At 45.3% G+C, this 60,948-nt stretch overlaps 2 protein-coding genes across 2 annotated transcripts; both read left to right on the forward strand.

The window, feature by feature from the left end:
* Window positions 1-20,348: 20,348 nt before the first annotated feature.
* LOC142826576 (maestro heat-like repeat-containing protein family member 2B) lies at window positions 20,349-36,744 on the forward strand. Its single transcript, XM_075919507.1, has 16 exons — window positions 20,349-20,398; window positions 20,737-20,856; window positions 21,101-21,223; window positions 22,379-22,531; window positions 23,864-23,890; window positions 24,197-24,319; window positions 24,734-24,813; window positions 25,273-25,408; window positions 25,578-25,673; window positions 26,542-26,646; window positions 29,099-29,222; window positions 30,642-30,751; window positions 32,854-33,006; window positions 34,250-34,404; window positions 35,923-36,085; window positions 36,529-36,744. The coding sequence occupies exons 1-16, from the start codon at window positions 20,366-20,368 to the stop codon at window positions 36,727-36,729; spliced, it is 1,902 nt and encodes a 633-aa protein (XP_075775622.1). The 5' UTR covers window positions 20,349-20,365; the 3' UTR covers window positions 36,730-36,744.
* A 7,321-nt stretch (window positions 36,745-44,065) lies between these two features.
* Window positions 44,066-53,140, forward strand: LOC142827062 (protein maestro-like). Its single transcript, XM_075920686.1, has 8 exons — window positions 44,066-44,074; window positions 44,111-44,293; window positions 45,178-45,333; window positions 46,366-46,500; window positions 48,704-48,806; window positions 49,779-49,844; window positions 51,940-52,203; window positions 53,067-53,140. The coding sequence occupies exons 1-7, from the start codon at window positions 44,066-44,068 to the stop codon at window positions 52,011-52,013; spliced, it is 726 nt and encodes a 241-aa protein (XP_075776801.1). The 3' UTR covers window positions 52,014-52,203; window positions 53,067-53,140.
* The last annotated feature ends 7,808 nt before the right edge of the window (window positions 53,141-60,948 follow it).

Raw genomic sequence — 60,948 nt, forward strand, 5'->3', positions numbered from 1 at the left:
CTCCTCCCGGGACCAGGTTGGCGGCTCTCAGGAGCCTGCCCAGGACCGCAAGAGGCGGGCACGAGCCTGGTCTAGTGTGGACATCGTGGACCTCGTCCATGACCTCCGCACTAGGCACAGGAAAGTGGCCGTCTAGGGCAGGAGAGCTGCCAGCCTGGCCACCCAGGAGCAGGTGTGCATGAAAATCAAGGGGGTCCACTGAGACCCCCGACCCTGAGCCCTGAGCTTACTGGGTCATACCAAAGGTCCATCTAGCCCAGTAGCCTGTCTGCCGACAGTGGCCAACCCCAGCTACCCCGGAGGGGATGGACTGAAGACAGTGACCAAGCCATTTGTCTTGTGCCATCCCTCTCCAGCCTTCCACAAACTTTGGACAGGGACACCACTCCTACCCCCTGGCTAATAGCACTCCATGGACCCAACCTCCATCACTTTATCTCACTTCTCTTTAAATTCTGTTCTAGTTCTAGCCTTCACAGCCTCCTGCAGCAAGGAGTTCCACAGGTTGACTCTTTGCTTTGTGAAGAGCAACTTTCTGTTACTAGTTTGAAGCCTGCTACCCATTTCTTTCCTTTGGTGTCCTCTAGTCCTTCTATTATGGGAACTAATGGAGAACTTTTCTTGATGCACCCTCTCCACCCCACTCATGCTTTTATGGACCTCTATCCTATCGTCCCTCAGTCTCCTCTTTTCTAAGTTGAGAAGTCCCAGTCGCTTTAGCCTCTCTTCATATGGGACCTGTTCCAAACATCTGATCATTGTAGTTGCCCTCCCCTCTCCCACCCTCTCTCTTCCCCTCTCCCACCTCCTTTTCCCAGGCTCCCCCAGTTTTGTTCAATAAAGAGAGATTCAATTTTTGACCACACGTTTTCTTTATTTTGTACATCAGGAAGGGGGGTTAGGGAAGGGTAAGCGGAAGGAGGTGAGGGAGGAATGGGGTACTAACAGCCCCCCAATTGCTCCCTCTCCCCAGATGGCAGCCTGCGGCAAGTGCAGCCGGTCTGATGGCCAAGTGCTGTGATGTGCCCAGTGTGGGCACTAAGGGCACTCCAAGCCAGGACTGCTTTGCAAGCGGGGCACCCCTGAGAACTGTCTGTCCGGGGTGGGGGTCGGGTCCCTTTAAGCACAGTCCTCGGCTAGCCTGAGGCAGCATCTCCACGCTCTAAGTCCTCATCTGATGCACTGCCGGCACTGCTTCCGGCCATCCTTAACCCCAGTTCAGGGTCCCCTTAATGTGGACATGCTAGTTTGAATTAGCAAAACGCTAATTCGAACTAGTTTTTTAGTCTGGATGCGTTAGTTCGAATTAGTTTAGTTCGAATTAACTAAGTTAGTTCGAATTAGCGCTGTAGTGTAGACATACCCTGGGATTTTCTGTAGTGGGGAAACCCTTTCAGCTGGTCACCAACCATGCACCCCTCAGATGGATTAATAACATGAAGGACACCAGTGCCTGAATCATGAGGTAGTACTTCCCGCTCCAACCCTATGACTTCTGTATGTTACACTGGGCCAGGGAAGGCTCATGCAAACACAGACTTCTCCCAAGCGGAAGGAGACGATGAAGAGGAAGGTCCACCAATGGACACCCTCTTAAGGGGGAGTGTTTGTGACAGAGGATACCCACCATGCATGGTTCAGCGGGGGCTAATCATGATCTGTGGGCTATGCCCCGTCATACTTGCTGGGAATGCTCCAACTGGAACCAGGATATAAAAGGGAGCAGCTCAGTTCTGTCTAGGCTGACAGCTGAAGGGAGCAGAGGTGCTTTGCAGGCTTTTGTGGAAGGACTGCCAGTGCCCTAGGATGCAGAAACCAGCCAGCCTGTGGTTCCAGTTGACCCCCCCACAACCATCCAATGCCACAGATGGAGGAGAGACCACGGAGTTACTGAGATGACCTGCTGCAGAAGAATGGTGGGAAGTAATCTATGTGAACTAAGCATTATTGAGTTGAGGTATTAGGCTTTGACTCTGCATGTTTTGGAAGAAACCCCATTGAGGTGCAAGACAAGGCCCTGGGCTGGGACCCTGTGGAGTAGGTAGAGCCTGGTGGAGAAGGGCTGGCCACTAGGCAACACTGGTTTGCCCCAAAGGGTGGTTGAGCACTAGGTTGCACGGTCGTACCTAGAAGGGCTTGGGTCATTGAGCTGAAGAGCCTCATTAAAGGGCTGCTGCACTGACCCTGACTATTAGGCAATGCTGCTCTAAGAACCAGGCCTGCTATGGTGGTTGGGGAGACTAGGCCACTTGGGCTGCCTTAGTTCTTTAACTTCTCCACAACCTGATACCATCCAAACAGGGTGGACCTACCCTGTGACAGGTGACTTAATTACAGTCTATAATATCTGCATGGGGAAATATATGTAACGACCTAGCAGAGAAAGGCATGACATGATCCAGTGGCTACAAACTGAAACAGGATACATTCAGATGGGAAATAAGGTCTACCTTTTCAGTGGTGGGATATTAGCCATTCAAACCATTTACCAAGAGTCAAGGTGATTATTTTAAAATCAAGATTGGATTTTTTTCTGAAAGTTCTGCTTTAGGAATTATTTTGGCAATTTCTAAGGCCTGTGTCATACAGAAGGCCTGACTAGTTGATGACAATCATCCCTTTTGGCCTTGGAATCTATGTATTCCATGAACCTGCTTCAGTCATTGCATATTGCTCCTTTGTATGCCCACCTTCTAACTTTCACCCTCTGTTGTAGAGTCTGAGGCAGCTCTTGGAAGTCTCCGGTGAATATAAGATCCTTCTACCTAAAGGGAAATTTCAAGCCATCTGCAGTGCTCTGCACGACCAGGTGAGGGGAACTTGTTCTTGTATCACTTGAGCTTAAGCTCAGCAGATCTGAAGCATATTAACAATAAACATCTTTTGAATGCTAGTGAAGAGCCCAGAGACCTTCTTATGCCTTATTAGTTTCTGCTGGCTTAAGAATAAGCAGATAGTGGTCTCATTTTATTAGCTAAAATCCAGCTCAGTTTGTAAAGCAATTTTAGCATAAGCCAGTTATTAGAGGGAGTTAGAGTTATATAGTAAAAACTGATCCCATCCAAATGGGGAGGACCTATCCTGTGACAGGGTGACTTAATTGCAGTCTATAATATCTATGTGGGGAAACATATGTAATAATCTAGCAGAGAAAGGCATAACGTGAGCCAATAACTAGAAAATGAAGCTGGACAAATTCAGACTGCAAATAAGGCCTACATTTTTATGGTGGAATAATTAACCATTTGAACCAGTTACCAAGGGTCAAGTCTTGATTCAATTAGCTCTGCTGCTAAAAATACTTTGAAAGCAGGAACTTCTGTTATCCAATGTATCGGTCATTGTTTCTGATTTTTGTTGTGCAGTCAGTACCATTTATTTTGGGTTCAGAGCTCTATTTGGAAAGGTAGGAAGTGAGTGCTTAGAAATTAATTGAGCATCTTCTTTTCAGTTGCTTGTTCTGATTAGTTTTCCTTTGATCACTTCTCTTCTTCCCACAGATCTGTTCTCCAACTCAGCAGCTCATCATGGAAAATCAAATGGAGCTGTGCTATTGTATCCTACTGCTAGGTAGGGGAAGAGACTCCAAATTACACAGTAGTTTCCTTGTAACTTCCTTCTTTTGTAGGTGTAGTAAGAATGAGCTTTCAGTTGTTAGTGAGGATGTGATTTCTTCCTTTGCAGCCCGTTCTTCTCCTGATGACCTCATAGCATTTCTGCACTCGCAGCTGAAGATTAAGAATGAGACTGTTCGTGTGGCATCCCTGAATCTGCTCACAGCTATTATTGGTGCTGACTGTAAGTAACACAGGAGTAACTGTGACTGCTGCGATCATCGCCATCGTGCTGGGGGTTGAGTTGGGGACATCCAGAGCTAAAAGCATGAGCTGCTATAGGTTGATCTAAAGAACCAAGGCTTTGCAGGCATGGTAGGGCTATAACATACTCATGATCTCTGCAAATGGGGGACAGAGGATCTGTAACACAGGGGCGGATATAGGGCAGGGCGAGCGGGGTGGCCGCCCCGGGTCCCGCGCTTCAAAAAGCCCCGCGCACGCGCCGTGGTGCCACTGCACATGCGCATGGCGTCACTGTGCATGCGCCGTGTCAAGGGGGGGGGGGACCGTGGAATTATGCTGCCCGGAGCCCCGCAAAACGGTCATCTGCTCCTGCTGTAACACATGGAGTCATATAGTCATAGATTATTAGAACTGGAAGGGACCTTGAGAGGTCATCAAGTCCAGTCCCCTGCCCTCATGGCAGGACCAAGCACTGTCTAGATCACCCCTGATAGGTGTCTATCCAATCTGCTCTTAAATATCTCCAGTGGTGGAGATTCCACAACTTCCCTGGGCAATTTTTCACAGTGTTTAACCAACCTAACAGTTGGGACGTTTTTCCTAATGTCCAACCTAAACCTCCCTTGCTGCAATTTAAGCCCATTGTTTCTTGTCCTATCATCAGAGGCCAAAGAGAACAATTTTTCTCCCTTCTCCTTGCGACACCCTTTTAGATGCATGCTCACCAGAGGGTTGGAAATTCACTAAAGGGACCCAGTGCTGCTCTAAGTTACTCCCATGTGGTCACACAGAAATCAACAGGGTTAATTAAGTGCTGAATGTAGCCTAAGATATTTTCAAGGTTCAAATACAAAGGTAATCTTGTGGCGGATGCATGTTAATAATAATGAGATAAAAACAAAATAGTACTCCTGACTGAATAAGTATTAGACACTCTAGAATAGATTCCAAATTCTGCTATACTGGTGGTAAACACAGACTAACTTCACTAACCTCCATTTGTCTAACTCTCTTACAATATTTCCATCAGGATAGTATGATGGTGCTATTTACAGAAGTGGAAATACTTCAGACTTAGACTGGTGTAACTGAGATCAGAGTCTGGTCCTATATTTTCCCCGCTGATTCTGTATATGAGTGAAGCTTGGTAGTACTCTTAAATAGTGCCCAGGACACATTCTAATGTGGAGCATGAGTGTTTGGAACAAAGATATACTATACTGCACACTTCTCCTTATCTTTCAGTGCCTGAGACAAGAGTTAGAAAGTTTCTGATTGTGAAGGCAGTGCAATCTGCTCTAAGTGATCAGAGTGCTAAGGTAAGATTGTGTGTGGAATAGTGGTATTGCTGTTAATATCTGGGAAGTATTTCACTCAGTGGAGAGTCTGGCAATGAGACACATTTGAAAACTGGCATTTGCATGGTACTTCTGTAGCCAGTGTTGCAAGGAATTTACATAACAGATGTGTTAATCATTTGTACTTCAGCCACCATTCCAAAGAGATAAAAACAAAAGCAAAAGGACTCTCATATCCTGTCTCATATTGCATGCAGAAGGGATAATAATAACTCGTGCATAATCTCTACCCTTGCAGGTGAGGATGGCAGCTCTCCATTTTGTCCTGAAGCTGCTCAGTTCAGGAAGTGTGGAGAATTGTGCAGCAGGGGATATGGTCGCCTATGTATTCAGAGAGTTCGATGTGTCCACCAGAAATCTGGTAAGGAGAGTTTTTAACACTTAGGACTCAGTTCTGCCATTCTGGCATGCTGATTGTTCCCCTTGACTTCAGTGGGAGCTTTGGATGCTCAAGGATGCAGCTGGACTGAAGGATTAGAGCTAGAATCTGATCAGTGATATTCGTGTAAAGCCAGGGTAATGCCCCTGACTTCAGTGGCATTATTTTGGATTTACACAAGTGTAACAGAGACCAGAATCTGATTCTGGATATTTACATCTGACAGTGCGACCTACATTCCTTAGACCTCAGGCAAGTCAGTGAAAATTCTGACAACAAAATCTTTCAGTGAAATGCTCTTGTATAAGGAAGCACATCTTTTTTATAAATAGACTCTCCAAAGAACACAATGGTGCCCAATCCTGTGGCTGCTGAAGCATACATCAACTATTAGCAAAACACTGAAGTTATGCAGCCTACATCAAGATGTCTAGAACCTGGAAAAGTTTGCTGCACACTTCATACTCTGTTCTATGTGTACTAGTTCAAAATCTTTTCAATGGGTATTTCCAGCTATGGGCAGAGTCATGGACTCCAGACACAGAGTTCCATGATGGGATCCATGATATACATTAACTTTACAGTAAGTTGTTGAGGATCTTAGCTCTGCCTGGCCCTTTAGCTACGAAGTGGGAGCTTATGGCAGTACTCACCAACTGCCTCTTTTTCATCCTACCCATCTCAAAGAAAGTAGGAGGAAACTCTTTCTCATCAGGCCACATTTTCTCTTATTTAAACTGAAATCAGTAGAGCTGATCAATATTTAGTTTGGTGTAAGGAAGAACAGAATTTAGCCTATAGATAGACTCACATTCACTATGCACAGAATGATCAAGCTGCTTGGGGCATCAGAACAAACAGAATGGCTCCCTCTAGGTTCTGCATATTTATTTCCACTGGGCAGAGTCTGAGTGGCTCTCCTCAGAGATAAAAAGAAGAAATGTTCTTTTTTGAAAATTTTTCAAAAAATGAATACTGTTCAGGGAACTCTTTTATAGAATCATAGAACGATAGGGCTTGAAGAGAATTCAGGAAGTCATCGAGTCCAACCCCCTGCTAAAAGCAGAACCAATTCCAACTAAATCATCTCAGCCAGGGCTTTGTCAAGCTGGGACTGAAAAACCTCTAGGGATGGAGATCTCACCACCTCCCTCAGTAACCCATTCCAGTGCTTTACCACCCTCCTCGTGAAATCGTTTTTCCTAAGATCCACCCCCCCACACACAACTTGAGACCATTGCTTCTTGTTCTGTCATCTGTCACTACTGAGAACAGCCTCTCTCCATCTTCTTTGTGTCCCCTTGTGCTGGGGTTTTCCTAAGCCTGGGTTCTGACCCACCAGTTAGGTGTTTCTGTTATTCTCTTCCCTTAAGAATCTCCATCATTCGAGGTTTTTAATGCCAGGCTTGGCAAAGCCATGGCTGGAATAATTTAGTTGGGGCTGGCCCTGCTTTGAGCAGGGGGTTGGACTATATGACCTCCTGAGGTCCCTTCCATCCTTAATCCATGATTTTATGATTTGTGCACTCCTAATGCAATGGAAAAGCTCTCATAGGTCAATATTCAGAAAGGCTTTGTAAGAAATAGACACCGATTCTACAGCCAGTGTTTTCCCACTAGCTAGTAAATTCTATGTATCTATCTCATAGCAGGGGACAAAACTTCCCTCCCAGGATGTTCAGGAAGAAAGCACTATCCAAACTATGTGCATTCACATCCTGCAAGGCCTGGACGTATCAATCACTGGAATGACCCAAGTAAGTGACATGTTGCTACTGCTTCCTGAAATAAAGACATTCTTCCGTATATCTACTGTACCTCTCCATAAGGAAGCTTCTTGCCAGTCAGGATAATGGAGGTACAGCATGTCAAGTTCATGTCAGAGATGATGGGACCTCTGTATCATGGAGGAAGTGATTCACAGTACAGACAAGATAAAAAGGAACTTCACTGGAAGGAACCATAATGCAGTGTTCTTCTGTTAATTACCACCATTGCCTGAGTGCAACGTCTCCTTAGATTCCCCATGAATACCTTGGAAATGTAGACTTGGTGATCCTGTATTTAAACAGTTATTGGGGCCGTGATTGTGCCTTCTGTATGTCTGAAAAGTGCAGGATGAATTTATGGTGCTGTCTAAGTAGCTTTATAATGCAGGAAAAGATGATTCATCTCCAGATGAAAACCAGATTGCTAATGCTCACCAAACAAGGCAGCGTATTTAAAATGTAGAGAGAGGGATCACTGGGACAGGTAGAGTGAGATGATGGCGGAGGGGAGGAGAAAGTGAGATCGAGATAAGGTAATGAGATAGGGAAGGGTCAGTGATGACTAAAAGGAGAAGGTGCATGACAGAAGGATTCAGCCAGTAGGAGGTGGGGGAATGAAAATAGCCAAGTGTTGAACTGTCTTGCTCTTCTGTGCAGGTGTTATGGCCAAGGCTTCTAATGTATGTGATGCCAACTCAGTACACTGGCACTTTGAAGCCTCTCTGCAGATGCCTCCAGGAAATGGCTGAGAAAAAGATGCAAGAAGGAGGAGAAGCTGCTTGCCTGGACTACAGTGGACAAGGTTTATAACAGAAACTCTTTCATTTATTCTCACCAGCCACTATGAAATGACCAGATTCAGCCTGTTCCAATTCTCTCATCTTCAGTCAAGAGACTAAAAGGAATGCAGGATGGTCTTGGGATTAAAACATGGCAATGGGAGGGAGCTAGAAATTGGGGGTTCTGGTTCCAGATCACCACCAAAATTCTGATATAACATTGGGGAAATCACTTGCTCTCTCTCAGCTTTCCCACTTGTGAAATTGAGGACTAATTAACGCCAGTTTCTTAGAGGTGCTATGAGGAGGAATTAACTCATGTTTGTAAAACACTTTTGAGATGCTCTGCCTGAAAACTCTATGGAAATGCAAATATTATCAGCTGCATGCAACATTGGTGGGCATATTGGAAATGGCTAGGTGAACAACATCAGCGGGATTCTCCAAAGTCTGGCATAATTAAGGATCTTCTATTTCTTTTCCCAGGGAAACTCCCTACACCTCAGGGATTGCTGGCACGACTCCTGGTAAGTAGACCATGGAGAACAGGTTTTCTGAGAAATGTGAAGTGGAACAGTTAAGTATAAAAATCAGTTTTCCAGCTAAATGCTTTAGGCTGAAGAATGTGTATGATTGGGTCTCTCTCCACCTTCCCTGATCAGACAGAGACACACTGTTCTACACCCTCATGCTAGTTAGAATACTTTCTTCTTTAGGAAGTCACTGCAGTAGAAGCAGCAGCTCTACAGTGTGTAGTCTCCACAGTGAGAGAATCTGAAATATTTCCTCCTTCAGGAACAAGCTGGTATCTTGCTGCAGAACTTAGCCTGTGCTTTCTCCCTCATTGACAGGTTGTAGCCTCATCTCCTTATGAGAGAGAAGGACAAGGATATTCTGTCTTGCAGCTGCTAAAAGCCTTGCACCAAAATATCCATGCAGCAGTGGGTGAGATGTGGGGAGTAAAGATTCCAGCTCTGCTGCAGCACCTTGAAGGTAAAGTGCTAGTTGGGAGTGACGTGGTCCATGGAGGATAGAAGAGAAAGCAGAAAATGCAGATTCCTATTGACATGTGTGGTGCCATCCATGTTGCAGTCCGTGGGAATAGTGTGGAATTGAAACTGGGGTTCTAGACACCTCACTTTTTCTACAATTGTGAACCAGTGAGCTAACTCCAGTGTCAAACCAGGGGCCAACCACTTAGGATGGAATCAGGCCAGTAAGGTTTCAGTTGAATGACCATTTTACAGCAGAATCTTCCTGCTCTTAGCTAGGTGGTTATTTAGGAAGGTCAATACACATGAAACTGGAGGTTTGCGAAACTCTTATGCACTGTTTTTGTGGTCACAAGTACAGTCTGATTTTTGCAAACTGAATTTTTCTGAAAAATTAAACCATAGGGCTACGTCTAGACTGGCATGATTTTCCGCAAATGCTTTTAATGGAAACGTTTTTCCATTAAAAGCATTTGCGGAAAAGAGCGTCTAGATTGGCACAGATGCTTTTCCGCAAAAGCACTTTTTGCAGAAAAGCGTCCGTGCCAATCCAGACGCGGTTTTGCGCATGAAAGCCCCGATCGCCATTTTTGTGATCGGGGCTTCTTTGCGCAAAACAATACCGCATTGTCTACATTGGCCCTCTTGCGCAAAAGCATTTGCGCAAGAGGGCTTTTGCCTGAATGGGAGCAGCATAGCATTTCCACAAGAACACTGACAATCTTACATGAGATCATCAGTGTTCTTGCGGAAATTCAAGCGGCCAGTGTAGACAGCTGGCAAGTTTTTCCGCAAGAGCAGATGATTTTGCAGAAAAACTTGCCAGTCTAGACGCAGCCTATGTTTCTTGTCAAGATTAGTTCAATTTAAAAACCCACAGTTTTTCTTTCTGTAAGGAAACTTAATCCATATATTAGCGATAGAATCCATGCCTGTCACAACAAAGCTATGTTGACCAAGTGGGTGCCCTACGTATAATGTGTAATCTAGGTATTGTAGGCCTGATATCTTTCACCAATTTTACAGTCGTATGAAACTATTGACATCAGTGGGAAAAAACTTAGCGTTGGTTGTGTCTATACTACAGGGTTATGTCAATATACAAAGCTAGGACAATATAGTCTCTGTACTATGTAACTGTGAGCCAGCAAGCTAAGTTGCACAACTTCAGTTATGTGAATAATGTATCTGAAATCGATACACTTAGATCTACTTACCAGATGCTTTCCTGTCAACTCTACCTACTGTCCTCATTCTGGTGGAATTCTGGAATTGACAGGAGAGTACTTGGTGGTCAATTTATCGTATATATACTGGAGGCAATAAATTGACCCTTTCTGGATCAATCGCTGCCTGTTGATCCAGTGGTTAGTGTAGGTATACCCTAAGTGACGCACAATCCCAATGTGTTTCTGATATATATTGGACCCTACAATTTTCAAGTGGGCTTGCTATTAAAAAAAAAAGAGCTGTATCTTCCCTTGCTGCTGTTTCTGTACAGAGTCCACAGCACTATGTTCTACAGACATTAAAGAAGGGTAAGTTAGAGCTGGCTGTTCAGAAACAGGGCCAGATTCTTAGTCGATGTAAATCAGTATAATTCCACTGACTTCAGTAAAGCTACACCAGTTTAGGATCAAGTCAGAATCTTGTATTATGCAGGAAAAATGTGCATGCATAGTTAAGTCCAGTTTTCTGATGTTCTAAATAGGAATGTAAGTAACTAGTTGACTATCTGATAAGCAAAAGCTTATCGGATAGATGACTAGTTCCTTGACCAGTTGCTTCCCCCCCTCTTGCTGCCTCTAGCAGCGACAGCAAGTGGGGGGAGCAGGAGCCAGTGCTGGGGAGAGCCAGCTTAAAAGCTGGTTTCCCCCAAGCACCATCTCCGCAGGAGACAGGGTAGTAGCGGGTACTGGACGCGAGCCGGAAATCAGCTTATTCCTGACTTGTGCTCCATCCCAGATGCTGCGACTCTGCTTTTTAAATGTATTAAGAGCTTGCCATCTCTTAATACATTAAAAAATCAGAAGCTCAGCAGGGGAGAGCTAGCGTGAGCCAGCAGTCAGGTATCCCGGCTCGCGCTTCAGCCTTTTATATGTATTAAGAGCCTGTCAGCTCTTAATACACTTTAAAGGTAGAGCCGCAGCAGGGTTAGCTGCCGGGACTGAGAGCTAACCCTGCTGCGGCTCCCCCGCTTATTGACTAATAAACTAGTCGATGGAAAATTCATCAACTAGTCGATTAGTCAATTAAACTATATTTAATGTCCCTAGTGCTAAATAGTTTGATGAGACACCAAGTGCCCTCAGCTCCCATTAAAGTCAAAAGTAATTAGGAGCAGGGCTGTCAGGGGTTGTGGGGCTTGGGGCACTCCCCAGGGGCAAGGCTTAGGGCAGCCCACCAGCCCCAGGCTCCACCTTGCCTCTGCTTCACCTTTTCTCCAAACTCTGCCCCTGTTTTGCCCTACCCTATCCCTTCCTGCCCCTGCTCTGCCCTGCTGCTGAAGCCCCCTCTTCTGAGCTGAGGGATTACTGGGGGGTCCTGGTGCAGGATGGCAGTAGGATGGGCTCCTGCCTTCGCAATCACCAAAGCAACAGGAGTGACAATGGCTCGGCAGCCCGCTTTGCTGCGCCTTGCCCCACAGCCCTCTCCCAGCATCGCAGTGGCCATGGGAAGCGCATTGCCTTGGAACCAGGGCACTTTGCTTCCTACTGCCACAGATACAATGCACACAGCAGGCTGGGAGAGAGCAGTGTGGCAGGGTGGGGCAGGGCAGTGCAGGCTGCTGGGTCTCTCTTGGACCCATCCATAGGACAACTGAGGTGGCCACCATGGTCTCTCCCAAAGTAGGAGCTGGGGTGGCAACCCCAAAGTATCCTATGGAGTGTCCAGCATCTCGCTCCTCGTGGGTTGACTGACTCTGAATAAAAATGTATAACGTGATACTTTTTCTTAGACCAGTAGAGAACTTTGGCATCGGTCCCTTTTATCATTGAAATCCCAGGTATGTTACATTGGCATAGGTCCCTTTTATCATTGAAAGCTCAGATAGTTTTAAGAAGATTGACTGCAGAGGGTATATTGGGGACAGCTATTCTTGCTGTTGTAAATTACACTGTTGTTTTGCCTCCTGCTTTATAGGAAACACAGAGAATTCTCTGAACCACGAACAGTGGGAGCACATGCTGCTTCAGGTACAGGATGACTTTCAGATGTATTAGTATACATCCCTGCGTCCAAATGTATCAGCTGGGAAAGAATTAATTATAAATTATTCATTATTAGCAGAGTGGGACAAATCATTTTATTTGCAATGTTTGTTTAATGAAATATGGGGTTTTTTTTTCAAAAACATTTTCATGGAAACTTTTTATTTTGTATTATCTTTCGACCAAAAACAAAACAACCCCAACCCAAACAGAAAATATTTAGTTTTTTTTAAATGGATGGGGTTTTTTTTCCAGTTGTTTTCCTGTTTATTTTTTTTTATCCTCTTTTCAATCAGAAAATGGAAGAGGGAAAAAAGGGATGGTGATGAGGGGTAAGAAAAGGAGAAAACAAAGAACTGAAAAATGGTTTTAGTTTTTCACTTTTTGTTTGTGGCATTGAAAATCAAGAAAACAAACAAACAAAAAATTCCTCCTGTTTTGCAAAACAGACTTACCATTTTTCAGACTGCTATAATTATAAATAGCTTCATAGTACCACTGGGAATGACACAGAACTTAACCTGAAAACCAGCATGCTAATGATGGTAGTGCATCACTGGGGTACTCGTAAAGGAGTCTTTCTTACTTTTTTACATTCAAAGGAAAATCTATTATGTGTAAACCTAAAAAGCAGCAAAGACAAGACAAGGTTTGGTGACTTTCTCATGTATCTTTTTCTAGTTAGAGCTCTTTACAGTCTTGTGTAAATCGAGACAAGGAACATTTTTGTGGCAAGTGCTGAAAATGAAATGAAAGAACTTAGTGACAGATAAGCCTGAGAAGGTCTGGGGAAATTCTGGATTACTCACCAGAATTTTCCATTCTTCTTCAAGTGCTTGCTCCTGTCCATTCCAATACGTGTGTGCATGTTCCATGCACACAATCACTAGGGCTGTGTCTAGACTGGCAAGTTTTTCCGCAAAATCATCTGCTTTTGCGGAATAATTTGCCAGCTGTTTACACTGGCTGCTTGAATTTCCGCAAAAGCACTGACGATCTCATGTAAGATTGTCAGGTCTTTTGCGGAAATACTATGCTGCTCCCGTTCGGACAAAAGTCTCTTTCCGAAAAACTTTTGCACAAAAGGGCCAGTGTAGACAGCAGAGATTTGTTTTCCGCAAAAAAGCCCCGATCGCGAAAATGGTGATTGGGGCTTTTTTGCGGAAAAGCGCGTCTAGATTGGCCACAGGCAATTTTCCACAAAAAGTGCTTTTGTGGAAAAGCGTCCGTGCCAATCTAGACGCTCTTTTCCGAAAATGCTTTTAACGGAAAACTTTTCTGTTAAAAGCATTTCCGGAAAATCATGCCAGTATAGACGTAGCTTTTTTTTTTTTTTTTTACTAGCAGTACTGTTGGATCAGATTTGGAAACTTCTGGAGTGGCGCTTTCAGGGTGAGCAATGCATGTTGATCCCTCCTGAGCTGATCAGCCGTCCAGGTCCTTCCTACCGCCAGTGATGGTCTTTGGAGAATTTGATGTCATGTTTTGCAAGGCATCTCTTGCTGTAGTTGTTGTACGTTGTTCTGACTTAATTGTCATTTCAGTGTAATAATTAGCATTTTTAGTAGTCAATAGTAAATTTCCTTGGGGGGGTTCCCCCTTTTTGTTTTCCATTCTCCCCATTCATGGGGCATGTAGCAACCCTAGGGATTTAAGCATTGTGACTCCTGAGGCTAGACTAGGTCCAGAGAGGACTTGCATGCTGCTTGCTTCACGTGCTTAGGTGGAGGCCATCTGCTAAATAAGTGCATCATTTGCAAAGGCTTTAAGCCCAGAACAAAGGAAGAAAGAGACTGGCACTTGAAACTCCTGCTTATAGAGTCTCACTTCTACCTCCAGTTCTGGAGCTGGCATCGGATCAGATCACCACAGATTTCTGGATGCTGAGCACAGTAGAAGTGGGATATTCTGTCTAGTTCTTTACCCGCCTACCCTCCCACCCACCTGTCACATCCCTCTTCAGGGACTCTTTAACAATTAACTCTTTGTAGAGGAGGTGCAATCGCTCCTTACACTGGCGGCGATAGAGGGGGTTCCTCAGGAGTTCAGGGGCAGGAGTTTCTACTCCTGATATATCCTTATCCCCAAGGGCAACAGTGGGCTCAGGTCCATTCTGGACCTTCAAAACATCAACACATTCGTAAGAAGGTTCAAGTTTCATATGGCCTCTCTGGCCACCATTATCCCCTACCTAGACCCGGGGGACTGGAATGCCACCCTCGATTTGAAGGATACATACTTCCATATTTCAATCATCTCCGCACACAGCAAATTCCTGAGATTTGTACTCAACAGCCCTGCATTACCAATTCATTCTGCTCCCATTCAGTCTCTCCATGACCCCACCTCTATTCACAAAGTGCATAGGAGTGCAGTGGCAGCCTTCCTGAACAAAAATTGGGTACAGATCTTCCCGTACTTGGATGACTGACTCATCAATGGCCAAGTTTAGAAACAGGCTCTCGATCCTGGGGTGTTGATGTAAGCCACTTCCAGTGACCTAGGTCTCATTCTGAATGTACCTAAGTCCACACTGGTCCCTCCCGACACAAGAGACAGATTTCTAGACTCCACGTGGGCAAGAGTCTTCCTGCCCAAATCCTAGTTTCACACCATCATAGACCTCATTGGCAGCCTCCAGTGGTTCACCACCACTGCAGAAAGGAGCTACATGAGGCTTCTTGGGCACATGGAGGCCTGCAAATTTGTCCTATAGCATGCCACGCTGTGGCTTTGCCTTTTAAAGGCCTGGTTAGTGTACGAGCCCAATAAGGATTTGTTGCATAATTTGGTCACCCTTCTCACCTTAGTTCTAATCTAGAATATCTCAACTGGTGGCTTCAACCTCAGGGGTCTGTGAGGGAGGGCCCTTTGCCAAACCCAACTCTCTTTCTCTGGTCCTGGACGCATTGGATACAGGCTGCGGGGACATACCTGAGCAGCTCAGAACTAAGGGCCTGTGGTCACAGTCAGAACTACTGCTGCACATTGGTGTCAGAGGGCTCAGGGCAGTTCACCTCGCCTTCCTTCCCCAACTGCAGGGCAGGTGCGTCTCATTACTGACAGACAACACCACAGTGATGCCCTGCATAAACCAACAAGGCGGTGCTTGCTTCTCTCTTCTATGCCTGGAACCCTTTCACCTGTGGGACTTCGGTGTAGATCACCACATCTACCTGTTCGCCTCTTACCGTCAGGGATGCAAAACAACCTAGAAGACCATTTCAGCTGCTCAGTCAACACCCGTGAATGGTTCCTCAGGACAGATATTGTCCTTTCTGTCTTCCAAAGTTGGTGTTATCCCTAAATGGGCCTGGTTGCCACAAGGAGCAACAATAAGTGCATCCAGTTCTGTTCCTTCCAGACCCACAGTTGTGGATCGGTAGCAGATGCAATCAAGATATCGTGGTCCAGTCACCTGGTGTACATGTCTCTGCTCTTTCCTCTAGTACACAAGGTTCTCCTCAAGATCTGGCAGAACAAGGCGGAACTCATCCTCATAGCAGCAGTGTAGCTGCAGCAGCATAGGCTCAGCAGCATGGTGAACCAGTTTGTAGACAGACCGATAATCCTTCTGCTCCATATCCTGATTTCATCACCGAGGGCCATCACCAGTTACAGCACCCTCACCTGGGGCACCTCCATTTCATGGTGCAGAAACTCCATGGTTAAACCAGCTCGAGCTACAGTGCTCAGACTCCACTAGAAAGGTTCTGTTGGGCAGGAGGCAACCCTCCCCTTGGCAACATACCTAACAATCTGGAAGTGATTTTTTGTTTGGTCCCTCCAAAAGTACATCCCCCTACAAGAAACCTCCATCTCCCTTGTGCTTGACTACTTTTTATACCTAAAGTGCCAGGGACTGACACTGTCATCCATTAACGTCCACGTAGTGGTTATTTGCCTTCCATCCTGGGGCTGGGGAAAGATCTCTGTTCAGCAATGCTATGCTGGGATGTTTCCTTAAGGGTTTGGAGAGGCTGTATCCCCAGGTCAGACATCCCCATTTCACAGTGGGACCTTAACCTGGTCCTCTCTAGACTTATGGGACTGCTGTCTGAGCTCCTAGCAATCTGCCCTCTAGCTTGCCTCTCTTGGAAGGTGGTCTTTGTGGTGGCTATAACCTTGGCTAGTTAGGTCTCAGAGCTCCGGGCCTTTACCTATGAGTTTCCATACACTGTCATTTGTAAGGACAAAGTGCAGCTCTGTCCGCATCTGGTGTTCCTACCCAAGGTTGTCTCCCTCTTCCATCTAAACCAGGACATTTTCCTCTTGGTTTTCTTCCCAAAATGTCATGCCAACCATGTGTCAGACAGACCCTACCCTAGCCTTCTACACTGAATGCACAAAGCCATTTTGTAAATCACCACAGCTCTTTATTGTCATGGCTGAAGGAATGAAGGGACTTCTCATCTCATCCCAGTGTATTTCATTGTGGATATTTCCTGTTATTACTTTGCCAAAATTCCAGCGCCATCAGCTCACTCCACCAGAGCACAGGCATCTTTGGCAGCATTCCTCCTACAGATTCCCATTGAGGATATTTGCAGGGCAGCAACGTGTTCCTCTATTTGCACCGTCATGTCACACCACACCATCACCCAACAGGTAAGGGGTGATGTGATGCTTCAATTAATTCTGGCTCCCTCCTCCATGGGAACTGCTTGGGTGTCATCTATCGGAGTAGACATGAGCAAGCCCTCGAAAAAGAAACAAACCAGTTACCTACCTTTTTGTAACTGCTGTTCGAGATGTGTGGTCATGTCCTTTCCAAATCCCACTCCTCCCCACTGTCAGAGTAGGCTGGCATGAAGGAACTGGATGGACGATAGATCAGCACGGACCTATATATGTCTCCATGAAGGCTCTCTTGTGAGGTTTCCAATATAACCTGGCTGCTGTTCAAAATTTGGATCTCCTGCTGACTTCAATGGGAGTTGAGGGTATGACTTTGGAAACTGACAGAGGTTGCGGGGCGCATAGAATTACCAGGATCCTCTAGAGCTGATCTCTACATTTCAGTTCATCAAAGAGTATCATGTAAAGCCTCTGCTGGCCACACTGATCATCATAATCATTGCAAAATGTCTGGATGGATAATATATAAGGCCTTCTGGACAGGCCTTACAAGCTGCGTGTCTGCATGGCCACGCACAACAAATTTTAAGCCCACACACCTCGCCTGCAGAGCCACGCAGCAGCACTCACCTCTCACTGTCCTGCTGGATCGGAAGGTGAGCGGTGACAGAGGCAGTTTAGCAGGGCCGCATGATGGCAAGCAGGCTGCCCTGCCCCTGTTTGCTCCGGCTGGAGCCAGGGCATGGTGAGGCTTTCGCTGCTCCAGTTCCATCTGGAGTGGACAAGCCACCATGGCCCCGTTGGTGGGGCCAGGTGGCCAGGGGTAGCTGCTTGGACGGCCGGGGCTCGAGCCGTGTGGCCAGTGGTGGCTGCCAGCAGCGGCTGTTTGGGTGGCTTTGGCCGCCCTCCTAACTTTCCAGTAATAAGCTGAGGCAGGACCGATCACCTTCATCACAAACAAGTAACATCACAAATACCTCAGTCCTCTGCTATCCCTTCAGTGGAGTTTGGATACTGCAGTGGGATCTGGCAAGCATCTTGGGTTTAATTTCCTCATGTTGCGACGTATGGGCTCTGCTGAGCTACTCAAGTTTGGCTCCTGAATTGGCTTGTACTGGATACTTTGGGCACAGAAACCCAGTTTAGTCAGTTCTGTTGGGCCCTGAGGGATTGGCTTCTCTTGGTAGGGATCAAGAGTCCCTCAGGCTCTGTTCCTTCTTTCTGGTTTGATGGCTTTACAGGTCAAATTGAAGACATAAATTATGGTAACCAGCTGCCACTCACTCCTAAGACCAAAGTGAAGTGCCTTTCAGAATAGACTATGAATGATGTCCTCACTATATTACATGCTTTGTATGAGCAACACAATAACCAATGAATACATTTAAATATCATCACTGGGCATCCAACTTAATTCATGATTGACCCAAATAAGGCAATTCACGTGTAGCAGAGCTATTTTTTATGATTTTCTGAAAATACGTGCAGCTATCACCATGTCTCTTAGTTGCACTTGCTTCACATTTTAAAGAGTCTTCACAACTACAGCTCTCTGAAAAAACCTGAATTTTTAAAATTTCAACTGCTTTGGGGGTTTTAAGAGGTTTTTTTTTAAATTGTACAAATGTGCTTTTTCAAGTAGGTTAGAATGCACACTATTTTAAGTATCACCATAATGTTTTGCAAACTTTAAAAAGAACAGACATTTCTTTTCTGCACACTTTTTAAAAAGTTATGATTTGAAAGAATATGATGGCAGTCTCAACAAAGAAAAAGACTGCATATATATACAGTATATATATGTATGTTAATAACTGGTAGATGCCACAGCAGCGCACAAGACAAAACTCATTCCGTTTATGGATCGGAAATCTCAGGGTGTGTCTAGACTACAGGGTTTTTTCGAAAAAAGTGGCCTTTTTTTTGAAAAACTTCCTCTGCATATAGACTGCCACTGCATTCTTTTGAAATTAAATTGAAAGAATGCAGCAGTTTTTTCGACTGCGGTAAACCTCATTTTACAAGGAATAATGCCTTTTTTTGAAAAGAGGTGTTATTGAATGCAAATGGGGCTTTTTCGAAAAAAGGCTTTATTGAATGCAAATGGAGCTTTTTCGAAAGAGAGCATCCAGATTGCCTGGGTGCTCTCTTTCAAAAAAAACGGCTCGCTTTTTTGAAATAAGTGGTTGCAGTCTAGATGTTCTCTTTCGAAAGAGGCTTGCAGTCTAGACGTAGCCTTAGAGGGAATACTACTTCTGGATGTATACTGAAAATTTATGTTTTTGAGGTCTATGAGTTGAGGCTGGTCACCAGAAGGTGAAAAGCAACTTTGTCTGGCTGTATGTAGGCTGAGTAATTATTCACTGAGAAAATTCTAATTAAGTAATTGCAAAGTCTCCAGAGGAGACTCTATCCAAGAAAACCAAACAATAGGGGATACCTGTTTACTAGTGAGATGCTTGAAACTATTTTGGGAGGTCCAGAGGTATCCTGCACCAGTTATCCTTCATCTAGGGAATAAGCTGCCAGCTTGCTTGACTTAGGAGGATCACATTTGGTCTGGGTGCTTCAAGCTGGGAGAGCTATCCTTTGTGAGACAGAGGAATGTTTGGTTGTCTAAGTTTAACCTTTAGGAAGTGTGTGGTGATTTTACTTTTACGTAATCTTTGTTTACATTAATTCTGCTTGATGCTTCTCAAATTTCCATTCTTTGTGAATGAAATTCTACTTATTTTCACTGTATATGCACCTAAGAGCGATGTGTTAAATGGATCAGTGATGCTGAGGTGAAAATAGTAAGGTGGTAAGTAGTAAACCTGTGAATTCTGGGAGTGTCCAGTGGAACAGGGGCTGGACCTTCTGGGAATATGTAGAGGGTGTGATGATTGAAGCATGCCTATTGCTTATCTGCAGGACAGCAAAGCTGGGTCCGGGTGAGAAGGGTGTGCTTGCATTTCCTGTGTCTGGCAGAGTCAGGAGCTGACACCTGGCAGGCATAGAGAATGCTTCCTCATGCTAAGGGCAGGTGGTAGTGAGATACCTCACAACCCTGCATACCCGCAGAAAGTGTTATGAAGAGTCTGTAGCACTTCAGAGAAGGTGCTTGGCTCTTTGTTAATGATGGCCCATTGATCAAAGTTCACTAGACCTATCCTCTGTCTGCTATAAAATCAATGGTCAGATCTCATTCTCCAATTTGCTGTGCATCTGAGTTTGGGGACTGAGCAGAATCATAAGGCAAAGGTTAAAGAACAACCAGCAGAGGAAGTCTGGGTTGTCAATGCTCATAGTTCTCAATAGGGAAATAATCTTCCTATGACACCTGAATATTGGAATGGTTACAACAGAGAACAAGGAAGGGAAAAAACTCTCAAGCCCCAACCAAAAATTCTTTCAATAAACCAGCTCTTGTTTTACACACAGTTCCTCAGAACATCTCTGGAGCAGATAAATGACAATGCCTGGAGCAGTCAGCTAAGCTTTGAGTTGAGCCAGCAGATGGCCAGCTATGCCAGCCCCTCCAAAGAGAAGGTTTGTTCTCTGTTAAGGTTTAGTTTCTAGTTAATTGCTCTTGGAATTCTTGTTGGAGGGCTGCGTGAGACTTCTCTCTGCTTCATTGGTTTTTTTTGTGTATAAAATTTGTGTTTGCTTGTTCCCTGCTCTTCCCCTCCTGGCATTTGCTTGGAGCAACTATTGGTACTGAATTGTTCCCTAACTGGGTGGCGGAAGATGATGGGATGTGTCTGCAGCAGGGGTGCTTGGTCTTGGCTCGGTTGTTTTTTCCTGTGTCAGTGTGTGTTGCTGGGTTGGTTCTATACTGACAAGCATGTGGTATTCTTGATATCTCAATGCTGGCCTCTTTCTTTCAGTCTTTCCTGTATAAGGCACTAGGAATTTGCTTGGCAGTTTGTCAGGACCTGGTCCATATTAAATCACAGATTCAGAAGTTTCTGAAGACAGCAGATTACATGGAAGCCCCTGATAGACTGGTAAGGACCCTGTCCCTCTCCCTACCTTATCATGTACCCTCTGAATGTCCCCTGGGCAACTCAGCTCTCAGTTGTCCTGGGACAGATGCCATTTTGCTTCATGTCCTCTTTGTTGCTATTTCACTCACCCTTTGCTCCCCCCTCCCATTGGCACTTTACACTACTTTGGGTGAAAGGAATTGACTTGTGGGGTCTATTGGGCACCTGGTCAGATTCACTAACCAATATTTTTCTTGAGTAACAGGGAGTCATTTCCATCCTTGCATTCTCTGCCGAGAGCCACTTGGACCTCATCTTGAACATACTTCAGGAGTTTGGGGCAGCAATGAACAAAGTTAAGATTTCTGGGTTTATTGGTCGCCTGAAGGTAAAGGAGCCAGGGGGTTCTCTCAAACTTCCTCTCCCTCTAAACTAGAGACAGTATCTCCTGCCCCCGGTAGAGTCTCATTGGTCAGCTAACACTGTCCCCCAATGGATGTGCTCTGTGTGATGCTTACATTTAAGTAGAGAGGAGCACAGTCTGGATCCGTGGTTCTCTCAACTGATTTTTAGCATCTGATGTTTCATGGCTTGAATGCCTCTCCTATGCACAGTGTGTAGGAACTATACCAGTTAATTATATGGAAAAGTGTTGAATGTATTTGTAGCTGTTTTTTAAATCCAGGTTAGTAGCTGTAAAGGAGGAGGTGTTGCAAGCAACATGTGACTAACCAACCTGCTCTCTGGACAACTGTTATGGACCCTGTGCTCTAGAGCAGTGGTTCTAAAACTTTCCACACTACTATACCCATTTTAGAAATCTGATTTGTCTAGTGTGCCCCAAGTTTCACCTCATTTTAAACCTTCTTTCTTAGAAAATCAGGCATAAAAATACAAAAAAGTGTCACAACACACTATTACTGAAAAATTGCTTAATTTCCCATTTTCATATGCCATACCAATTAAAATAAATTAATTTAAATATAAATATGTTCCTTACATTTCAATGTGCAGTATATAGAGCAGTGTAAATAGGTCATTGTGTGTATGAAATTTTAGTTTGTAACTTTGCTAGTGCTTTTTAGGTAGTCTGCTCTAAAACTAGGCAAATATCGAAATGATCTGATCTGTCCCCCTCGAAAACTTCTGCGTACCTTTGGTTGAGAACCATTTATCCAGAGGATAAAACAGCATATTAGGTCTCTTGGCCACCATTGCCAGATTTGCTGTTTACTCACTGTGCAGATTTAGGCATATCATTTAGCACCTAATTCTGTGCCTATCAGTGTCAATGACAAATCTCCCATTTATTTCACTGGGGTAGGGTCCAAACTTTGGGCTCTCTGTGTCAGAATTATCCAATCAGTATGTTTGAGACACCAATACCTCTCTGCCTCACGCAGTTATGGTTTTGCTTAAATACATTTTTCAAGTACAAGCTATTATCGCTGCCAAAAGCAATTCCTCAGTCAGCAACAGATCAGAATTTCAAGGCAAAATGAATCAGAAGTAATTGTCTCTTGTGACATTTCCAATTGTCCAGGACTACCATTATGGGAAAAGAGCCAAGACCCGCAGCACGCTGATGCTGACATACAGCAAAGTGGCTATGCATGCTCCAAAAGAGCAACTTCTGTCTCGGGTGGAGGCAGACATCACAGAGAACATCCTACACCATTATAGAACCGGTTGCCAAGTAAGAGTTTTTGCATAAGTGTTGGGGATATTATTCTGAAGTTAGATCAGTGCCTCCACTGGACCTGAGTTTACTAAGAGAGGGCTTATTTTTCTAAAAATCTCCTTTGAACAACCGTTTGTCATGTGCATCAAATCTAAAACCTTCATGGATGGAGTGTGAGCTGTAACAAATATCTTATTTGTTGCTGTTGTTTGTATTTTCTCTAGTTTTTCTGTGTTCTTCTGAAATTCTCTAGGTCACAGTTACATAGTATTTCAGATGCAGTCACACTCAGGCTGTGCAGTATAACTCTCTAAGGCTATGTTTACACTGTGAACCTATTTCAGGGTATCAGAAGTATCCCGAAATAGCTATTCCGCATCTTTTGAGTGCGCCCGTTATTTTGAAATCTAACGGGCTCACTATCCCAACATCCCTGTAAACCTTGTTCCACAAGGGTTAAGGGACTTTTTGGAATAGTGCTTCATTTCAAAATTTGTTGCTGTGTAGACAATGCCAAATTTCAAAATAAGCTATTTCGAGGTAAGGGTGACCTGTCGATGCACCTTAATTTCCTTAATATGTATGAGTATCTAGCTCTACCTCTTGCTACTCAAGGGAGAATAATGCTAGCTTGTATTTAGTTTATTTGCTATCACTGTTTCTTGGACTATCTACTTCCCTTTCCCCATATCTGTCTTCCTATTTGTCTGCCTGCTCATTATTTCTGCTCCTTAGATATATGGCTGTCCACTTGCCAGCCCTGATTCTGGTCTCAGTGCATAGTTCTAATCTCTCCACATCACTTTGCCATTCCAGTCTACTCTGTCTAAGGCTATGTCTAGGCTGCAGTACTTTTCCGGGATACCAGAGGTATCCCAGAAAAGTAATGCCGCATCCACTTTTTGGAAAAGTGGATGCGTTCTTTCACCATCCCTGTAAACCTTGATTTATGAGGAAGGAAGGGATGGCTTGAAAGAGCAGGTTTTTCCAAATTTCGAAAAAGCCTTTTTTGAAAGAAAAGCAGAGAAAGATACAGACTTTGCGTATCTTTTTCAGACTTTGTAGTCTAGACTTAGCCTAACTGAGACTCTCATTGTCAAAAAAAGTTGATCACAAATGAACCAAGTTGACATTTTCCAGTAGTTCACAAATACAAATATTAAGAACTATGGCCCCTGATATTGTCCACTGCAATACACCCAGACTGGGCACATTTCCTGCTTTTTTGGAAGATTCAGTAATAGTGATTTCTCTCTACTTCATATTCATTAACCAGGATATTTGTAGAATGTGAATAATGTGGCAGAATAGAAATTGCTAGTAGCGGTTTTACATTTTGTTTTTCAGGTGTTGGGGATCAATGTTGCGAACAAGGTAAATTCTAAATAATCTGCCCTCGTATCTTGTGCATTTACTATGCACAAGTTTCTTGTTTAAATTGCATAAGATTTGTTTTCCCTCCCACATCAAGCAGGAGTCATGACTACTCTGTGTAAATGGACCTGGGTTTACTTGATCAACCTGGGCCTTTTCTTTTTCTGAGATGGGTGTAGAGCTGGGGTTCTCTGTCTTCTGGGGTCTGCAGACACTTGTCCTGAGTCTAGATCTAATTTCTACTCTTCTGGAATCTGATTCTCTCAGTTTCTCACCCACATCCTCTTGTTTTTCCTGGAAATGTAGGACATGGACCTGAAATTAACCCTCATCCAGAATGCAACAGAGATTAGCTGTGCAGTTTTGAAGACTGGAGACTCCCAGGCATTTGAATTCTCTTACAAACTGGAGCTCCTTGCTTACATGATGGTGAGTGATTAGGAACTTTGAAGCCTGAGCTACAAGGGATTTTGTTATTATGTAATGAGACTGATTGTCCGGGTAGATGTTATTCTTTCCATTGGCTGTAGCTATACTACTGCAGTGTCATGATTTACCTGCCTGGCACCCAGAATGCTGGGTCCACTGTGCTTGGCCGGGATGCTGGCATATTGTGGGCTGTAACTGGAAGGAATGGATAGTGTCTGATGAGTTACCAGGATACAGCTTGCTGACCTGTGTATAGCAGATGACTCTACGGTTCATTTCTGAGGCAGAGAGCCACTGAAACAGTGTCTGTTTCTTACAGGTCTGGCATAAAGCCCTGTTTCAGAAGGTGAGGGGGAGGCTTCTCTGCCTTTCAAACCCACTTCCTATTTTTATGTCTCTGTTCATGCATTTCAGGACTTCATTAAAAAGGAACCATTGGATTCCCTGGTGTCTCCAGTTCGTTACAAGGCAATTTTTGCGATTGGACAGCTGTGGTAGGATATTCTATGCCAGATTTCTTGGCACTGTGATGTCTTCTCATTTGTTAATTCATGAGTGTCAGGTTGGGAGCAGGCTGATGCTCACATGGTGTTTTTGTTTTGAGGGTTTGAATGCGTCATGTCTGTTTGGAGATTTGTGCTTGAAAGGCACAAGAGTGGAGGTTGTGGGGCATGCCATACTACGGAGAAGAGTTCAGGTGGGGATGGAGGTGTCTGGCTAGCTGGCAGGGGGAAGGAAGCTGGTGGATTTCTCTAAAAAGGGAATTGAAGTTTTAGCTTTACTTCTAGATGAGCAAATAATTAACAGAGGTACAAAGAGGTGCACAGCTGCAAAGTGAAGGGCTGTTTGCATTTGGGGTTCTAGATTGGGATAATCTTTATTCATTTAACCCATTTTTTACTTGGCTATGGTATTGAATCTAACACGTGACTTCTCTTTCTGTCTTCTGACAGCAAACTCAAACCATCTCTGACCCTGGAGGAAAACCGTGAGATCCTTGATCTGTCTTTCAAAAGTGTATTTCCCCTTCCTCCCTTGGAGAAGATGAAAGAGGAAGGCAAGAAACTAGAGGATACTCTGCACATAGAGGTATATGACACCAATTCCCCTCTGGCAGACTCCACTGAGATCTCTGCCCAGCAAGCACTGGGTGATAGCAGCCACACACGGCCTCCCTGCAAAGTCATGGCTAACTTCACCTCCACCTCCCGCAGAAATTATCTGGTGTTGAGCCTCGCTCCTTCTCTTCTGGTTTCAGTTGCTGTATGAGTGCTCCTTAGAAGCCCTTAGTGAGCTAATGAAGATCCTGCTTGAGGAAGAACCAACCCCAGACTGGTTCCAGGAAATGTTTCATGTGAGTAGCCCATAGGACCAGGGTGATAATTGTTTCTTGTGTTATAGCAGGGATGATGCACAAGATTCTGTTGTGGATGAATTTTCCGCAGCGGGTGAATTTTAGGGAGAAAGCATCAATTTTTTCCTGAAGTAAGTGGGAATGTGTCCCATTGAAATCCATGGGAGCTGTTCTATTTTATGCCAGTGGTGGACTGAGATCTAGTTTTTCCAGTATAGTTAACACTACATGGACAGGAAAGAAAATCATCAGTGCAGTAACCAAATTCAAGAGGACCGGCGAGAACTGATCACCTCTTGTAAAAGGAATGAATTAGTATTGAGTTAAGCTCTGTGTATGGAAACTCATTCACCAAAGACTTCCTGCTCTTCAGACATAAACAGAATAGTTTGAAGAGCTGAGGGGAGGGGAGTTAGGTGCAACGTTGGTATGAAAATAAAGTTATAAAAGGAGCTGGGCTGGGGAGACTTCTCTGCTCTAAATAAAAAGAAATGCTCCTCTCTGTCATTTGCCACTCAGCATGGGAGAAGCTGTCCAGGAAAGAGAACACAGCACCAGACCCCAAACTGTATGCAATGTGCTAGACAGCTGCCATCAGACAGTCTACAGAAGCCCTCACATACACAGAGCCAGACTCATCTCTCATGTAACTCCTTTGGCTTTGATGGAGTTACGTACACCAGAGGTGAATCTGGTCCCTGGGACTTGTATATACAAGGGTCTCTTTTTGGAGACATATAAATCTTTTGCTATATGGAAGTTAAATGCTTTGGAGAGGGATTTTAGTGACAATCAAACCTATTTAAAAGAAACGTTTGGGAGGGATTTTCTGGTACTAACTTTGTCCATTCTCCTGCTTTGCCAACAGCTACTGGAGACCTGGCTCAGTTCAGGGAAGGAGTGGGAGAGAGAAAGGGCCTTGCAGGCCAGTGTCTGGCTGCTAACTGCCTATCAGGAGATAGTTAAGAGCACAGTGAGTATAGTTCTACTCTTCCTTGAGCTGACTTCCCCGATTATATCAAATCTGACATTCAACGTGAATGCATGAGAAATTCTACTAGGCCTGCAGCTGGGGCCTCAAAGTGACTAAGATCCCTCTGCTTCCATAAGAGAAAGGTTTCCATAATAGTGCTGTGACAGCACTCAGGCCAGACTGTAAGAAACAGGGCAGGCAGTTCCCCAGACTAGTGATTTTATAATTAGATTCACCAAACCAGTAAGAAAAGAGCTTCTACTCTGGTTAACAAAATACCAAACAATAGTACCCTTTAGGCATTCCAGACCTTGGTTCCCATCTAGACAACTAAGTCTAATATAATCACCAATCACAAAGGACTAGACACTTATCCTTAGGTTAATATGAATCACAGGTCTTCCCTAAATATCAGCCAATCCTTAATAACCGAATATAAGATTTGTTGTTAAAAGGAAAAAGAAGAGAGTTACAAATGGTTAAGTGATAGATATTTGTTAAAATGACTTTCACTTTTCATAGTTCAGGATCACAACCATGGTGGAATAAACGGCTGGCGTGTAAAAGTCTCTCTGGAATCATGCTAACCGGTCAACATCCAAAGCCAGTTTAGATGCAAAGGCTGTTAGTTTTTCCATGCGTTTCCCAGACTATTCCAAATAATTATTTGAAAGATCTATGTCCTATGGCTTACACGTCCCCTGTTCAAAGTTTAAGCAGACTGGAGAGAGAAGATCAGTCCCATAACTTGTCTTTTATAGCTATTCTAGCCGGTTGGCAAGCCTCCTCACAGAAATTGTCTAAGCAGGATCTCTCCCTGAGAAAGAATAGGTCATGCAGATCTCCTGTCGTACTTTGTTTTGAAGTTAATTTTCTATTTCCTATGCATACACTGGTAAATGGGTGATGGTCATTCACATAAGGTAATTAGCCGATCGTGGTCTTCCATTACAACACAGATAGTTAAGCTGAAGGCAATGTAAAAAATATTTTCTTGTACTATCTTATATCTTTGATCTTAAGGTTAACTGAAGACAGTTGCATATAATTAAGGCAATTAAGACATGAAAAGGAATTGGAATCTACAAGCTAATTTCGTTATGTTAAACTTCTAGCAAGATATAAATACAGACAATAATACATAACATCTACCTTTCATATCTATTACCAAAATGCATGATGTTGGTGATCGCTAGTCTAGGACTTTTCTTTGGGTACGTCTAGACTACAGGGTTTTGTCGACAGAAGTTTTGTCGACAGTATCTGTCGACAAAACTTCTGTCGACAAAGAGCGTCTAGACACATTCAGTTCTGTCGACAAAGCAAGCTGCTTTGTCGACAAAACCCTGTAGTCTAGACACAAGCCTACATGCAATAACACCTTCTGTCGACAGAACTCTGTCGACAGATGGTGTTATGCCTCGTAAAATGAGGTTTACCAGCATCGACAAAACTGCTGAGTTCTGTCGACGTTATGTTGACAGAACTCAGCGGTAGTGTAGACGCAGGTATAGTTTTGTCGACAAAAGTCCATTTTTGTCGACAAAACTCAGTAGTCTAGACACACCCTTTGAAATAACTTATAAGTGACTTGTCTTGATACAATTGCAGTGCCGCTTGTTAAGTTATTGTGGGTCACACATAGGTTGGCTGTGTCAGTGTCATAGATGCATTCTTATACTCTCAGGCTGTTAAAGTTGAATTTCTATTTCTATTTAATCAGATAAGAACATAAAAAATAAATGGCCATTCTGGATCCCCCAGACAAATGGTTCATGTAGCCTGTCTTCTGACAGTGGTGGGTGTTATATGCATCAGAGGGAACAAACAGAACAAGGCAATTGTTGAGTGATCTCTCCCCTGTTGTCCAGTCCCAGCCCCAGCCCCAGGCAGTCAGAGATATAGGGACACCCATATCATGCATCTCTGATCCTCTTATATGGCTCTATCATACCCCCCTGTAAGCATCTCTTTTCTAAGATGAATGGTCCCAGTCCTTTTAACTTCTCCTTGTATGAGTTGTCCCATATCCCATATCATTTTTGTTGCTTTTCTCTGAACTTTTTCCAATTATAACCTAACTTTATTTAAGTTGGAGGACTACAATTGCTTGCAGTATTCAAGGTGTGGGTGTACCATGGATTTGAAACAGTGGCATGATGATATTTATCGTATTATTATTCATCCCTTTTCCTAGTGGTTCCTAACATACCATTAGCATTTTTAACTGCAGCTGCGTGTTGAACAGATGTTTTTAGAGGACTATCCACAATGACTCTGAGATTTTTCTTGAGTGCTACAGCTAATTTAGACCCCATCAATTTGCATGTACAACAAGGATTATGTTTTCCAATGTGCCGTACCCAGGTACAGTAATGGAGTTCACAATAAGGAAGGCAAATAATGTCCAGTATAGCCGGAGAACTTTCATTCTTCATTCTTTTTTAATTAGCCTCAGGAAACTTTTGATCACTTTGGATCTCTGATTGGGCTATTAGCACCATATACCTGTGCTTCAATTACCTCATCGCGTCAGTGGGTGGTTGACTGTATCAACTGTCTGCTCAATATACAAGGTGAGGAGACCATGAGCAGGTGTAAGTAACCCTTCACTTTCTTTCATTGTTGTAATGACCATTTTTTCCATCTGTAATTCTTTCTGTCTTGTTAGCGACACTTATATAACAGAATGATTGGGGCCTTGTAAGTACATTGCTGGAAGAGAACTGCACAAATAATAAATAATCTGCAAATATTAGAGGGTGGACAAAATATAGCACACAGGCCAGATCTGCTCTTCTCCCCAGAATTTCTGTCTGGAGCGCTCAGCTGATTAGCAAGCATGCCAGCAGCATGTGTTCAGCTGCCCCTCTCCGACCTTGCTCCATCCTATCTGCTGCTAGTGGTGTGTGGAGGGGAGGTGAGCAGGGAGACGTGCAGAAGTCAGGGTGACCCCTTTGCCCCTGTCATCATCTCTGCAGAGCAGAGTTTGGGGAGAGGAACACATACAATAGTGCTGCTCCAGTCTGAAGTATGGTGAGTAATGGAGTGCCTATCTAAAGAGGCAGTGCACTGTTGCTAAGATTTCTCTGGCAGCCAGCATGTCCCTCTCTCTCTCTCTCTCTCTCTCTCTCTCTCTCACACTCACACACACACACACACACACACATTGTCTCACACACACTCTCTCCCCCGCCATATGCCCATATGCCCCCCCTCTGCAGAGTGGGGTGGGGAGAGGGAGATGACAGAGCAGGACAGCTTTCCCTTAAAGAGACAGTTCATGATTTAGAAGTGAGTGAAGAGCCTGGGTTTCCTACCTAAGCTGTTGGTCAGCCCCATCTCTTTTACAATGAGAGTTCAGTGGAGGGATTCTCCGCCAAATCAGAACCTCAGATCAATCTACATGAGTTGTGCTTGACTATGAGATTAGATTTAAATACTGAGAGCAGAGTGGCTACTGAAACCAGATATACAGAGAAAGATGCTCCACACAGAATACAGTGCCTGTTTAATCCTGTATGAATCACAATGAATCACATGCCATTACCGTTAACTTTCAGACATAGGGGCTACGTCTAAACTACATCCCTTTTTCGGAGGGATAAGGGATCTTTCGGAAAAGGCTTAATTTTCCGCAAGATCAGCATCTAGACTGGCGCTTTTCTCCAGCAAAGCTCCGTGCCGAAAAAAGCTGCAGCCATTTTTATGCTAATGAAGCAGGGGAGATTTAAATCCCCGCTTCATTAGCAATTGCGATACGTCTAATTTACATCCCTTTTCCGAAAAAGGGATGTAGTCTAGACATAGCCTGATGGTAAAATTCTGACTCCATTAAAGTCAACAAGAATTTCGTCATTGGCTTTAGTGGGGCCAAAATTTCACACAGAGCTGGTAATAACATACCCCATAGATCCTCCTGTATGATTATCTATGGATCAGAGGTTCAGTTTTATTAAATGTTGCCATACTTTTTCTCCTTTTCTCTATCCTAGGTCAGTGCACAAACCTGGGGTCAGCAGAGGAGGAGCTGAGATGTCTCCGTGAGGCACTAACAACTCCAGACCCTGAGGCTCTGTTTCAAGCATCTTGTGAAATGGCTAAGGTAACAGACACTAGGTGACTGTCCTAGTGGCTGTGCACCATTCATTTTCCCTTGTCCAGAGGACTGGAAAAGGGCAAATATAGTGCCCATCTATAAAAAGGGAAATAAGAACAACCCAGGAAACTACAGTCCAGTTAGTTTAACTTCTGTGCCTGGGAATATAATGGAGCAAGTAATTAAGGAAATCGTCTGTAAACACTTGGAAAGTGGCAAGGTGATAGGGAACAGCCAGCCTGGATTTGTAAAGAACAAATCATGTCAAACCAATCTGATAGTTTTCTTTGATAGGATAACGAGTCTTGTGGATAAGGGAGAAGTGGTGAATGTAGTATACTTAGACTTTAGTAAGGCATTTGATACAGTCTCGCATGATATTCTTATCAATAAATTAGGCAAATACAACTTGGATGGGGTTACTATAAGCTGCGTGCATAACTGGCTGGATAACCATACTCAGAGAGTAGTTATTAATGGTTCACAATCCTGCTGGAAAGGCATAACAAGTGGGGTTCCACAGGGGTCTGTTCTGGGACCGGCTTTGTTCAATATCTTCATCAACGATTTAGATATTGGTATAGAAAGTACGCTTATTAAGTTTGCAGATGATACCAAGCTGGGAGGGGTTGCGACTAATCTGCAGGATAGGGTCATAATTCAAAATGACATGGACAAATTGGAGAAATGGTCTGAGGTAAATAGGATGAAGTTTAAGACAAATGCCAAGTTCTCCACTTAGGAAGGAACAATCAGTTTCATACATACAAAATGGGAAGCGACTGTCTGGGAAGGAGTACGGCAGAAAGGGATCTAGGGGTTATAGTGGACCACAAATTGAATATGAGTCAGCAGTGTGATGCCCTTGCAAAGAAAGCAAACATGATTCTGGGATGCATTAACAGGGGTGTTGTGAGCAAGACATGAGAAGTCATTCTTCCGCTCTACTCTGCGCTGGTTAGGCCTCAATTGGAGTATTGTGTTCAGTTCTGAGCACCGCATTTCAAGAAAGATGTGGAGAAATTGGAGAGGGTCCAGAGAAGAGCAACGAGAATGATGAAAGGTCTAGAGAACATGACCTATGAGGGAAGGCTGAAGGAATTAGGTTTGTTTAGTTTAGAAAAGAGAAGATCGAGGGGGAACATGATAGCAGTTTTCAGATATCTAAAAGGGTGCCATAAGGAGGAGGGAGAAAACTTGTTCATCTTGGCCTATGGGGATAGAACAAGAAGCAATGGGCTTAAACTGCAGCAAGGGAGATTTAGATTGGACATTAGGAAAAAGTTCCTAATTGTCAGGGTAGTCAAACACTGGAATAAATTGCCCAGGGAGGTTGTGGAATCTCCATCTGTGGAGATATTTAAGAGTAGGTTAGATAAATGTGTATCAGGGATGGTCTAGACAGTATTTGGTCCTGCCATGAGGGCAGGGGACTGGACTCGATGACCTCTCAAGGTCCCTTCCAGTCCTAGTATTCTATGATTCTATGATTGTTTTATGCTTTTGTGATGTCTTTCCACACTTGGAGCGAGCTATGGGAGTGAGGCATTCATGGGTAATTAGTAACATGCTTTTCATAGGTATATGCTATGAATGCCATGTAAAAAACAGATTCCAGACAGTTGCATGAACATACCCATGCATGTGCACGCGCACATCCATCCATCCATCCATCCATCCATCCATCCATCCAGGGGGGAAATATGTGAGCAGGATATCAAGCTGAGAAACCAGTCTTGGCACCTTGTATGTTTACCTGAACCTATATTTGTGTGCATGCATCTCTTTGCATATTTTTATATTTTGTGAAAAGATGTCATGTACATAATAGAATATAAACTGGAAATTTACATCCTGTTTGTCCCATACAATGTTGTGCTAACTGTACAACCTAAGATCTAACCTGATATTATTAGTGTAGAATAGAGATGTGGTAGCTAGAAAGATTACAGAGAAAATTTTAATTGCAACTGCCTTGCCAGATATGAGCCCAATTAGCAATTTGCTGATGAATACATTATTTTCCTATACAGCTCTTAGGCCTCCTTTCTTAAAAGTACTGGAGCCGACTATCATTGCAATCTTTCCTGTTTTTGATCTGTCCACAGGTGGTTAGTAAGTACTTTCCCTCTGAACAAGCCACAGATTTTATTGAGGCCATACTGGATGGTATGCTGTCTGCTAGCCCCTCCTGTGCCACAGCAGCCGGTCTGTGGATGAAGATCATCCTGAAGGAGTGTGGAGGTGCCATGCTGGATGAGGTAAAATAGAAGCTGGAGAGATTTTTCTGGCTAACCTGCAGGCTTTCAGGTCTTTGCCATCATTTGCAGTGAACACAAGTCTTGCTGTTTCTCCCTCTGGGATTGGAAGGTAATTCCATCTGTGTTCCTATCCTGAGTCAGGCAACGGGGGAATCAACAGCAGAAGACAGAGATAATCTAATGGTACATCTGCACTAGCTCGTTAGTTCGAGCTAGGTAGGGTAATGAGGGCAAGCGGATTTGCAAATGAAGCCCGAGATTTAAATATCCCGGGCTTCATTTGCATGTTCCCTGGTGCCACCATTTTTAAATCCCCCTTAGTCCGAACTCCGTGCCCACTGCTACATGCGGCATGGACTAGGTAGTTCAAATTAAAGATCCTAATTCGAACTACAGTTACTCCTCATGGAATTAGGATCTTTAATTAGAACTACCTACTCCGTGCCACGTGTAGCTGCAGGCATGGAGTTCGGATGAAGGGGGATTTAAAAATGGCAGAACCCGGGAACATGCAAATGAAGCCTGGGATATTTAAATCCTGGGCTTCATTTGCAACTCTGCTTGCCCTCATTACTCTACCTAGCTCAAACTAACGAGCTAGTGTAGCCGTACCCCAAGGGAAAAGGAAGATGCTTGATTAGTTGTCTATCTTGTTGTCACAGTTTCCAGCCATGAAAGGCTTGGAAAAATTAGACTCCGAGTAAAATGCAAAAAGAGAATATCCGGCCCCAAGAGACAAGCTAAGTGAACTACATCTTAGGGCCTCAGATAATGAGGGGTCTCTAAAAATACCCCAAAATTACTAGTTTTTACTTGCCTCTTTGCCTATGTACTGATAGATAGATAGACAGATAGACAGATAGATAGATAGATAGATAGATAGATAGATAGATAGATAGATAGATAGATAGATAGATAGATAGATAACTTGATTATTTCTATTTTCATTGTCCTTTCTGTTAGAATAATACATGTTTTTTTGGAAATGCAATGAGGCCTCTTTAACTTGACATAGCTTAGGGCCTCAGCATGTCTTAACCCGGTGTTGCAGCCAGGTATGGGCAGAGATATGTATAATTTTTGTGGGTTAAATCTATGCAGCCATGTCTAAATACTTGTTTTTTGAAGGGAGGATTTTCTACAAGAACAGCAAATTGCTAAACGACTAAATAAACGTTTTGGTTCTGCAGAATGAATGGAGAGAATGGAAAAGGGACATTTTTTCTGGTTTTATTCTGTCCAGGTGCCAGATATCCTGAGTATAATATACATTCACATGCCTACCATCAAGCAGGGTAGCTTGAGGCAGTTCCTGGTGGAGGCAGTGTCCATTCTAGGTCACCATCACCTAGAGGCAGTGATCTTCAGCCTCCTCATGAAACGTCTGCCGATGGACAGGTATATACTGCTCCTTACAGTGTTCATTTTGGTAACCATGGATCCCACAGCTTCACTGGAAGATGTAAGGCTTCATTTAAGCCACAGACAGTTTGAGATAATTCCTAATGGTTAATAGCTTGGGTCTTTCTGCAGAAAGGTCCAAGACCATGTCAAGGTGGGTGCAGGGAGAAATTAAGTGTCATTCTGTTTCCATTAATTAATAGTTGCTTTGGCATCCTAAAGACTTCCCTTTACTGGCATCACTGGAGTGGAGTTTGGCCTCTCCAGACCCCTGAACTAACATCACCCTGGAAATTGCCAGTGACTGTTCGTTTTCTGGTAGCATGAAAGCTTCAAATCCAAATTCCTGGCTGATTAGCAAGGATAGGGCACCAGGCTTTTGGTATCAGCAAGGGTATGGCTGCTGGAATGGAATTGTCATTCTTGGTACTTAAAGACAGGGTGGTAAGCATATCTATCATTTCATTCAAACATCCCTAGCTGAATTATCAGTCATCAGTGCAGGAATCTAAGAACATGAGAACGGCTGTAGTGGGTCAGACCAAATGTCCATCTAGCCCAGGATCCTGTCTTCAGACAGTGGCCAATGCCAGGTGCCCCATAGGGAGTGAACAGAACATGCCCATTCTGGCAAATAGAGGCCAGGGAATGCCATTTGTGAAGAGGTCATGGGCTAGCCACAAATATTTGTTCTCATAGTTGTACATCCAGTTAGTAGGAAGATCATTTTTCTTTCTTCAACTTGTCTCCCAGGCCGTAGATCTTTGGGCATCACATGCTCATGATTCCATATCTACTGAGAAGTAGGAAAACAGGAACTGTGATTAGAGCTCTGTGTCCTTTCCTTCTGAAGTCTAGCATTAATGGTTATGGTGCAGTAAGACTAGGGTTGTGTCTATACAGCACCCTAAACTTGAAATAAGATGCACAATATGCACTCTGCAAATTGCGTATCATATTTTGCATAGCCTATTTTGAAATGTGGCGCTTCTACACAGCACCAAATGTCGAAATAATGTGCTATTTCAAGCTATCCCTTATCCCTCATGCAACAAAGTTTATTGGGATGGCAAAATAGTGTGCCCATTATTTTGAAAAATATTTCAAAATAACGGGCTGCTTGTGTAAATGTGGGGTAGCTATTTCGGGATACCTCCAGGATCCCCAAATAGTCATGCACTGTAGAAATGTAACCTGAAATGTAACTTAACTTAGTTCTGTAACTAGAAACTCAATATGTAAAACATGAGGACCATATAAGGAGGACAGCACTCTGAACTTGCTCATCATAGGCAGGGCTTGACAAATAATACAATCTACTCACCCATGGCGTGTAGATTGTAACCTGGAAGAGCCAGGTTCGGGCGATCTGTGCATGCGCAGATCGCCGGACAGCGCGGTTGGTGAGCCCTGATCATAGTCAAGGAGAAAATTTGTTCTTTACTTGAATATGATGCATATAGTCAGAGCCACAAAAGTCTCCAGGGGTCACATATAACTTATGTTAAATTGCAGTGACACCACTGAGCTGTGGAGATCTCTGGGGACAGATCCCTTGCTCGCCCCTCAAGTCCTGAAGGTCCTAATAGAAAGAATAAAGACTCCAACAAGCCAAGAAGGAAGCATGACCTCAGAGACAGAAACTGACCTGCATTTAGCAGCTGCTGAACCTCTCACAGTAAGTTAGACGACAGACATGTATTTCTCTGCCTTGTGACACACATGCTGATGGAAAGCTAGATGAGTGGTATAATATTGTCATATGGGCACTTCTTTTCTGAAGTACTGTTTCCTGGATTCCAGCTGTGCTTTCTGTGGAACAACAGATGGCAGATTTAGAGTATGTGGCTGATTCACTTAATAATATCTGGCAATTAGAAAGTCTTTGAATCAGATTTCTTACAGTGCTTTGCAAATGTTTTGTGCAACTCATAACATGCCTTGATAGGTCGTACACATTTTTACAGATATGGAACGCTAAGGCACACATGGAGTGAATTGCTCTCGGTCATTCATCAAGTTAGTGACAGGAGTGGGAATTTAGTCCAGCAGGTATCAGAAGGGGAGAGAGTGTGATAGTGTTAGGAAGAGACCTCTTCTTTTACCATGCTCTCCTTTCAGGCAACATGTGCCATCTTTGAAGTGGTGTCAGCATTGCAGTTGAGCAAAACTGTGCAGGAGCTGTTCCCGGAGTTGTTCACTGTTCTTCTGCAGCAGATCAGCCAAACCCTAGGACAAAAGATGCCTTTGCCCAGGATGAGCAGCCGAAGGAGGTTATTTAGAAAAGGACAACAACTATGTGAGGGCAACCCTTGCAGGTAATTAGAAGAAAGGGAGCAAAACAAAGAGAATCCCAGTACATTTGTGTGACACTCCCCAGGAGTTCTCAGGGTTATGAGGCACCTTACCATCACCTGCTTTTAATATGAGAAAGTCTTGTTTGTGCTTGCTATAGGTCAGTTCCCTGAAACCACCAACCTCTGGCAACACAAACACTACTATCTAGGCCTCCTCAGGCCTCAGTCTCTTTGTCCTCTCTTTCTGACTACAGCTTAGAGAATCTCTATCAACGGATTCTCCTCTAAGAGAAGTCTCCCTGCATCTCCCCACCAATCGGCTTTCCCCCATCTCTTAGTTTAAAAACTGCTCTACAGCCTTTTAAATGTTTAGTGCCAGTAGTCTGGTTCCACCCTGGTTTAGGTGGAGCCCATCCTTCCTGTATAGGCTCCCCCTCTCCCAAAAGTGTCCCCAGTTCTTGATAAATCCAAACCCCTCTTCCCTACACCATTGTCTCATCCACACATTGAGACTCTGAAGCTTTGCCTGCCTACCTGGTCCTGCGCGTGGAACTGGAAGCATTTCCAAGAATGCCACCATAGAGGTCCTGGATTTCAGTCTCTTTCCTAGCAACCTAAATTTGGCCTCCAGGACATCTCTCCTACCCTTCCCTATGTCATTGAGACCTACATGTACCACGACCACCGGCTCCTCCCCAGCACTACACATAAGTCTATCTAGATGCCTCTAGCATTTTGTCTCTTTTGCTCTCTGTTTCCCTCAAACACTCCTGTGGGTGTCCCTTTAGGCAGATTCCTTATTAATGGGATAATAGGTTTGTTGATTCTATAGCCCCACTCTAGCCAGGCAATCAGGTACATTTCTATCCAATTAGGCTTTCTCTGGGGAAGCTAATTAGTACTAGTAGTTACCAGAGTGCTGACCCCAAGTGCAAGCTCTCAGCACCCTGTCACATCTCGCTGGACATAGGGCCCCAAAATAACCATTAGTGATCACTAATCTCTCTGTGTCCCAGCTTTTGGGGTCTGGTTGTGTATTTTTTCCATATTACTGTACTGTGCTAGTGCCCATACACCTTGCAGATAGGAGAAAGTGACTGCAAAATGTTGTCCATAGCAACACTAGTAATATGAGATGTATGAGACTGAAATACCTCCTGGAATTAAGTCCTTCCAAAAACAGTGGTCCCCAGGATACTGTCAATGGATGAACTGTCAATGAACAACAGACCTGACAAGTAACTGGGGTTTCCTGACTGCTTAGGCTGTGCCTTTCTATTGGTTACTACAGTTCTGTGCCTCTTTTCCCCCAGGCTTTCTATTGAAGCATTAGAGGCTGTGCTTCTCAAGGCTATGAATGAGAAGCTGATAAGAACTCTCTGGAAGCTGAAAACTTGGATGCTTCTTGAAAATCCGCAGACTCACCACGAGGGGGTGTGTTTGCTGGTGAGGTAAGAGATCTAGGAGACAGCACTTCATCCTCAGGGATCGGCAACAAATAGAGTGACTGACAGGGAACTTTCAGGTATAGCTTTGTGCGGGGTGCCCTGGGTGAGAAACACAGAGCTTCCATGCGTTGGTTTTAGAGTTGTATGGTCATAGCAGCTAAGCTTTTGAAGTGCACAGTCTGCCCCATAAGTGGTTCCTTTTGTCTTCCAGGGTTCTGCAAAGATCTGGACTAATAACAGTGGAGATCATACAGAGCCTCCTTCCCTGGGTAAATTCCCCATCAGAAAACCAGCGAGTCACCAGCACAGCTTTCTTTGCTCAGGTATGAGCAGTTCCACCATTAGGCTGTTATCTGTTGTTTACCTTTCTCTGGGGAATTGTACAGTTCAGTTCACAGGAATTCATTTTAGATAGTAGAATGTGTCCTTTATAAGGAAATCTCATAAGGAACTTCATTACACCTTTCTTAATCATTTTCTCTTTGTTATTTTTGGGGCCTATACTAGCCTAGCCTAGCTGCCTATTCTAGTTGCTGGTTAAGAGAGAGTGAGCAAGATATAGATAGGCTACGTCTACATTGGCAAGATTTTGCGCAAATAGGGTATGTCTACACTACAGCACTAATTCGAATTAACTTAATTCAAATTAGTTAATTTGAAATAAGCTAATTCGAATGAGTGCATTTAGACCTAAAAACTAATTCAAATTAGCATTTTGCTAATTCGAAATAGCATGTCCACATTGAGTGGACCCTGAACCGAAGTTAAGGCTGGCCAGAACCAGTGCCGTCAGGGCATCAGGTTAGGACTTAAGGTGTGGAGCTGCTTCCTCAGGCTAGCCGAGGGCTGTGCTTAAAAAGACCTGACCCCCATCCCGGACAGACAGTTCTCAGGATTCCCCGCTTGCATGTCTAACTCGATGGGGACATCAAAGCAGTCCTGTCTTGGAGTGCCCTGAATGCCCACACTCGGCACATTTCAGCACTCGACCATCAGCCCGGCTGCACTTGCCGCAGGCTGCCATCCGGGGGAGGTCAATCAGGGGGCTATCAGGATCCAGGAGGCCCTACAGGAAAGCTTCCACCCCGAGGAGCCCGCAGAGCCACCCCAGTCCTCCCCATCGGGGGCTCGTGCCCCATTCCTCCCTCACCTCCTTCCACTTACCCTTCCCGAGCCCCCTCTTCCTGATGTAAAAAATAAAGGACACGTGTTCAAAAAAAGAAACTCTCTTTATTTAACAAAACTGGGGGCGGGGGGGATTAACCTCTGGGGGACTGGGAAAAGGAGGTGGGAGAGGGGAAGAAAGAGGGTGGGAGAGGGGAGGTAGAAACCTGGGAGGAGGGAGCTGGAAGGGGGAAGCCAGGGGAAGAAGGAGGAGGGGAAGTATAAAACTATGGTACGCCATATCTTCAGAAGTGTGTACAGATGTGGTCTTCTCACCTCAAAAAAGATATGGCCTTAGAAAGGGTTCAGAAAAGGGCAAGTACAATGATTAGGGGTTTGGAACAGGTCCCATATGAAGAGAGGCTAAAGAGACTGGGACTTTTCAGCTTAGAAAAGAGGAGACTGAGGGGGGATATGATAGAGGTCTATAAAATCATGAGTGGTGTGGAGAGGGTGCATAAAGAAAAGTACTTCATTAGTTCCCATAATATAAGGACTAGAGGTCACCAAATGAAATGAATGGACATCAGGTTTAAAACTAATAAAAGAAAGTTCTTCTTCACACAAAGTTCTTCTTGTAGTCAACCTGTGGAACTCCTTGCCACAGGAGGCTTTGAAGCCTAGAACTATAACAGAGTTTAAAGAGAAGTTAGATAAATTCATGGAAGTTGGGTCCGTGGAGTGCTATTAGCCAGGGGGTAGGAATGGTGTCCCTGGCCTCTGTTTGTGGAAGGCTGAAGATGGATGGCACGAGACAAATTGCTTGGTCATTGTCGTCGGTCCATCCCCTCTGGGGTACCTGGTGTTGGCCGCTGTTGGCAGACAGGCTACTGGACTAGATGGACCTTTGGTCTGACCCAGTACGGCCATTCTTATGTTCTTATGTACTAAGCGCAGGGCTCAGGGTCGGGGGTCTCACTGGAACAACTTGATTTTCATGCAAACCTGCTTCTGGGTTTGGATGTGGCCTTTGGTGGCCAGGCTGGCAGCTATCCTGCCCTAGACGGCTGCATTCCTGTGCCTAGTGTGGAGGTCGTGGACGCTGGAGGCCTCCCCCCAAACCTCGATAATGTCCACGATCTCTGCACTAGACCAGGCGGGCGCCTGCCTCTTGTGGCCCTGGGCAGGCTCCTAGGAGCCGCCAGCCTGGTCCTGGGAAGAGGCGGAGGGCTGGGTGGCAGCGGGTGGCTGGCTCATGCCATGCCAGGTGCAGGGTCTGCTGGCTGGGTGCTGGCAGGCTTGCCACTGGCACAGGCACTGTAGCCAGACCATGCCCCTTTAAGGGCTCTGGGGCTGGGAGAGGGGCAGAAAAGTTTCCCTGGTTTGGCCCAGAGTGGCCATCAGGGCAACCTGATTAGGGTTAGCCTCCAACTAGTTCTAATTAAGTGGCTACACAGCCCTTAATTTGAACTACTTAATTCGAACGAGGCGTTACTCCTCGTAGAATGAGGTTTACCTAGTTCGAATTAAGCGCTCTGCTAGTTCGATTTAAATTCGAACTAGCAGTTTGTATGTATAGCCGCTATTAAAGTTAATTCGAACTAACGGCTGTTAGTTCGAATTAACTTTGTACTGTAGACATACCCATACTTGTAACGCAAGAGTTTTTGCGTTAGAATATTTGCGCAAGAGAGCGTCTACACTGGCATGTGCTGTTGTGCTAAGAGGCGCTTTTCTGCAAAATCATCCGTGCCAGTGTAGACGCTCTCTTGCACAAGAAAGCTCCGATGGCCATTTTAGCCATTGGGCTTTCTTGCACAAGAAATTAATGTGGCCTGTCTACACTGGCCTCTTGTGCAAGAACAGTTGCACAGGAGGGCTTTTTCCTGAGCGGGAGCATCATAGTTTTTGCGCAAGAAGCACTGATTTTAGACATTAGAATGTCAGTGTTCTTGTGCAAGAACTCCCCGCCAGTGTAGACTGGCAGCTGCTTTTGCGCAAAATCATGCCAATGTAGATGTAGCCATAGAATTTGAATTACTAGACCTTTTCTGACAATTCCTAGGGCTAATACTGACCAACAGCTCCTGATTTTGGTCTAGCTCAGCAAATCTTCTAAATGAATCTAGTGTCCTAATACTATAAAATAAGCAACATACAAATACATTAACATCTATCTTAGATTCTCATTAATGTAGAATAATAGATTCATAGAACATTCGAACTGGAAGGGATCTTGAGAGGTCTTCGAGTCCAATCCCCAGCCATCACGGCAGGACCAAGCACAGTCTAGATCATCCCTGACAGGTGTTTGTCTAACCTGCTCTTAAATATTTCTAGTGATGCAGATTCCACAACCTCCTGAGGCAATTTATTGCAGGGTTTAACCACCCTGACAGGCAGGACGTTTTTCCTGCTGTCCAACCTAAACTTCCCTTGATGTAATTTAAGCTCATTGCTTCTTATCTTATCCTTAGAGGCCAAGGAGAACAATTTTTCTCCATCTTCCTTAAAACATCCTTTTAGAAACTTGTATTATCTGAGTACTTCAAAATGATAATGTAGTATCGGAGTGCCTCAAAACTCTTTAAAAGTATGTATCCCTACAATGCCCCTGTGAGGCAGGGAAACACTATTAGTCCCATTTTGCAAACAGGAAACTGATGCACAGAAGGCCTAAGTGACTTGCCCAACATCATCTAGGAAGTCTTTGAGGGTGCAGGAAATTGAACTGGAACCTCCTAAGTCCTAGGCTGCTAACTACTGGAGCATCCTCCCTCTCCACAGCCTTGCTATAACGTCTGTGTCATATTTCACATTTACGCTAAATCGCTATTTTAGAGGCTCATCTGGTGGTTCTAGGAATCTGTTTGTGCCCCAAAATCTTTCTACACCCCACCTAGGAAAGGAGTCACAAACGTGGGTTTTCAAGGTCTGCCTAGAGAGGCCTCATGAAAGCTGCCAATCAGAGCCCAGCTGGCTCAGATATATGGAGCTACAGGGCTTTATTAGGTCAGTTCCTTTCAGGAAGTGGAGGGCCAAGAAAAGATGCTATTCTCTGGCCAAACCAATTCACGGGGGTTTATTTCAGGCAGCATTTTCTGAAGCTGAATTTGCAGAGAGAGAGTCCTTACGAGCCTTAAACATATAATTAGAGGGAGAAACTGAAAGTGGCCCCATAGGAAGAACCTAAGGAAAAAGTAGCAATAAACTGAAATGAAGCAATGACTCGCTGCTATTTCTAGGTTGGAACCAAGAGTAGTGGGCAGGCTCAGGTTCCCCAGTGGCATAAACCCGATGAAGGGGACAAGGCTTATGGAGAGGTTGAACAAAGAACAGAATATAAAGGGTCCAGAGTTGGGGCTGAAGACCCTAGTGAGGGCAACAGGACCTAAAAGGCATTTGTTTGGACTTTGGGACTTGGCCAGAGGGCTGAGCCATGGAAGACTCACTAAGATCGACTGGCAGGATGCACCTGGGAGAGAAAAGGACTGTGGTATCAAATGCAGTCACTGAGAGGCTTTCAAGGGATGAGCAATCACCCATTATAGTGCCTAAAAGGAAAAATCCATGTTTTTAACACAGTACTCATTCATATAGAATAATAAATTACAGTGTATTACGTGTCTCCTCAAATTATATTCGCTATCTTAATGAACATATTAGAGCTAATGGACATGTTGATTTTATTTCAGCTAATGACTGATCCCATACTCAGGGAGAAGAAGATCCTTAAGTCTATCTTACATAGCTTAGAAGAAAGGTCACGGGACAATAACAGCATTGTCCGTCAAATTGCTGTAAGAGGCCTAGGCAATTTAGTCTATGGGGCACCTGAGAAGGTAAGATAGAATACTGAATACAATGCAGCATAACTAGAGAAACTAAAGGAAACAATTGCTCAGGATTTACAGAGGCCATGCACAATGCACTAGGCCAATGTCTGCTCTCTCATACCCCTGTAACCTCTTTGCAGTCAATACACAGCAGGTTTGTTCTCTTGGTAAGCTGGGCATAAGGAAACAATATGTACTTAATATGATCATATGTAAATGTATACTCCTAGGAATGAAGAGTGTAGGCTTTATTTCCACGATGAGAGATTCTATTCCAGGAAACAGAGACACTAAAAAACTCAAATCATGATAGATAATCAGCTGAACGTAAGCGCCCAGTACAAAGCTGTGACCAAAAGAGCTGAGGTGATCCTCGGAGGCATAGACAGAGGGATTCTGAATAAGAATAAAGAAGTTATTTTACCTCTGCTTATGGCACTGGTGTGAGAACTGCTAGAATACTATGTCAGGATCATGCCTGCAATTCAAGAAGGATGCTGATAAATTGGAGAAGAGTCACAAGAATTTTCAAAGGGCTAGAAAATGTGCCTTTAGATTCAATGGGGGGGAGGGAGGGGGAATGAAGCTAAACTAATTCAGACTGCTAGTAAGGCATACATTTTAATGGTAATTTTAATCATTGGAACCATTTACCAAGGGTTGTGGTGGGGTCTCTATCAGTAGCAACTTTAAAAACAAGATGGGCTGTTTTTCTAAAAGAGGTGCTCTAGTCAAACAGACATTATTTTGGGGAGGTTCTGTGTTGTGAAGGAGGTCAGACTGAATGATCACAATGGTCCCATTTGGCCTTCAAATCTAAGTAATTAGAAATCTAATAGGATTACATAGGTGTAATATGGCACAGAGTTTGGCTTATTGTAGCTAGTACCTGATGTAAAATATAGCTATAGGTCACTAGGGGGGGCAGATGAAATTCCCACTGCTTCATAATTGCTAAAAAAACATATTAGAAATGTGGTTAGTGGAAAGTGTTTTTTAATGTCATACGTCTGAACAGGTGAAAAAGTACAAGAAGTTTCTTCTGGAGGCACTGATCAGGACTTTAGAAGACACTTTCAGTTCTGAAGTCATTGTCGAAAGCCTGAAGGCCCTGGCCAACGTTCTGAACGAGCTGAAAGGGAAGGACATAGGTTCTTCCTTCAGAGACCTCACCACACAGATCCGGAAGTACTTCGATAATGTACGTGAACAGAAGCCTTCAACCCCAGTTCAGCTGACATTGATGAGGCTCCATTTACAATGCATGATGTGTCCTCACTGGGCATTGTTCATGTCAGAATGAAGTGATTTTAGGCCTTAGGGAAGAGATGTGTTTTATGGAGGAGCAGAGAATTAAGAAAATGAGGATGCCATCCCTGCTCCTTCAGTCTCACCCTTCTGTTCATCTTTATTTCCAATGAGAATGGCAAAGGAAGTATGAATACTAGATTAGGTAGCTGCATACCAAGGAAAATGGGCATACAGGGTGTAATAGACTGTTTTGGGCCTGCTCCATACGATTTTTATGTCAGATGGTTGAAATTATTCCATTTTGCAGAGAAGTTTGAGATTTCAAATTTTGGTTTTGTTCCTATTTGGGGGACACACCCCCCAGCCCAAATTTCAAAGCTCTTTGTGAAACAGTAATACTATTCTCAACCCAGCTCTACTGGGAGCCTTGCCTGAGGGCAGTCTACTGGCAGACTATGCTGGAGACAGGGAACCTGGAAACACTGGGAATTAGAGGTGCCAGGGTGCACATTTCCTGGCTCCTTGTCAGCCTGCCAGACAGGCTGTTCTGAAGGTGAGGGCCAGGAAGCCCAAGATCCCAGTTAGCCTGCTAGATGGGTCACCAAGAAGCTGACCAAGTACCCCTACTTGGCTTCTGGAAGAATGTTGTCAAAATTGAACTGTCTTCAAAGTATTTTGATGAATCAACACATTTGGCCCAAACTTGATTAATTCCAGTTCTTTTAAACTTCTGTAGTTGGAATCACTCTACCCTAATGTAGAAGAGACAGCTGTGCTAGATACATGATGTGGTTATTTCTTCGTTACCAACCTGTGTGGCTTTCTTGGCTATAGGAGGACAACACTCTTCGTGCATTGGCCTTTGTCCTGTTTGGTATCCTGGCCGGCTCTGCAAAGAGAAAATGGAAGGACTATTTTGCCAAGCAGGTTAGACAGAGCTGGGTCACGCTTCTGCTGCACCTGCAAGATCCAAGCCCTGAGGTTTCAATGGTAAGAATGACAGTGACTTAATTACTAAGCAAAAAGAATCTTCCTCCTGATGCCAGGGGAGCTCTGCTATTCCTTCCCGCAGTGGAGACCTAAATTCTTCCCTCAGTTCATTGCCCTCCTTTTGAGTCAATCCCAGACAGGCTGGTCCTTAGCAGCCAGGGTTGTCTCACTGGAGTTCAGGATAGGTCATGGGTCTGATCCCAAGAGTTCATTCCTGCCTATCTCTGCACCCCACGTTCCTGCCTCCCCACAACAGAGGAAAGACCACAGCTATGCCTAGTGAAGCAGCTTTCATAGCTACATCTGTTCTGAAAAAACATTGCTGCTATCTCCAGTTTTCAGTATTATAAAATCATAGAACCATAGGTTTGGAGGAGACCTCAGGAGGTCACTGAGTCCAACCTCCTGCCCAAAACAGGACCAGCCTCAACTAAACAATCCCAGCCAGGGCTTTGTCAAGCTAGGATTTGAAAACTCTAGATTTAGAGGTTCCGTTGCCTCCCTAGGTAAGCCATTCCAGTGCTTCACCACCTTCCTAGGAAAATAGTTTTTCCGAATCTCCAACCTAGACCTCCCCCACTGTAACTTGAGACCATTGCTCCTCATTCAGTCATCTAGTACCACTGAGAACAGCCTCTCTCCATCCTCTTTGAAATCCCCCTTCAGGTAGTTAAAGCCTTCTATCAAAGCTCCCCTCACTCTTCTCTTCTGAAGACTAAATAATCCCAAATCCCTCAGCCTCTCCTTGTAAATCATGTGTTCCAGCCTCCTAATCATCTTTGTTGCCCTCCATTGGACTTTCTCCAATGTATCAACATTTTTTAAGTAATGGGGTGCCCAGAATTGGATGCAATACTCCAGAAGTAGAATCCCTTTCCCCCTATTAAAGTCATGCTGGCATATTTTCTGTCTATTACTTCAGGGGAATCCCTTTTATTCTTGGGGTAGATGAGCAGTCAAGGACATGAGTTCCATTTGAATGAGCACAATACGTGTTATGGAACAATTCAGTGGTGCAACCCTCTTTTTCAGGAGTGCAGAGCTACATTTCATCTCTGTGCCCCATTTTTGGGACTGAAGAGGCTCCAAACTATACTTAATGAGCATCTTAGTTGGAGAACCGAGCTGAACCCTGAGGAGCTCCAGATGGATATCTGCAGACACCTTGTGAGTGACCTACAGAATTATATGAGATTATTGACAGCATAGGCTTGTGGTGTAGAAGCAGGGGGAATGTGTGATGGGCAATGTAAGTATCTATGGGTATGTCTACGCTACAAAGTTAGTTTGAACTAACGGACGTTAGTTCGAACTAACTTTCATAGGTGCTACACTAGCGCTCCGTTAGTTTGAATTTAATTCGAACTAACGGAGCGCTTAGTTCGAACTAGGTAATCCTCATTCCACGAGGATTAAGCCTAGTTCAAATTTACTAGTTCGAATTAAGGGCTGTGTAGCCCCTTAATGCGAACTAGTGGGAGGCTAGCCCTCCCCAGCTTTCCCTGGTGGCCACTCCGACCAACACCAGGGAAACTCTATGCCCCCCTCCCGGCCCCGGACCCCTTAAAGGGGCACGGGCTGGCTACGGTGCCCGTGCCAGGTGCAAGCCTGCCAGCACCTAGCCAGCAGACCCTGCACCTGGTGCGGATCGAGCCACCCACCCGATGCCCCCCAGCCCTCCCCCTCTTCCCGGGACCAGGCTGGCGGGTCCTGGGAGCTTGCCCGGGACCGCAAAAGGCGGGCTCCCTCCTGGGCTAGTGCGGACATCGTGGACCTCATCCACGATCTCCGCACTAGGCACAGGAAGGTGGCCGGCTAGGGCAGGAGAGCTGCCAGCCTGGCCACCCAGGAGCAGGTGTGCATGAAAATCAAGGGGGTCCACTGAGACCCCCGACCCTGAGCACTGAGCTTACAATGGCCATCCTGGGTCAGAACAAAGGTTCATCTATCCCAGTAGCCTGTCTGCCGAAAGCGGCCAACCCTAGGGACCCTGGAGGGGATGGACCAAAGACAGTGACCAAGCCATTTGTCTCGTGCCATCCCTCTCCAGCCTTCCACAAACTTTGGGCAGGGACACCACTCCTACCCCCTGGCTAATACCACTCCATGGACCCAACCTCCATGGCTTGATCTCACTTCCCTTTAAACTCTGTTCTAGTTGTAGCCTTCACAGCCTCCAGCAGCAAGGAGTTCCACAGGTTGACTCTGTGCTTTGCGAAGAACAACTTTCTGTTACTAGTTTGAAGCCTGCTACCCATTCCTTTCCTTTGGTGTCCTCTAGTCCTTCTTTATGGGAACTAATGAAGAACTTTTCTGTATGCACCCTCTCCACCCAACTCCTGGTTTTAGAGACCTCTATCCTGTCCCCCCTCCGTCTCCTCTTTTCTAAGCTGAAAAGTCCCAGTCTCTTTAGCCTCTCTTCATATGAGACCTGTTCCCAACCTCTGATCATTTTAGTTGCCCTCCCCTCTGCCACCCTCTCTCTTCCCCTCTTCCACCCCCTTTTCCCAGTCTCCCCCAGTTTTGTTCAATAAAGACAGATTCCATTTTTGAACACAATTGTCCTTTATTTTGTACATCAAGAAGAGGGGCTAGGAAGGGTAAGTGGAAGGAGTTGAGGGAGGAATGGAGTACGCGCCCCCGGTGGGGAGGACTGGGCTGGCTCTGCGGGCTTCTGGGGGTGGAAGCTCTCCTGCAGCCCCCCAATTGCCCCATCTCCCCAGATGGCAGGCTGCGGCAAGTGCAGCCGGTCTGATGGCCAAGTGCTGTGATGTGCCCAGTGTGGGTACTCCGGGCACTCCAAGCCAAGACTGCTTTGCAAGCGGGGCACCCCTGAGAACTGTCTGTCCGGGGTGGGGGTTGGGACCCTTTAAGCACAGCCCTCGGCTAGCCTGAGACAGCATCTCCACGCTCTAAGTCCTCCTCTGATGACCTGCCGGCACTGCTTCCGGCAATCCTTAAGCCCGGTTCAGGGTCCACTTAATGTGGACATGCTAGTTCGAATTAGTAAAACGCTAATTCGAACTAGTTTTTTAGTCTAGATCCGTTAGTTTTAATTAGCTTAGTTCGAATTAAGTTAGTTCGAATTAACGTTGTAGTGTAGACGTACCCTATTAGAGTGGGATACAGGACTGAGGGTGAGAGGAATGTAAATCTGCCATAGATTCCCACTTTCCCCACTTCTACACAGCCTCCTGTCCTTTCTTTTATTTACTTGTTTAACTTAAAAAAAAAGTCTGAGTGAGTCCAATAACTGCCAGCAGTGGCAAGAGGAACACAGACTGTTTACTTGTGGTTTGTAAAGGCATGTGTTGGCAGTCAAAGGGCATTTCTAGCCAGAGAGAGCTCATGTGTCCCTGATTTTCTCTAGGCCAAAGAGAAGGCTGAGCTACTGGAGAACTTTTACAAAACTACCATCACATACTTCTGCAGCAGCTGGGAAGAGATCCGGGCAGTTGCAGCCAAGTTAGCTGGTGAGAGAAAGTGTGCCGTGTCCCTTTTGGTATTCCCTTTGAGGTAGACAGAAAAAGTCCCTGTGTGCAGCACTGAGCTACTATTAATCTCTCCGTGCTGTGACTTCTCATGCATAAATGGAGATGTTAATGTTCTCCTACTTCTCCAGTGTGGTGTTAGGAGGAATTTGTAAGTTGCAATAGAATGCTTTGAGATGGCGCAGTCATTTAGTAGCAGAGGCTGGCACACTGTCACGTAGGGTATGTTTATTCTCCGATCAAACTAGTGTGCTAAAAATAGAGTAGCTGTGGCAGGAGTAGCAGGAGGGGTTAACTATTCCAAGGATGATCCCATCCAAACCCAAAAGTCTGTTCTCAAGGTGGCTAGCTCCTCCGACTGCTTCTGTCATCTTACCTGCATTCTATTTTTAGTAGTCAGAGTTAGTGTGGACTCAAACTATAGACCTAAGCTCAGTGTTGTTCACTGTTCCTTACTGGTGCTTCATCACTGGGAGGTAGGCAGGCCACCGCCACACAGTGCCTGCTGTTGCAGGTTCCTGATTGCCTTGCCCAGGAAGCACTAGATTCCTCCCCTTTGGCCCTGTGCCATCCTTTCCTTAGCACGCCCATGCAAGCCAGGCAAGCATTGTGGCCTAATTAATTTATCCATGTGAGATCCTTGCTTAGTACGCACTTATTCCTGGCCCCAGCCCTTTGTTCACACCACTAGATTAATACACTATCCTAGTATATCTCCAATAACTGACAGCAGTGGCAAGAGGAACATAGATTGTTTAAAGCAAATGAGGTTTTATGTAAACATTCTTAATTTTTTTCTCTTATTCTCTTCAGTGTGGACGCTAAACTTTTCTAGTATTTTCTTGCCTACAGCTCACCTTAGACCCACAATAGAAGCCAAAGGGCCAATGTTATCACCTTGCACTTAACAAGAGAAGGTTTTTTATTGATGTTTATTTTACACTGCTTATTTAGGCATCATCCTGGAACATACGGACACCAAAAATATGAAATGGCTGGACATGGAACATCTGTTGACCTGTAAGTAACAAATACAGGTGAAATCCTATTCATTAGTGAGTTATAAGGAAATTTAGCTGACAAGCAAGCAGTAACTGATACCACAGGTGTGAAGTGCATCAGCCACACATCAAAGGACAGATTCAGCTTTAGTCTGCTCTGAAAGAGGTACGTCTACACTACAGCGTTAATTCAAGTTAACTTAATTCGAAATTGTTCATTTGAATTAAGCTAATTCGAATTATGCATCTATACACAAAACCTATTTCAAAATAGCATTTTGTTATTTTGAAATAGCGCGTCCACACTGAGTGGACCCTGAACCGAAGTTCAGGCTGGCCGGAACCAGTGCTGGCAGGGCATCAGGTTAGGACATAGTGTGTGGGGCTGCTGCCTCAGGCTAACTGAGCTCCGTGCTTCACGGGACCCTACCCCCACCCCGAACAGACAGTTCTCAGGGTTCCCCGCTCGCTTGTCTACCCCGATGAGGGACAACAAAGCAGTCCTGTCTTGGAGTGCCCTGAGTGCCTGCACTCGGGACACCACAGCACTCGGCCACATGGAGCCAGAGCTGCCCCTGGGCACACCGGTGCGTCTCGTAGGGTTGTTGCCATCAGCCCAGCTGCACTTGCTGCAGGCTACCGTCTGGGGAGTCCATTGGGGGGCTGTCAGGATCCAGGAGGCCCTGCAGGAGAGTGTCCACCCCGAGGAGCCCTCAGAGCCACCCCGGTCCTCCCCACCGGGGGCTCGTGCCCCATTCCTCCCTCACGTCCATCTACTTACTCCTCCCTAGCCTCCCTTCCTGATGTCAAATAAAAGACATGTATGTTCAAAAATAGAAACTGGGTTTATTGAACAACAGGGTGAACCTCTGGGGAGACTGGGAAAAGGAGGTGGGAGAGAGGAATAGAGCGGGTGGGAGAGGGGAGGGTGAAACCTGGGAGGAGGAAGTTGGAAGGGAGAAGCAAAGGGAAGAAAGGAGAAGGGAAGATCAGGGCCCAAGGTTGGGGGTCTCACCGCACCAACTTGATTGTCATGCAAACCTGCTCCTGGGTTCGCATGTGGCCTTTGGTGGCCAGGCTGGCAGCTATCCTGCCATTGACGGCCGTGTTCCTCTGTCTAGTGCGGAGATCATGGATGCTGGGGCATCCCTCCCAAACCTGAATAAGGTCCATGATCTCCACCCTGGACCAGGAAGGCACCCGCCTTCTCCAGCCCCTGTCAGGCTCCTGGGTGCTGGCAGACTGCTCCTGAGGAGCAGTGGAGGGTTGGCTGCCAGTGCCTTGCTGGCTCACGTTTTGTGGCTACTGGCTCAGGGGCCCCAGTGGCCACTGCTGGCTCTTGGCTGGTAGGCTTGGATCTGGCACGGGCCAGGGTCTATCCCTTTAATGGCTCTGGGGCCAGGGGGAGAGGAGAGCAAGTTTTCCTGGTTGTGCCCAGTGTGGCCACCAGGGCTCCCTGGGAAGGGCTGGAGGCCCCCTATTTTGAATTAATTGTCTACACAGCACTTAATTTGAAATAGCTATTTTAAATTTGGTGTTACTCCTCGTAGAATGAGGTTTACCAAATTTGAATTAAGCGCTCTGCTATTTCGAATTAATTTCGAAATAGCGGTTTGCATGTATAGATGCTATTAAAGTTAATTCAAAATAACAGCTGTTATTTTGAATTAACTTTGCGGTGTAGACGTACCTGGAGGAAACTGCAGCCAGTGTGATATAAGTCAGTGCATCTCCTGGCTATCCTGGCAATGCCTCTTCCCAACCTGTGTGATCCACTCTTTGGGCTCCATCGGCTCCCTGGAAGCCACTTTTTGCTACCCCAAACTCCACACCATCAGATTTATTTCTGTCAGGAGATGTAAAATAACTTAAAAGCAGAAGCTATTGAGTCAATGGAGCACCTTCCAATTGGATGAGTTTCTGGTAGGGTCAGGGTCTCCCCTCTCCCCCCTCCTCCATCTCAGTTTGGAGCTTGGAAGGATCCCAATGGAGGAACCTAAAGCTTTGTTTGTACAGAGAGCTTCTGTAGCTTGGTACTCACTGGTACTAAATCTCCAGCTACTGCAGGCATAGGTGACTATATGAAAAGTGAGTCATATTCTCTGTAATTCCAGCTCTCCAGGTACTACAGAATGACCCAAGTCCCATTGTCCAGCTGGTGGCAACTCAGGTCCTAAGAGACATCTGACCTGGATGAGTGCTCGGGGAATGAAGCACAGACAAATAGATCAAAGAGCTCCTGCTACCTTGAATGGGAACAAGAGAGGGATTGCTGGAGGACAATGTGCTCTGTCTGTGCCAGCTTGTTTCCAGCTTGCACCTCATATACTTCGGTGGGAAGCTAGACCTTGGTGGTATGCGGCCAGCTCTGCTATGGGGTAGGAGAGTAGTATAAGGGCCCTACCATCAATCAAACATTAGCCCCGCCACCTGACCCTGGAAGTCCCCCCCCCCCGACTCCCCGGAAGTTCCTTCTCCCTTGTCACCGGCAGTCCCGCCCCTGGAGGGTAGTACATCCGGGTCGAGAGGGACAGGTGACCGGAAGTAAAAAAGGATGTCATGTGACCCCCGTTAGGCCCGTCCCCTGTCACCGGAAGTCCCGCCCTTGGGGGTAATACATCCGGGGTCAAGAGGGGCAGGTGACCGGAAGTAAGGGGTGTCATGTGACCCCTCTAAGGACTTGCCCCGCCTCCCTCTACCAATCAGGAAGGGCTTTCCCCGTAGGACCGCCCCGCGAACCGCTTTGACCAATCGGGGGGCAGTTCCGGGACCGGATGACCCGCCCAGAAGTGGGTCGTGTGACCCCTCTAAGAACTCGCCCCACCTCCCTCCACCAGTCAGGAGGGGTTTTTTCCCTGTAGGACCGCCTCGTGAACTGCTTTGACCAATCAGGGGGCAGTTCCGGGACCGGAAGACCCGCCCAGTAGTGGGTTGTGTGACCCCTCTAAGAACTCACCCTGCCTCCCTCTACCAATCAGGAGGGTTTTTTTCCCTGTAGGACCACCCCACAAATCGCTTTGACCATTTGGGGGGTGCAGTTCTGGGACCAGTTGACCAGACCGGAAGCTGGTCGTGTGACCCCTCTAAGAGCTTCCCGTGACACCCTCTGTCAATCAGAGCATAGCACTTCCCCATAAGTTCTAGCGCCACACAAAAGAAGCCATCTTGTTCCAAGAGCGCGTGTTTCAGAGAGCGTGCAAACGCTGAGCGGAAACATGGACTCCTTCACCACCCCCACCAGAAGTTTGGAGTTTGTTTTGGTGACGAGGGCCTTCCACCACATGAGAAGAAAGTGCCACATCAGCAACAGTTCCGAGGACGAGGGAGAGGCGAAAAGGGGCCCTTTGCCCCCTCTGCTATTGGATACACCAGTATCTGATCCCGAAACCCAACTCCTCCCACGGCAGCCTGACGAGCTAGACGGCCTCTCGTTATCTGTCCCTGTGGAGGATGCTGCCCATCTCTCCCAGGAGTCGGACAAGGTGAACGGAAAAGAAGTCAAACAGGTAAATGAAAAAATCGAGGTGGGGGGCATCATGGGTGTTTTGTGAATCTAAAAACCAGCAGCTGTAGCTTATTCTCTTTTTTGACAATCTCTTGCCAGGTCGACGATGACTTTCTAGAAACCTTTGAGAAATTGCACATCGGTAATCCTGTGGGAGTAAATCTATCTTGTGCCCGCTTTTTTTGCTCATATCTGACACATGGATCTCGAGAACAAACGTGCAAGAATGAATTAACTCGGACTCCCTAATAGCGATAGTGGTGGGGGTGTCATGGTGCCCATTTGCAGATGGCTGTAAAAGGGTGTGTTAATCCAGATGCTTAATAAAACTTGTATGAAATGTGTTGGTGTGAACGTGTTCCTTCCATACTTACAGCATCTTTTACTAACACAAATAACAGTCATGTCTACGCAGATTGCTCTGTTAGAGAAAATACATTACACCCCCAGGGAAGCTGGCAGCTTTGGTGGGGTGAACCCTCTGTTTCAAGCAGTCAAAAAGCACAGTAAAACTTTGAACAGAAGACAGGTAACATCATGGCTTTCGGACCAAGACGCTTACTCTTTGCACAAGCCTGCTCGAATACATTTTAAAAGAGACAAGACCATTGTCTCAGACGTGGATGCACAATGGCAAGCAGATTTGGTGGATATGCACCGGTTCTCCAAACGCAACAGCGGTTTTAAGTATATTTTAACAGTGATAGACATTTTATCAAAATATGCCTGGGCCTTAGGCCTAAAGGACAAGACGGGCAAGGAGGTAGCCAAGGCCTTTAAAGCTATTTTCAGCGAAGGTCGCGTGCCTCAAAAATTACAAACGGATCGGGGAAAAGAATTTTTAAACAAACCTTTAAGTGGATTGTTAAAGCGGCATGGTGTCCACCATTTTGTTACTAACAATGAAGTCAAAGCGGGGGTTGTGGAGCGATTTAACAGAACTTTAAAATCTAGGATGTGGAGATATTTTACAGCCCACAATACCTTTCGCTACATTGACATATTATCTGAGTTTATAAAGAGTTACAGCTGGAGCTTTCACAGAACTATACGGACCAGACCTGCTGATGTGAACCCCGCCAATTCTCTGAAGGTCTGGAAAACTGTTTATGGAGATGATGTTAAAATAAAACAGGCTGTTGTTCCTTTTAGAAAAGGGGACCACGTGAGACTCTCTAAAACCAAAGGTGCCTTTAAAAAAGGATATGAACAAACACTTACCGATGAGATATTCATAGTGGATGAAGCCTTAACCAGGGGTGAGAGACCTGTCTACCGATTAAAAGATTATGAGGGTGAGACAGTGACGGGGTCGTTTTACCCTGAAGAATTACAAAAGGTGAACCCCAAACAAGACAGGATTTACAGGATTGAAAAAGTTCTAGCAGAGAAAGGGAAAGGAAGAAAAAAGCAGCTATTGGTGAAATGGCTGGGGTGGCCCAACAAATTTAACAGTTGGGTAGAAGCTTCTCAACTCTGTAACGTTTAAGCGAGAATAAAAACAATCCCACCTGCAAGGAGAGAAATGGGGGACGGGGGCTTCTACATCACTCTGCCCAGCAACGCCAGCTCTGGGGTTTTTCCCCAAAACACCAGCTCGGCCTTTACAATACAGCTAATAAAGTCGTTGGATCTCCCGGGGGCCTGGGAAGTGGGGTTAGCGGAAATACAATATCCACACAGCTGGAACAACATTACTGAGGACACCCCTTTCCAAATCACCTTTGGAGATAAACCATGGAGTTATATCCTACGGCGAGGTTATTACTCAACTATACCCGAATTATTGGAACATATGAATAGCATTGTGGCACGTCATTCTGGACCGCCTGATGTTATCATGAATTATGACCCCGTGAGTAGAAAATGTAGACTTAAATCCACCGATGCTACTGCTACGTTTTCTACCCTCGGGGAGCTAGCTAACATTCTGGGTTTGGCCCCCGGGCACAGTGTCCAGAAGAGTCCCTTCTCAGCAGACATCACAGGGGGTTTCAACTCCTTGTATCTATACACGGATATTGTAGAACACCAGTTTGTGGGGGACTTTTCTGTCCCCCTGTTACGCTGCGTCCCTGTCAGAGGAAATAACAATGAGTTTGTTACCATCACCTACGATAAGCCTCATTACGTACCCATCAGTCAACACCACATCGACACCATCACCATTGAAATAAAGACGGATCAAAACAGATGCGTTTCATTTCGCTTTGGCAAGGTGATTGTGAAGCTGCACCTGCGTTCCCGGAAAGAGCGAGGTTTCTAAAAAGCAAAACACTATTATGGCGATCGTAAAAAATTACGGTGACTCCAAAGTCTACAGCAACTATTACAAAGTCCAGGCTGGATATGCCCTTCCTGGATATCATGGAGCCCCTGTGATGTACGGGGCCGGCGTGGGCGGTATATTCCGTAGCCTTTTTCGAAAAGCTGTACCGCTTTTGCGAAGAGGGCTAGAGATTATTAAACCCCACATAAAAACAGCCGCTCAAAACATAGCCAGAGATGTGGTAGGCCACGTTTCCCAGGCTGTCTTGGAGAAGGTGGGGAATCCGGCTAAACAGGAAGGGTCAGGGCTGATGTATATTAAAAGGAGGAAGAGAAAGAGAAATGCGTCATATCCGCGACGCACAGGACCCCCGAAACCCTTTAAAAGAAGAGCCTTGACACGCAGGACAGGCCATAAGGAAAAGTCCAAGAGGAAGCCAGGGAGAAAGAGGACACGCTCTGTACCTGGTAAAAGAGATATATTTTAGTCAACATGGCTTTCTTCACTGCGGGTCGGAAGAGTGCACCAAATCTGAACTAGACTTGTTTCAGATAGCCCCTACGCAGACCAGCATTGAGAAAAGCATCTACATCGAGGTGCCGCCTCTGTCAGCCATGACAGAAACTGCCCCCATCGACTTTTTTATAGCAGGGAATGGCATAGATTATATGGATTTAAACAACACGCTACTCTACCTTTGTTGCAAGATAGTAAAAGGCGATGGGACTGCACTCCCCAGGGATGCCGCGGTAGGCCTGGTGAATTACCCAGTGGCCTCTATTTTCAGTCAATTGGACGTTACATTGGGAGACCGCCTAATAAGCCAAAGCAACAACTGTTACCCTTACAGGGCCTTTATTGAATCGGTTCTCAATTACAGAGACGACACCCTCGCTACACAATTTTCCGCCGGACTGTTTTACAAAGACACTCCTGGACAACACGAAAAAACAGAGCTGGATGGTGAGAATCTAGGATTTGTGAGGTGTGCAAGGCTGACGTCCCAGAGCAGGACAATGGAGTTGTTGGGTCATCTACACAGCCACCTGTTTTTTCAAGAAAAACTTTTGTTGAACGGGGTGGATGTGAAAATTAAATTGACACGCAGTAAAGCACCCCAGGTGAGGGGTTTAAAGGCAACTGATGGTTGTTTTTCTTAATTTTTCTTCTTAAAAACAATGAACAATTCAGAAAAAATACCTAGACATAATATATATCTATTAAATAGATAGTCTATATATAGAGAAGTGTTTTATTTAAAGCAAAATGTGATCAAGTTCAAAAATTATTTTTAGAACATGACAAACTTCACACACTGAGCCAGTCAGACAGTTTAGCCAATTTTTGTTTTTTAGAAGGCAAAAAAGGAGTTGGTGTTTCTCGATCCATCCCAGCGTCAGTGGCTGAGGCCTTCAGGCATTCCAAAAGAACTCTGTTGTCTGCACTGCCCATGATGGAAGATGGGACGTTTAGTTCTGCCATGGCATTGATAAACACATCCCATCCTTTAGGTACATGTCTGCTAGGGACAGAACGCGTCTGGGTGACGGCTCTGACTAAGTCAAGCATGTTAGAACCATTCACCACCGAGCCTTTGTACACAAATGCACCTTTATCATTCCAGGAAGCGATAGTTTTATCCTGGCCCAGCTTATTTAGCAACTCTGAGGCGTTTTTCTTATAACGCTTATTCACGTTATCCAACAGCTCCTGAACCACAGAGTCTGAGGTGTTTTCTGTTTCTGGAGGTTTGGCGGTGTCACTCTGTTCTGGTAGAAACAGACTTATTTTCCTTTTATCTGCATCACTTTGCCTCACGTACGTTAGGTATCTCTGAAGCACAGCGCTGTAGAGTTTAGCCTTTTCGTATTCGGCTAAGTCAGTCCTTTGAAGAACAGACTTCATTTCAGCATCCAGTAAGCGAGTTGCAGTTGTTCTGATATTTTCCTCCACTGGAGGGGGAGCCCTTAATTGCTCCAGCTGATGGCTGGGCACCAGGTACATTTTTTCTGCATACTCCATTATCGGTTATTCAAAAGCCCCGTTATCAGAGGGACAGCAAAACTTAACAAAGGGCCGATAAACCCCCCAGACTGCTTCACCAGATGCTTCTTTCTTTTAAGCGAGACCCTTTTATTAGACAATGTTTTTATAAGCGTGCGTTTCTTTTTCAGCACGCTCACTTGATTCTGACTAAGGACGGTATAAACACCAACGCGTACAATAGAGCGCATAACTTTTTTACGCTTATGATGTGGCACTGGCTCAACTAGGTCAATGCACAGCCACCTCCTGAATTCTTCATGGCCGTCATCCTTGGCGTTCTCTTCAATGCTTTGTATCAGTGTTGAGCAAAAACAAGGTGGGCCCGGTTTGTCTTCCTCGTCCGATGCAATGCTGTCCCGGGTCTGACGGTCAGCTAGAAAGGCATCGTCAAGCTGTCAAAAGATTGCCAGAAAGAAATAATGTAAGACGCTCTGGTCATTTTTTTTTTAAAGTTTACAAAATCCCGGTTTCCTAACCCCATGATGCCCCAACTTCGATCTTTCATTTACCTATTTGGCTTCTTTTCCAAGCGTCTTGTCCGACTCCTGAGAGCCATGGGCACCTTCTTCCTCCAGGCCATCTAGCTTGTCTGGCTGCATCGTGAGCGGTTTGGTTTCGGCGTCAGATATTGGTGTATCCATCAGCGGCTGGGCCAAAGGGCTCCCTTCAACTTCTCCTTCCTCCTCGGAACTGTCGCTGATGTAGCGCTTTCTTCTCGGCACCAAAACAAAGTTGGTGAAAGAAGCCATGTTTCCGCTCAGCGTTTGCACGCTCTCTGAAACACGCGCTCTTGGAACAAGATGGCCTCTTTTGTGTGGCGCTAGAACTTACGGGGAAGTGCTATGCTCTGATTGGCAAAGGGTGTCACGGGAAGCTCTTAGAGGGGTCACACGACCCGCCTCAGGTCTGGTCAACGGGTCCCGGAACTGCACTCCCCGGATTGGTCAAAGCGATTCGTGGGGCGGTCCTACAGGGAAAAAAACCCTCCTGATTGGTAGAGGGAGGTGGGGCGAGTTCTTAGAGGGGTCACACAACCCACTGCTGGGCGGGTCATCCGGTCCCAAAACTGCCCCCCGTTTGGTCAAAGGGGTTCGCGGGGCGGTCCTACAGGGAAAAACCCCCTCCTGATTGGTAGAGGGAGGTGGGACAAGTTCTTAGAGGGGTCACACGACCCACTGCTGGGCGGGTCATCGGGTCCCAGAACTGCCCCCCCGCTTGGTCAAAGCGGTTCGCGGGGCGGTCCTACAGGGGAAAATCCCTTCCTGATTGGTTGAGGGAGGCGGGGCGAGTCCTTAGAGGGGTCACATGACACTCCTTACTTCCGGTCACCTGCCCCTCTTGACCCCGGATGAATTACCCCAAAGGGCAGGACTTCCGGTGACAGGGGACGGGCCTAACGGGGGTCACATGACACCCGGTCAGCTGTCCCTCTTGACCCGGATGTACTACCATCCAGTGGCCGGCCTTCTGGTGACAGGGGAGAAGGGAATTCTGGCGGTCAGGGGGCGGGACTTCCGGGGTCAGGGGGCAGGGCTAACGTTTGATTGATGGTAGGGCCCTTATACTACTTAGGGGATTACACATGCCGGGGGAATTCACTAAGGGTGGCTTTAATTGGCATTTAAGCATCTAACTGTGGATTTTGGTGATTTCCTTTAGATATCCAGGGCCTTTAACTGTGCTTGTATTGTCCAGTCCCATAAGTTGCTGAGTGACCTCAAACTCCCTCTGATGTTATTGGGAGTTCAGAACACTCTGCCCTTCAAAGAAGGTACTCAGCAGATATCATTCGTCCTCCAAATTTAGAGGCTATGATCCTCCACCTCATAGAAAAAGTTTCCTGAATAGTTAGGTTTCTAGTCTCTCTCAGCACTTTACTCTTGCCCTCCTGGGTGCTGGGCCTATGAGGAGTCACCAGACAACAGTTAGCAAAGGAGGGTAAAAGGCTGAGGGGGTCTGGGATATCATTGTCTGTGGTTCTCAATGGGGAGAGAATCTTCCTGTGATGGCTGAATATGGGAAGGGGATCAGTGTTTTCCCCTGTTGAATTGACACTTTCTGATAATTCACTATATTAGGTAATAGGAGTTCCCCTAATCTTGTGGTGTTTCCTGTTTTGGAGATTGTTTTCCATTCCATATCCAGCAGCTTAATCCCAACCCATGTTATTATATTTATTAAGGGGCATTGTACAAATGCTGATGACTCTTTAAGTTTATTTCTCAGGTGCTGGCCATGCTGTGTCTCACAAACAGTCACCTGTAAATAACCCTCCCCTGTAAATAATATAGTGTTTGTATTTACTGTGCACATATCATTCGTCCTCCAAATTTAGAGGCTATGATCCTCCACCTTATAGAAAAAGTTTCCTGAATAGTTAGGTTTCTAGTCTCTCTCAGCACTTTACTCTTGCCCTCCTGGGTTCTGGGGCTATGAGGAGTCACCAGACAACAGTTAGCAAAGGAGGGTAAAAGGCTGAGGGGGTCTGGGATATCATTGTCTGTGGTTCTCAGTGGGGAGAGAATCTTCCTGTGATGGCTGAATATGGGAAGGGGATCAGTGGAGACCCCCTGTTGAATTGACACTTTCTGATAATTCACCATATTAGGTAATAGGAGTTCCCCTAATCTTGTGGTGTTTCCTGTTTTGGAGATTGTTTTCCATTCCATATCCAGCAGCTTAATCCCAACCCATGTTATTATATTTATTAAGGGGCATTGTACAAATGCTGATGACTCTTTAAGTTTATTTCTCAGGTGCTGGCCATGCTGTGTCTCACAAACAGTCACCTGTAAATAACCCTCCCCTGTAAATAATATAGTGTTTGTATTTACTGTGCACATATCATTCGTCCTCCAAATTTAGAGGCTATGATCCTCCACCTTATAGAAAAAGTTTCCTGAATAGTTAGGTTTCTAGTCTCTCTCAGCACTTTACTCTTGCCCTCCTGGGTTCTGGGCCTATGAGGAGTCACCAGACAACAGTTAGCAAAGGAGGGTAAAAGGCTGAGGGGGTCTGGGATATCATTGTCTGTGGTTCTCAATGGGGAGAGAATCTTCCTGTGATGGCTGAATATGGGAAGGGGATCAGTGTTTTCCCCTGTTGAATTGACACTTTCTGATAATTCACTATATTAGGTAATAGGAGTTCCCCTAATCTTGTGGTGTTTCCTGTTTTGGAGATTGTTTTCCATTCCATATCCAGCAGCTTAATCCCAACCCATGTTATTATATTTATTAAGGGGCATTGTACAAATGCTGATGACTCTTTAAGTTTATTTCTCAGGTGCTGGCCATGCTGTGT

The sequence above is a fragment of the Pelodiscus sinensis genome, chromosome 1 (assembly GCF_049634645.1).
Source record: "Pelodiscus sinensis isolate JC-2024 chromosome 1, ASM4963464v1, whole genome shotgun sequence".
Classification (NCBI taxonomy): domain Eukaryota; kingdom Metazoa; phylum Chordata; order Testudines; family Trionychidae; genus Pelodiscus; species Pelodiscus sinensis.

What these genes read in the sequence shown, in the direction of transcription:
- LOC142827062 (XM_075920686.1), top strand. An exon ending in AGTTGCAGCCAAGTTAGCTG is followed by an intron (nt 48,807 to 49,778) that starts GTGAGAGAAAGT and finishes CTGCTTATTTAG; the next exon opens with GCATCATCCTGGAACATACG. An exon ending in CATGGAACATCTGTTGACCT is followed by an intron (nt 49,845 to 51,939) that starts GTAAGTAACAAA and finishes CTGTAATTCCAG; the next exon opens with CTCTCCAGGTACTACAGAAT.
- LOC142826576 (XM_075919507.1), top strand. Translation starts at nt 20,366, where the DNA reads ATGGCCAGCTATGCCAGCCCCTCCAAAGAGAAG. An exon ending in AGGATACTCTGCACATAGAG is followed by an intron (nt 25,409 to 25,577) that starts GTATATGACACC and finishes TTCTGGTTTCAG; the next exon opens with TTGCTGTATGAGTGCTCCTT. An exon ending in CTGTCTGCTCAATATACAAG is followed by an intron (nt 29,223 to 30,641) that starts GTGAGGAGACCA and finishes TCTCTATCCTAG; the next exon opens with GTCAGTGCACAAACCTGGGG.